Genomic DNA, 72,089 nt, shown 5'->3' with positions numbered 1-72,089 from the left:
AATTTCAAGCCAAACCATTATAATTGGCAAACCAAATATCAAAAATTCCTGCCAAAATCATTGGAATTCCTAATCACCATTACTGGTAAAAGAACTTACCATCATTGGCTATACATAGCCGTCACCACGATTCACTCACATAACTCGTGTGCCAACATAATCTAACCTGATGACTAGTCCCGCGACCGATTACCCTTACTTCAATCTGACCACAACAACATGAAGTAAGGTAATGAGAGTGTCCATTTAATCCTACACCACAAATCCAAGTACCCTCCCCACAGAATATGGTACAAGTCCGTCCATGTAGGCCTCCAGAGGTTTAGGGGATCGAAACCCAAGGTAGCGCATGATGCCTTTCACTCCTAGTGCCTCTCAATCTTAGAATGTCCATTTCTAACAACTATACCACATAGACTATCCCGTAGGAGTAGCCCATCTGTATAACACCCTCTAAAGGTTTAAGGGATCGAAACTCAGGGGAACCTCACAGTCCCTTTCACTTTCAGGTCATCAAAATCATCCATAGAACCTATATTCACAATCCACAGGAAACTACACGCACAACCACACGTGTGAGTGATTCACAATACATATGCATTTCACATAAATGCCTCATGATTCATAAAACTTATGAAATATAGAAATCATATTTCACATCATCATAACACGAGAATATAAATACATTCACTCTCCTGCTAGTGCGAGATTCATAATACATGTGTATTTCACATTAATGCCACATTAATCATAGAAATTATGAAATAATGCAATATCAATGCAAATCATAAATCACATCCACAAAACTCCATAATGTTCCATATTGTAGAGTATTGTAGAGCAGGATCATTTTGTAACATCCCACATCACCCAGGGGAGTAAATCATGTAAGCCTTATATGTATATTATCATCTCTACCTAACACGAGGCTTTTTGGGAGCTCATTGTTTTCGGGTTCCATTGGAACTCCAAAGTTAAGCGAGTTCGCGCAAGAGCAATCTTATGATGGGTGACCTACTGGGAAGTTCTCGTGTGAATTCCTAGAAACAAAACCGTGAAGGCGTGGTTGGGGCCCAAAGTGGACAATATCATGCTACGGCAGAGTCGGGCCTGGGATGTAGTGGGGGCCCGGGCTGGGATGTGACAATTTGGTATTAGAGCCAATCCCTAGCAGAAAGTGTGTCGACGAGGACGTCGGAGCCCTAAGGGGGGGTGGATTGTAACATCCTACATCACCCAGGGGAGTGGATCCTGTAAGCCTTATATGTATATTCCCATCTCTACCTAGCACGAAGCCTTTTGGGAGCTCACTGGCTTCGGGTTCCGTCGGAACTCTAAAGTTAAGCGAGTTCGTGCGAGAGTAATCCCATGATGGGTGACCCATTGGGAAGTTCTCGTATGAGTTCCCAGAAACAAAACCGTAAAGGTGTGGTCGGGGCCTAAAGCGGACAATATCGTGCTACAATGGAGTTGAGCCTGGGATGTGGTGGAGGCCCGGGCCAGGATGTGACAATTTGCTTTGATACCAATTTTGTAACGATCCAAAATTCTTATTTGGAAGCTAAATCCGGTGATAGGCCAAAATAAAGTCATGGTTAATCTCTACGCTATTAACCATAATAAATTTCTTTCCTTAAAAAAAATCAAGCACAATATTAAATTTGGGTTATTTTATGGCTGCATCTAACCTTCTCGTTAGGCTGCCTATGTACCCTACGAAGGGATCAAGCCATTCGTAGTTTGCTAACACAATGTTAATCCATTTTCTAAAGCATTCAGGGTGCGTTTGTTGCACCGGACTGTCTCGGACTGGACTAGCTGCAGGGACTAAACTGGACTGCCTTAGACTAGACTAAGTTGGACTAGTTTAGTGAAGCGTTTGGTGCAGTGTCAGGACTAAGGAACAGACTAATAAAAAATTCTAATATTATATTATTTAATTCATATTTATTAATATTTTACATTATTTAATAAATATTTAGTAATATTTTATTATTAAATCTGCCTTATTTCTCATTCTAGAAGTCCTTCCATTCCCAATTCCGTTCATCCTCTCTTTCTACCTTTTCTCCGCCCTTCTCCCTCTGTTTTCTTCCTAATTTTACTTCGTCCCTCTCCCTTTTTTTCTTCGTCCCTCTTCCTCTTCATCTCCATCTTCTTCTTTTGTTCTCCGTTCAAACGACAAAGCAAGAAAGAGAGGGACGAAGCAAGAAAGATTGAAAATTTAGGAGTTGGGAGCGGGTTGCATATGTGATTGGCTCGAAAGTGGGAGATGGAGAAGGTCTACAATCAAGGAGTTTCATGTTTTCTGGGTTCGGTTTGCCTTCAGTCAATCCCATCGTCGATTTAAGCTTATACCCACTGCAGATTTTTTATTTTTTATTTTATTTTTTTTTTTTTTTGTGTTTTATGGTTTCTGGGTTCGGTTTTCTGCGTTCTATTTTGTAGGTTGGATCTGAATTTGAAAAATGGAACGACTGCATATTATTATTTTTTGCCTTGAATTTTGCGAGATGTGGGTTTGAAAATGGTTGTGGAAGCGAGGAAGAAGATGAAGCAGGGCAAGGAGGGAACGATGTGCGACGAGCAGGACGAGCGACGTTGGGTCTTGGACGACTGACTCTCGCGATTTTCTCTCTATCAGAATAGGGCTTACGAATCCGGCTGAAATTGGGGTTGTTCGTTAAGAACGGCTAAGGAGGTAGTTAATCCAAGCGAGTCCGGGTTAGGCTCATTAAAGCTAATCCGGATGCACACCAAACAAAGGACTATAGTCTAGTCCAGTCCAATCCTTCTTAATCCTGTCAAACAAACGTGCCCTCAAGTGACTACCAATCACAAAACTAGGTTCAAATAAATTAATCACTCAAAATGCATATCATACATGGATTCAGAATATCGAAATTAGCCTAAAAAGGCAGCATCGACCATTTAGCCATGCGCCGCCACAAGCGGCGGTTTCCTGTGAATAGAAACCCAATTTTCTGACGAACTCCAAAAAATTACCAAATTTTAGAGGAAGATAGAGCTCACCAAGAGGAACATGTTTTATACCTACCACGAAGTCCAAAAGTGGATGGAAGAAGGTTAATTTTGCTGATAAAGTAGGCGTGTGCCTAATTAATAGGAGCATATTTATGCGACTTATTTAGATTGTTTTCTTGCATTTTCATAGTTAGTTTGTGTTTATTATATTGTTTTAAGCTATTTTCGTGTGTTTGTACGTCCAAATGACAAAGTTGGCAAGAAAGTGCAATTTGGAGCATTTTGAATTAGTTTTGGGCATCAAATGGATAACTTATGAGTGGAGCAAGATGGATGGACGAATTTGAAGACCAAAGATATCTAGGAATGTGCTAAAGAGTTGAAGAAATAAATCTAAGACAAAAAAGATAAGGAATCAGCTCAAAAGAAGGAACATTATCCAAAACCTTATCCAACCTTATCTTATCCAAACAAACCTTATCTTATCTTATCCTTTCCTAATCTAGCCTTATCCTATCTTATCTTATCCAAATCAGTTTGTGCCTTAATTCCAGCCATTTATAAGGGATAATTATGCATTTAAAATACATATTTCAGATTCTAGAACCCTTATCCCTTATGTGCCGCATATATGCCTTCTCCTTGGTGATTTAGGACTTGTAATCCTTCTCTAAAACCTATGCCGTGTATCCTTGTCCTCTTAGGTTCAGAAATATGTGTTGAAACATCCCTTCTAGAAGTTCTAATACCTGCCGCACCCTCTATCCCTATTCTCTTTGGTTTCTGACTTCAAGATGGCATATTCCTTGTGGATTTGCAGTGTTAAGTTCTTCTCTAATACAAAGTCTCCATGCCATGCCTTTAGCCCTATAAATACATCCTTTGTGCCGCATAATTTAGACCACCCATGCACCCATATATTCAGATACAATTGAGAGATTTCAGAGCGTTCAAAGGTGTACTTGCGTGGAGGAAGGAGAAGGATGAGCTTTATGCCGTGGCTTGCAATCCAAGGAAGGGTTCGAAATCTACCATTGGAGTTGCTGGGACGTTCCTAGTTCTTTCTATCCTTAGATTTGTTTCAATGTTGCCTTTAATTTGGTTTTATGTTTTCAAAGACATGAGGAACTAATCTCTCTTTAGTTGGGGGTGAATTCGAAGCCATGATTATATGTTTTATATGAATTGATTACATCCAGTTATTGTTTCTTGAGTTTTGAATGTGATTTGCTTATCTGAGGTATTAAAACTTGTTTATGTATGTTGATTGAGGATGTATAATTAATTTGCATGCATGAATTTGATGCTAGAGTATAAGGGAGTTTCACCTAATTATTATGGACTTATATTCACAAGTAGTGGAAGTCACTAGTCATGATTGTGTTAAGTAAATCCTTGGCAAGAGTATCATGCTTTTCATAGTTATGAATGCCTCGTCAATGCTTATGGTTTTCAAAGAACTTAATGACCTTTGATATGTTTTTCTATCATGCTTTTCATAGTTGGGGAACTTGAGAAGGATAATTTGGTTGTGATGCGTATCTCGTCCAATTCAATGAGTTAAGGAAAATCTTATGGTTAATTTGTGCTGTCACAGTTAACTTGGGGTGTTGTCCTTCATAGTCTAAGGGAACAATACTGGAAATTGGTTTATACGCATATGTCATGTGTGGAGAAGGATCCTCTAGCTAAGTTTTCATCATTCAAATACCTAATTTGCTTTGTTTTGCAATCTGTTTAGTTTAGTTAAATTTCGTCCAAATCAATCCCCCTTTTAATTAAGTGTCTTAGATTAGTTAGAAAAGTGTGTTTAAACTTGTCCAATTTAGTGTTTTAAGTCTTAAAATTAGTCCAAATAGTCCTTAGAGTCTGTTTTGAGTCAATTTCACTTAGTTGTGATGTTTTGAGTGTTTTGAGTCAGTTTTAAGTCTTAAGTGTCTAGTTTTGTGTTTTTGAGTCTAGTTTAGTGTTTTAAAGTCTTATTTGTGTTGATTAGCAACCCTAGTTAATCCTCGGTCAAGAACAATCCCTACTTGCTTAATACTACAATTACATGTTTAATAGGGTTTAATTTGTGTGTCAAGTTAATTTTCACATCACTGGTGCGAAAATTAACTTAACACACAAGTTAAACCCTCTTGTTGTCAAATTGTAGTATAAATGCAAGTAGGGATCATTCTAAATCGGGGATTAGGAGGGCTTGCTAAAACCTCTAAACTGACTTAAAAACATATAAACAAAGTTAAAAACACTAAACCAGACTCAAAGAACTTAAAACAAACTCAAAGGACTCAAAACAAGCTAAAAACGCTCAAATCTGCCTAAAAACACAAACTGGGCAGATTTGGACTCTTACACACTTTTGGGACACCTAAAAACACAAATCAAAACAGATTTTGACTAATAAAACACTTTAAAGTAAAGGGGGTTTTGGTTTTGATGAATTTGAAAACAAAACAAGTAAATTAAAGAACTAATGAAAACTGCACGAAATTGAGTAAATTGAATGGATGGAAGGCTAGCTAGGAGGTTCTTCTCCACACATGACATACTTGCACATAAACCAATTTTCAGTTGTTCTTTCGATCAATCATGAAACTCAACACCCCAGGTTAATTAAGTCCGCTTAAATTAACCTTCAAGTTCTCCTTAAGTTATTGAATTGGATGGGAAAACGCATACAACAATTCAAGCATTCTTCAAAAGTTCTTTACGTGAACAGCACAATAAAGATACAATCAAAGATCATTAAGCATTATGAAAACTATAAGTATTGACGAGGCATTCGTTACTATGATGAGCATGAAACTCCTGCCAAGAATTTATTTAACACGATCGTTTATAAGCAACCTCCACTACTTGTGAATATAAGTTTGTAACTATTAGGTGAAACTCCCTTATACTCTAGCATCATATTCATGCATGCAAACTAAGTGTGCACTCTTAATAAACATACACGAATAAGTTATCAATCAAGGAGTTAAACAAATTGAATTCACAACTTATGAAATCACAACTGAAGGTAATCAAATCATATTGCAAGCATGAACATGGTTTCGAATTCCCCCTAGCTAAGGGGGGTTTAGTTCCTCATACTCACAAAGAAAAGATAAACAAATTTAGACATTGAAAACAAAAGAATGAAAACACCTAAAAACGCTCCAACAATCCAACTTGAATGGCAAGCACGTCCAAAGGTCCTCATTCTTCTCTTTGTTGCGGCACAAGGTGTGGTTTGATGGATGAGTGGTAAATTATGGTGGTGGATGGATATAGGTGAGTTATGGTGAAGGGTGGATGGGTGGATTGTGTTCTCTCGGCCAAGGAATGAAAGTGTAAGTGTATGGAATTGTGAGATGTGAATGTAGTGTCTTTTGATGGATCTTTTTCTCCTCCCCCTTGTTATGGTGAAGGGTGGATGTATTTATAGGCTAGGGAGAGGACCACCATCTAATTAAGGTGGTAGTGGTGTATGTTGTGGTAATGAGTGGATGTAATGGATGTAGTAGGTGAATCTTTGGTAATGAGTGGATGTAATGGGTGTAGTGGGTGAGTGTTTGATAATGAGTGGATGTAATGGGTGGATGTAATGGGTGTAGTGGATGAGTGTTTGGTAATGAGTGGATGTAATGGGTGTAGTGGGTTGTGATAATGAGTGGATGTAATGGGTGTAGTGGGTGAATGTTGTAATGAGTGAATGTAATGGGTGTAGTGGGTGGTGGTAATGAGTGGATGTAATAGGTGTAGTGGATGGGTGTTTGGTAATGAGTGGATGTAATGGGTGTAGTGGGTTGTGGTAATGAGTGGATGTAATGGGTGTAGTGGGTGAGTGTTTCTAGCCTCTTTTGACTTCAAATTCGTCCATCCATCTAGCTCCATGCTTGCACTATCCAATCTTGGCCCAAAAATGCTCCAAAATGCTCCAAATAGCACTTTGTTGCTAACTTTGTTATTTGAACCTACAAACACACGAAAGTAGCTTAAAGTACTAAAATAACTAGAATTAAACAAAGTAAATGCCAAGAAACAAGCTAACTAAGTTGCATAAATATGCTCCTATCAATCACTAATGCTTCCCGACATCAATTCGTCGCCTACGGTGGTCCAACGAGGTCAAAGCTGGTCGGGATTTACTCCTAGGATGATGGGCTACAAAACCTAAGTGGTGGCCTCGGCCATCGCTTTGCCGATTCGCCGGAAAAATGAAAAGGGTGGCCCGAAGAACTGTTGATTTTCGTTGGTTTTTTGTGGCCTCGCACCACCACGTACGGTGGTCAATCAAGATGGCTCTTGGGTGGGTTTTGTAGAGGGGAGTGAGAGCTTCAAGATGGTGGTGGTGGCGTCAAAAAACTCCACCGGAGTTGGCCGGAGTAGTCGTCAGAAGTTCATGGGTCGCGGGGGTTCATTTTGGTTGATTTTCTAGGTTTTTGGGCTTATGAACCAGGTTTCCTGAAGTGGAAATGTCATGCCCCAAAAACGGGCACGTAACAGTGCCACGCTCTATTAGTAACGCAATACTATAGTGTTAAATTCCAACATTGTAGTACTACATTCCCAATAGGACATAAGGCTATTTAAAGGGAAGTAAAATAATTTATTTTTAAGCAGTACGGAAGCGGAAATCATTTTGGCAAAACAACGAATACAAGGCAACGTAATTTGGATAAATTTTTTACATCAAAGACGAAGTTTACAACTTACAACAAAACCAAAGAGTTTAAAATAAGTAAATATACTAACCAACTCTTAGGCACGATTTGGAGAGTACAAAGTGCTAAATTTAGTTACAAAAGATTCCTTCAAGACAGAGGGAATCAAGCATATGTACAAACAAAAACCTATGGAAGGTCAATGAGCGATTAAGAAGTTGACAAGTAACAAACAACGCTTGTCCCGACCTTAGTCCAGATCGTCTATTTGTAGGTGCACCGGTCCTGTAATAAAGTAGGGGTGAGCATCACAAACGTTCATCACTCCCCTTCAGGGAATCCACCCCAGCTAGGTTTGAAAATAGTATACAACACTATATATACTATAGAAAAATGTTTGATGCACAACAAAAACTTTAGTTTCAAAAATAGATTGTATGCTCACACAATTTCCTTTTAAAAAGAAAACAGGGATCCCTATAAATCGCTACATGCCTGATGACCCGTCCAATAACCAACTACCCCCTTACCTGGACCAACTCCGAACGAATATACTTATGGTAAGGTGTAGCGAAAGTGTCCTTTAATGCTCTACCCTTAGATATCTAAGTACCTCTCCTAGAAAGGTAGCGGTACTAATCCCTTTGTAGTAGCCCCTCCGGAGGTTTAGGGGATCGAAACCCAAGGCGGTCGCTATGCCCCTTTCACTCTCAAGTCATCAATTAATTTGTAACATAAAACAACATGCATATCATGATATAAAACAAACCATTTTTCCTCATGGTTCTATCACAACAAAATATATGCAACTTTCACAGGCATTCGTATATTTACATATACGTACATTAACAAAATTCCATAACTAGGGTAAGTGAGGATCCCCTACCTAGTCTCCAAGCTAAGCAAGCAATATTCCTCACCAATACCTTGATTCCAAAGCTAAAACAAAAATCCACGTTACTACCCCAATAGCTAAGCTCCACGTACTTGAACAAGCTCCTTGATCACTCCTAACTCTATGTATTTCTTCCACTCTCTTTTCTTTCTAATCTCCCTCTATACATATATATAATGTATAAGAACTAAACCTATGTATATAGCATAAGTTCAGAACATGTTTGCATGCACTTGCATGTCAAACTCTCATAATTTCTCTCAACAAAGGCTTAACATGCATGCTATCTCCATCTCTCTCTCCTACAAGAGCTCACATGCTGCATGCTTCGTCATTTCCAAAAACAATGGAGCAGGAAAGCTCTTATTTATACGAGAGTGAGGCTGCCAACAATAACCTCTAATTGGTTAGTTTGGCGGCTGGACAATGGTGGCATGCAAGGTGTCAACCAAATAAGGAGAAAAATGATACGGGGCAGCCACCCAAGGCCAATTGAAGCCACGTCCAAGTTATAGCTGCCCGTAGTCAACAACTAGGGTGCTTATTAGGCACTTCTAGCATAGTCTAATGAAAGATAGGGAAAAGGTTGAAAAGATAACCAATTTATAGGTTAGCACCTTACGTGCTCTAATTCCCCACTTTGCTTCTTTCTTTGCGGAGAGAGTCTAGCACGTGGCACTTAAAACATGTGGCAAGGCAAGTGCATCTCAAGTGTTCTCAAGGTGGCTGTCAATTGCATGGCTAATATAGAGCACACGTCCATTGATAGGTTAACATAGTCAGCACCTAAAGTGCTTAGGGTGAACGCCACATCCCAAATGTAGCTTTACACCTTCTCTTAACATCACCCACGTCATTAACTCTAGTCAACAATACTCACCAACTTGAGTGCTTACGAGCTCATAATAATATTTGAACTCAAGTAAGATTATCACCCATTTAAAATGAACTATAACTCGTAAAATTCAAAAACACTTCAAAATTTATAACAACACTTTCTAATTACCTTAAAATTTCGGGGTCTCACAGGAAACCTCCTAAATTTTTTTTTTTGACTAATTATAGACTCACTACTAATAGTAAGTCCACGTGTCTAAAATGTCTCACTACTTCCGAGGCTTGTAACTTCTCCGTTCTAACTTAGAATTAAGATCCGTTTGCACCTATGCACTCATATCGACACATATTATCCAAATATGCAAAGAAATCTGAAAAATTATGAAAATATCAAGTACGTCTACAAAGAGTCTCATTTAGCCCAATAGGGGCTTTTTTGTCATTTTCCACTTAACGAAAAATTATACGACATAAATAATAATAAAATCCGGAAGCGGAATTTCACATTTTCCCCATTCGAATTTCATAACCATATATTGATCTTATTTTTTTTTTTGTTTTCCTCCACATAAATAATAAAATGAATATTCACATCATTTCTAAAATATTCAGGGTATTACACCCATAAAAATGAGAAAACCTAAAGTAGAACGACGAGTAGCCAGACAACCAGCCCAATCCGCATCCAAATATCCACAAAGTAATGGAGGACCAAATGAGGGCGGGACATGAACTGAGAAATATGATTGACGACATATGCAATGTTCGGACGAGTCAAGGTGAGCCACTGTAGGGAACTCAACAGATGCTGGAATTCAATGGGATCCGGACAGCAGTGTGTCGTCTTGATTAGATAGCCGAGCATGATAAGCAATAGGCATGCTAGACGGTTTACAACCAATTATATATGTCTGTTTTAGTAAGTTAAGAGCGTACTTAGTTTGAGACAAGTAAAGACTAACTGTCATAAGACGAACCTCAATACCCAAAAAAACAGTGAAGATGACCAAGATCTTTAATCTCAAATTCATGTCCCAAAAGATCCATAAAACATCGAAGAGCCACATAATCATTCCCAGTTAAAATAATGTCATCCATGTAAAGTAATAAGATGAGATGAGTCATACCACGATGAAAAGTAAATAAGGAGGGAGTGGTAATACTCTCTACGAAGCCCTGGTGAAGGATAAAATTGCTGAAGTGCTAAAACCATGCTTGAGGAGCTTGCTTGAGACCATAAAACACCTTTTGTAACTTACAAACATGATGAGGGCACTGAAGATCAACAAACCTCGACGGTTTAACCATAAATACATCCTCTTATAGGTAGCTATAATGCATTTTTGACATCTAACTGACGAATTGACCAGCTATAGTTGACAGCTTAACTAAGGACAAGGCGAATAGTGGTAGGTTTGACAACTGGACTGAAAGTCTCATCATAGTCGAACCTATGCTATTGATCAAAACCTTTTGCAACCAAACGAGCCTTATACCGCTCAATAAAACCATCTGCATTATGCTTGATACAAAAAACCCATTTGTAACCAACCAAATTTTGAGAAAGATGAGAGGAAACAAGGAACCACGTACCATTTTTAAGTAAAGTATTGAATTCCTCTGTCTTAGCGGAACGCATTCCGGGAGACGAGATGTTTGAGTGAAGTACGTGGGCTCAATAGGGTCCAAAACAGAGGCAAGGAGAGCATGTGGAAAGGGATAGCAAACAGTACAGTCAGTGAATTGTTTGGGCTTAGAATGGCCTGTATGCGAGCGAGTTTTCATTGGATGGGATGAGGAAGACTCGGCTTGGGAAAATGTGGGTTGCGTGGCAGCTGGTGGGGCATGCAATATAGGCAGAAAGGCCGCGGCATGGGTTGAAGATGACAAGTGGAAAATTGGATTCGTCGAAGATGACATAGATAGATATAAAAATCTGATTGGCCTTGGGATAAAGGCACTAGTATCCTATGTATTGGAAACTATAACCTACAAAACACGTTCTTTGGAAAAAGGTTCGAGTTTGTCAGTAGTATAAGCACCTAGGTGCGGGTAACTGTACTAGGTGAAGGTGACCTAGTATAGTTAAACCTTGGTAAAAACCAGCTACAAGGAGAAGGAAAGAAACTCAAGCCTATCTGCTATGGACCATTCAAAATCATTAAACAAATTGGTGATAATATCCTCCGGCTCAATCTACCACTATACATGCATATGTACTCGGTCATTAATGTCGAGAATTTGAAGCTCTTTGAACCATCTCTATTGGATGATGATCCTAACGAAGACACTCATCTCCCTTCAGTTGATGACTTAAGAATGGAGTGAGAAGATCCTTTTGAGGAAGACATAACCATTGTAGTTGAATGAATTTAATCAAGAAATTCCGAGAGCAATTCAAAGCTTCTTATGAACTTCATATTTTTTTCCTTTTCAATTTCCTCTCATTTAATATAAGTTTACGTACTTTCAAAGAGAAGTCCAACTCTATATTTTGTTACAACCTATACCTTAAAATATTGTATTATAACTCGAGACGTGAAAAATGACTATTTTAACCCTGAGTGGGTGTCTTGATTAATTATCAAGCCTCAACTAGAGAATAATATCCTAGTACTTTCTTAAGTTTCATAATCTTTATTTTCATACATAAGTTTTACGTCGAAGTTGATTTACGAATCGAGACCTTGAGGGCTTAATTGTAATTTTTATAATCAGTGATGGGCAATTTTGCAATTTTGCTTAATGGGTTTGAGTGGGATTGCATTACTCTCCGTCCCTCTCTTTTCTCCCTCAGCTGAAATCATATCTCACATTCTCTCTCTAAGTCTCGAACTCTCTCTAGGCCGAGAGCTTTACCTTGCTCTCCTCTCAACCCTCTCACAAATCGAACTCAAAAACTTGATATTTGGAATCCTTGTGACTCAAGGAACTAGCCTATACCCTTGCATGTGCCATCAGAGCACTGGACAATGACCTACCATGGAAGTCGTGAGCTTCAAGCTCTAGCCCTCAATCTCAGGTGAAATTCCTTCATAGTTATTGCTTTATAGGCTTTTAGCTATGTTGGAACTGAATATTTCTTCGAGTTTGAACTCAAGTTCATGTGTTTTTGACCCTATGTCACTCTGCACCGGCATGCCTAAGCTCAGCTTCAAACTCTGGCGAGATTGCCATCAAGTTTGAGGTTGATTAGTTTTGCAGTGCTCTTATATTAGTTCCTTCTTGTTTAGAACTGCAATTGATAAAGTTATATCCATTCTTGTGGTTCTAAACCTCTGCATGCTTCTCAGTGCAATTTCCCAGATTCCCACGATGATCACCGTTAGTTTTAACGACAGGAATTGAGATTCTGTTAACTCTAATGGAATCTACTAACGGAGAAGGTATATTTCGTTATCCCTGTTTAAATCCACACTGCACTAGTGCATGGCATCGGCGACGGCGAGTACGGCGATGTGTTCGCCGGCCACCTCTGACCCACGTGTTTTCTGGTGCGTGACACCACTGCAGCGGCGCGTGCGGTGACATGTGACAAACCCAAGACCTAACCCTAGGTTTTTCGGTGTTCTAATTCACGTGGTGCCCTCCATTTGTGCAAATTCGAAACCTAAATGGTTGAATTAGACTGTGTTCCATGAAAATGATGATTTAAGCTTATCTTAGCTTATATTGATATTCACATGATTGATTGAGGATAGGAAGGATATAGCCAATGAGTCTAATTGCGAGTAACACTCTGCTTACCTGTGCGTGGACTCCTTCGAAAAACCAATTTTTTTTACGGTATATATTTACGTATATGCTTTAATGCTTAACATGTGGATGCATGTTGTTGTGTTAGTCTCAGATGAGACTTGTGATGATATTGATAATATCTTTAGATCATTCATGATCTATTTTCACCACATTGTCATCATGTGATGAGTTGTATAGCTATCTTTGGTCGTAGATTTGTTTGCAGGTTTTATTTGTCCTAGTGGACACTAGGGTTGATGATTATTACTGGTATAGAGACTAACTAGTTATTGCTAGTATATTTCATGCTTGTTATACTTATGTTAGTGGATGCTAGCATGATTGATTGATGGAAGGTATGATTTTTGAACTTAACTTGATGGTTTTTCGTTGATATTGATGAATGAGTCTTTTCTATTATGGTACTATTATATTATATAGTTTTCGCTATATATGTGTTCAAAACAGGAGTTATTATGTTTAATGATGATTTTATAACTATGATAAAACTAATCCACTCACATTTTGTTTTATCGACTCCTTTAGGACATAACGAGACTAAAGAGAACACCTGTGGGGACAAGTGGGCGTGGTAATAAGGCTTCCATCCTTTGGACTATGAGTGATGGCTCATTTACTGTAGTTTTATCTTAGTTGTAATAATGTATGCATGATCGTACTTTTGATTATGCATAGCACCACACTTTGTGTTTATTGTTGTGTGAAATTTCTGGTTGCTCTGATCTGATGTGATTAATAACGGGGTTAAACCCGAGATAATTTGTGTCCCCAAGTGGGGAGGATGATAAGTACTTATGAAGCAGCTTTGGATTTATTATTTTCAATGAACATCTTTTGGTTCAAATTCTTGCACATCATAAATATCTTACTATAGCTTCGACATTGATTTGGCTTGTGACATCATCTCCCGACGGGATCATATAGTCAATTTAGTGTCGTCTAGTACATCACAACCTCGTAACTTGTGTTATTTGGGTTGCGGTGTGTCAATATTCCTACAAGTTAAGAATTTAAAGTTTTGTCGCCCAGAATTGGAATCATTAACTTTTGTATGACAACTTAAACACAAAAGGCACAAAAGCCTAATGATTCAGCATGGCCGGCCATAAAAGAAAGTTTGGTTTGGTTTCACTTACGCCACTCAAATGTGGGTAGTTATATAAAGGGGATTATAACACAAACCTCATTAGGTTTTCTATGAGGAAAGAAGGAAAAATACACTCCCTCTCTCTCTAGGAGGCCGACCCTAAGGGGGAGGATACTAGTATCCATCTCTCCCTTAGTCACTCACCTCTTCTTCAAATCCTTCCTTGGTGTGGAGATGTTAAAGGTTCCCTCTCTTGGGAACTTGGAGAATCCATTCATCCATCCAACTCCAAGAAACCCATGAAGTAAAGAAGCAAGGAATGAAGGCCCATCTTTGAGTGATTACCCTTTGCTTATACAAAGAGGAATCTACAAAGGTATAAAAAATATTAACTCTTTCTCTTTGTGAATTTGAGTTGGGTTTTTGGTTCACCACACTACTAGGCTTTAAATTTCATGGGTAAAATTTTATTTTGAGTGCATATGCTTTAGCTTCCGCTATTTAATTGTTAAATGTAATATTTTTGTTACTCAAATGAACTTAGAATAACCAAAATTTTCCTTAAAATATAAGAGATAGGTCTCTTTGATCTAACATTCTTATATCACTTGTCTCTTAGGTTGATTACATTCCTTGGATTCTATTATTCAGTAAACACATAATACATCAAGTAATGATTAACAATAAACATTGCCCTTTCATTAAACTAAATAAGAGTTTAACACATAAGTATTTCAAAAGTTATTTACATCAAATGAGTGGCTTTATAACCATACTTCCAACACATGTACCCACCTCCACCTCTATACCCACCATATTTTGCTGAGGACAATGGTTCAGTAGCGTCAAGAAACATCGAAGTTGTGAAACAGAAGATAGCTCAAGATCGAGGCTACTAAAACCAAAAACCAATTGAACCGAACCAAAAAACTGAGCCGGTTTGGTTCGCTTGGTTTAGGTTATTTTTTTTTTTTTTTTTTGTTGTTGTTGTTGTTATTGTAGATTTTTCGATCTTTGAACTGAACTAGATTGGGTGCAATATTTAGTTAAGGTTTCAATTTGGGTGATGAGATAGACTGTACCTAACGGTACTCACCCTTACTGCCACTACAAACACAATCTTTTAGGGATCTTAACAGACTTATAGTCATAGTACATGTAACTGCAGTAGAACCAGAAAATGTACATACAAAAACAATAAAAACGAAATACAATTATTAGGATATTGATGTCCAAGTTTAGCCATTGCATCAATTGTTATATTCGCCTCTCTCAAAATATTTTAGAACGATAATTTGTAAAAGGGGTGTGTTATCCACACACCCCTTTTTACTTCTCACACACCCCTTGTTCATTTATGTCCATTGATCTTCTTCAATTCATTCGATCCGACGGCCGAAAACTAAAAAGGTGTGAGAGAAGTAAAAAGGGGTGTGTGGATATCACACCCCTTTGTAAAAATCTTTTCGTGAGATGAATTAACAGTAGATTTAGTTATTTTTCTATAATTTTATGCACAATGTTTTTTATTTTTTATTTTATTTTTTATCAATAACGAATGATTTCCTTTCATAACATAGCCAATTATACTACTTGAATGAGAGAGACGAGGGAAAGAAACAACAATAGCAAACAAACAATCATAAACCTCTCACTGGGATGGTCATTCTTCATCAGAAATGAACCACCACCAGAAAAAGCTTGCCGCCTCCTATATTTGGAAATTATACACTTCTGTCATCCAAATCATCTTCCAAAATTGGCTCTAGCCATGGAAGAGCCTCTTCATTCCAAGTCCTGCGCTCGTTACAACTAGGCGTTCAGCGAGTGTGCCGCCTTGTTTGCCGTTCTCAGATGCCATTGACAACCAAAACTTTGAGAAAACAATTCTGTAAAACTTTGATCTCTTCTACTAGATGCCGGTCCACTCCTATATCGGCTTCTTCATCTTTTAGGCATAGGAGAAGGGCCAGTAGGCGATTTGAAACCAAATTGTGCAACTTCCCAATCTACTTTGAATAGTTAGTGACAAAAGCTTTTCAAAGCTTTAGAATGTCAGATGAATTCGAAGGTAGATTTGGAAACTGCATTAGACTGCTAAAATGAAAATAAAAGAACGAAATACGATGGATGAGTTCATAACAAGTGCCCGTTCCCAGCAAGCATGCAACTTAGGCTATTTATTCTACGGCTGGAGTGGAGTAAATATACACTAGTAAGAAATATATCCAAGACACCTTATCCTAGAGGTTTACACGCCAAAGGCTTCTTTAAAATCTATCAGCATATGCCTATGATCTCTCGTCTAACCCTCGTTTGGTCCATACTTATATAAAGAGATTGAAAAGCATACAGTTATGCATCCAGCTTCATCCTTCAATGATGGACTGCTTATTTACAATATCATTTTACACATTATGCAGTGCACATGCGCAAGACCGACTATAACAACTATTTCTAAATACGAGAAGTTGTATTCTTCTGCAGCAATGAAGTCCACGTGAAAAGAATGCTGATGAGTCCGTATTATACCATATATTTTATCCTAATCTTAGTATTAATTTATTGGTTCTTTTGGTAGAACTTTGATACTTTGTTATATATTTTTAATGTAGGACATTCGACTTCCTCTGGAGCAAAAAGTAACCAAACGGATGAATTTTGGAGTGATTCCAATTGGAGGATGTTCGTGAGTCTTTCAAGATGATTGTATCAAAATTCCAGATTTTTCTACTAAGCTGTTTGACCGTGGCAATGAAATTAAGGCCCAGCGCGCAGCTTTCCCAGATTGATGTTTATGGACGTTTTAGGTATTTTGAAGGTCAAGATGGCATATTTTGAGGAAGATTCTTTCTGAGGATTCGTAGGGGACTTCTCCAGTTTTCAAAAGAGAAATTTTATGACCAAATCGGAGTTGATTTGGTTGGTCAAAAGTCTTTCTTACAACTCCGAATTCTAGTTCAAATAGGAAACCTTTTGTTTTCTGTTTTATTATTTTATTATGTTTCCTAGTTTTATTCTAAGACCTTTTAAAGTTTTATTTTGTATTAGTATAAGTAAGGCTTTTTAGCCATTAGGTTAAAAAGGGGGAGAACGCATGTATTTTGGCTTTAGAGAGCTTTTAACGATTTAAGTTTATTTTCAAAGTGTTTTATATCCATGTTTTTAATAATATTTTATTTTATGATTGTTCGTAACTAGTTTCGTTTGCTAGGGCGAGGCCACGAGCCTTAGCAAGAATATGCAGTTTCGTTTCAATTTGCTTATGATATTATGCATGCAAGTTTTGAATTATTAAGCACTGTGCTTTAAACTATCTAATTGTCTTGATGATTGGCCACATTAGGACATTTTGAAAAGTAACTTTATGCAATTTTGGTGGAGGGTTGTCCCTGGAATTGGAGTTGGCTTCTTGTGGTTAATATGTGTAACTTCTTAGGATGGACGACACGTTTTAAGGGTTGTATGGTTTTTCAAAAGGTTTTCACAAAACTTAATAAGTCTTGCATGTTCACATTCAATCTGGACACCACAGACGGGTTGCATGTTAGATATGCGTTCTACGTTGGAGGTTCCAAGTAGGGCATACTTTAGGAAAACCTAACCTTCAAAATATGCATGTGTAATTCATAAGTAATTGGAAGAACTACGTAGGATTGTTAAAGCGACGGCGCAACCCTAGTGCTCAAATTTATTTTCTAAACTATTTTCTTTTGTTTTTTTATTACTTTGCCAATTTATTTAATTGTTTTTAATTAAATTCGTTTTTAATATTTTAGGTCATAAAATCAACATCTTCCAAACTTTGCTTTCAAATAATTAATTAAGATTTGATTTTAACATAAATTATTCATTCAATCCCTGTGGAAAACAACCTTACTTGCGCTGCTATACTACGACAACCTTGTACTCTTGCAAATATTTTTAAGTGTTTTTATCCCTGCTTTTGCAGGTGATAAAATCCCTATCAAGAAATTGGCACCGTTGCAGGGGATTGTTTTAAATAATTTGTGTTTATCAACTCTAAGTTAATCATTTTTGTATATAATTTTTTATTTACTTGATTTTATTTTATTTTTAGGTTACAACTTGATTTTGAAAGCAGTACACTGATGGAATTTGATCCTGCTGGATTCAATATACAATTACAAGGACCACCTTTATGGTTCAACTCTTTAAACCTACAATTTGTGCACTTTGCTGTTTGAAGACCCACGATATTTTAAGGAATATTTTCTAGATTATGTCCAAGAGCATATCAATATGAGAGACAACTCAGAAAGAAATTGGAACAATCCGTATTCAGAGTTCTATACCCCAAGTTTGCAAAAGCATCTTGAGCAGTATTTTGAGCACTTTAATGTGCCACAAGAACTTTAAGTGGAGGACAAGCTCTATAAATTGTTGGAATCAACTGAGTTATACATAGAAATAACCAATGAAGGATTTCTGATTCAAGCATTAAACTATGGGAAGAGCTTTAATGATTAGGAGGAGATTGGTGCAGGAACTGAAGAGCAATCTGCCACCCATTCACGTCCAGGGGAGAAAGCAGCACATGCTAAGCCTATAATCCCACCAGAACCGAGTGTTACCCATGTTTATGTGCCACCAAAACCTTTCCCACAAAGTTTGCAGGAAGACATGAGTGTTAATATGTTAGGAGAGGTTCACACAAATTTAACATCCAATATGTTGTATGATCAGCTCTCAAACACATTGATCGATTTGGATATAGGGCAGATGACTACTGATACAATTTATGTTGCTGAATTGGATGGTCTAGCAGTACAAGCATTCAAATTTAAAGAAAATCTAAGCGAGTCCTACGAGCAAGCTAAGATCTATAAGGGAAGGAAGAAAAAGCTTAGTGGCAGCCAAATTCTTCGTCACAAAATTCGGCTAATGCAAAAGTTGTGGGTGTTAAATACTAGATTAAAGTCAGTTCAAGGGAAACACAAGCCTCTCCGGAAGGGACTATTTTTTATTACAAGAATTCATTCACACATAAAGGCAGACATTAAGGACTCAATTGCAACATTTAAATACTTGGTCAATAAACATTAAGTCACTCATTACCTAATATTGCCCGATGATGCTGTAAAAGATTGGTTGACTTTACAAGAACAAGTGACGTGATCACCAACCTCTTTCAAATTCGTCTAGTTATAAACGTTAATTAAAGCGCTAATTGGGAGGCAACCCAATTTGTCTAACTCTTTTCTTTTTATTTCGTTTATTTTATTTTCCTGTTTTTATTCCTAATTACAAAAATCACAAAAAAAATAAAATAAATAAAAAAAATCAGAAAATTGAAAGAAAAACAAATTGCAATTTGTAATTCTTGTTATTTTTCTTTACTTATCTAATTAGGTTTTTGATTTGTGATTGCAGGCTGCATTCGAAACTGATTCGATCTAATCTCAACTACATGTGGAATCATACATTAATCGTTCATTCACCAACATACATGACCATATGAAAACCTATAATACATGCATGATTCTACAATAGGGTATCCAAGTGTGCAGAAGGGTCCATATATTGCAGATCAAGTTTTGTGCAGATTTTCCTTGGCATTCATAATCAGGAGACATGCAAAATAAATTCAGTCATACATGATACATGGACACAGAGACAAATTCCAAGAGGCAGTATACTGATGCATCGCATTGTACACAAATCCAGTGACTACCTTTCACAGATTCAGATCAAGAAACAACGGAATAAGTTTGGGGGTTGTTGGCTATTTACCTTCCTTTTGGATCTGAAAATCGTGGACTGGACTCTGCCAAAACTTTTCTTCCTCAAATCGATGTTTGAGTTCTCTTTGACACTCGAGTTTTCCTGGGCACAGATTTGGACATGCATGAGTTAGAATTTCAAATATCGCCAAGTGGAGACCATAATCGCAGAGAAAATGCACGATGGTGACAATCTGGGCTAGAATCAATTATCGCCATGGCTCGGTTCGGCTTTTGACAGAGATGGAAATGAATAGAGATACAGCTATAGAGGCACGGCTGGGTATCTGTGTTTGGGTTCGACAAATCCAGGACCATTGGAAGATTTGGAATGACTAAAGAGCTAGGTAGGAATTGTTCAGATCTGAGAGTTCTAGAGAGGAAGATTTGGTTTTGATTGCAGCAACCAAGGTTTTTATGAAAGGAAGAGCAATGAAAGAAAATGAGTGGATGAGCGTTTGGTTCTGGGCTCGAGGTATGGCAATGGCAAACATTAAGGTTCTTCAGCATGTGAGTGGGTCACAGGTGGGTCCGTGTCAATCCGTGTGGCCAGCTTCCCTCGCAAATGCATGTGTATTACCTGGGTTCTCAATGAAATGGGCTGGTGCATTCTTTGTTTACGTGGGCTCTTCATGGCTTTTTGTTCGGCCATCAAATTATCAAGCAACAAGTTTCTACTTCCAGCCCAGGTATTATTGTTCCTTTTCTTTTTGTTTTGTTACTTATTTAATTTTTTTTTCTTTTGTCTACTGTTTGTTTCTTTGATTAGTTAGTTGTTTTTGTTGGTCATTTTTCTTTGTTCTTTCTTTATGTGTTTCTTTTTCCACACCTTTTCACACCTTGAGGACAATGTGTGATTTAAGTTTGAGGGTGAAAAATAGAATTTTAGATTTTTAATTTATGAGTCAATAATTTTTTTTTCTTCAAATTTTAAGTTAATATTCATAGATTGTTTTAAACGTTAGAACAAATGGACATGGTGATGATTAATCCCACATTGGAATATTTTCCATTTATCGTTGCTTAGACACTAATTCATGAGTTATACTTTGAAAATTTGCACGTTCACATCATCATGGTTTATAGATTGTGGGGAGTGAGATTGAAACACTTACTTTTAGTCTAAGTTTATTTTTTATTTTTGTTTAAAGTAAAGTCAGTCATTGTTATAAAGTGATAATTGATCCACCCGAGGCTTTGCCTAGTAACCGGGCCAATCCTGCCTAATCAACAGTGATTCTCACGTCAAATAGTAGAGTCTTGGCATGGGGCAGGGTGGTTAGTTGGTTTCGTAGCCTTTTCAGCTCGAGTTAATAAGTCCGTAGGGGTGTTCTACACCTAGTGCCATAAAGCCTTATGGTTTGGGAGTCATTGACCTAAAGCTCGTTACATGGGTTGGATAGAAAGCTTAAGGGAACTGGCATTGCATAACTACCACTGTTACTAGAAAAAAAGAAAAAAAGAAAAAAAAATCGAAAGAAAAAAAAGAAGAAGAGAAAGTTCGAAAAGAGGAAAAAATTATAAAGTTAGTACGTGTGGAATAAAAAGGACAAGAAGTAAAGATTTTAGTCGAGTCTCTTTAATTATGTTGGTTCACTTTACACCAAAGGAAGTTCATGAATTATTTTTTAATTGATTATAAATGGCTTAGACTCTGTGGTGGGATTAGTTGGAACTTTTGGAAAGATATTCTAATTTTTAGCGTTTTCTATGGATTGCAACTTGAAGATGAAAATTTTGTCTTAGTTGAGTTTTAATAAAGTTTTTCTAGTTTGTTAGTTTTTATATTTGTTTTTGAGTTTTGTTTTCTTGAGGACAAGCTTAAAGCTAAGTTTGAGGGTATTTGATGGGTCCATATTATACCATATATTTTACCCTAATCTTAGTATTAATTTATTGGTTATTTTGGTAGAACTTTAATACTTTGTTACATATTTTCAATGTAGGACATTCGACTTCCTCTGGAGCAAAAAGTAACCAAACGGATGAATTTTGGAGTGATTCTAATTGGAGGATGTTCATGAGTCTTTCAAGATGATTGTGTCAAAATTCCAGATTTTTCTACAAGTCGTTTGACCGTGGTGATGAAATTAAGGCCTAGTGCGCAGCTTTCCCAGATTGATGTTTCTGGACGTTTTGGGTATTTTGAAGGTAAAGATGGCATATTGTGAGGAAGATTCCTTCTGAGGATTTGTAGGGGACGTCTCCAGTTTTCAAAAGAGACCTTTTGGGACCAAAGCAGAGTTGATTTGGTTGGTCAAAAGTCTGATTTTCTAAGAACTCTGAATTCTAGATCAAATATGTAACCTTTTATTTTCTGTTTTATTATATTATTATGCTTCCTAGTTTTATTCTAAAACCTTTTGGGGTTTTATTTTGTATTAGTATAAATAAGGCTTAGGTTAAAAAGGGGGAGAACGCACGCATTTTGGCTTTAGAGAGCTTTTGATGATTCAAGTTTATTTTCAAGGTGTTTTCTATCCATGTTTTTAATAATATTTTATTTTATGATTGTTCGTAACTAGTTTTGTTTGCTAGGGCGAGGCTACGAGCCTTAGCAAGAATATGTAGTTTCTCTTCAATTTGCTTATGATATTATGCATGCAAGTTTTGAATTATTAATCACTGTGCTTTAAACTATCTAATTGTCTTGATGATTGGCCACCATTAGGGTATTTAGAAAAGTAACTTGATGTAATTTTGGCAGAGGGCTGTCCTTGGAATTGGAGTTGGCTTCTTGTGGTTAATATGTGTAACTTCTTAGGATGGACAACACGTTTTAAGTGTTGTATGGTTTTTCAAAAGGTTTTCACAAAACTTAATGAGTCTTGTATATTCACATTCGATCTGGACGCCACAAACGGGGTGCATGTTAGAGATACGTTCTATATTGGAGTTTTCAAGTAGGGCATACTTTAGGAAAACCTAACCTTCAAAATATGCATGTTCATAAGTAATTGGAAGAACTATGTAGGATTTTTAAGGCAACGGTGGAACCCTAGTGCTCAAATTTATTTTCAAAACTATTTTCTTTTGTATTTTTTATTACTTTGCCAATTTATTTAATTGTTTTTAATTAAATTCGTTTTTAATATTATAGGTCATAAAATCAACATCTTTCAAACTTTGTTTTCAAATAATTAATTTAGATTTGGTTTTAACATAAATTATTCATTCAATCCCTGTGGTAAACGACCTTACTTGAGCTGCTATACTACGACAACCTTGTACTCTTGTAAGTATTTTTATGTGTTGTTGATGCACAAAACCGGAGGTTTTGGAACAACGTAAATCCGACCGTGAATCTGCAATAAATGTAAATAACACAAGATGTATCGTGGTTCACCCCAAGGTTTGGACTACGTCCACATTGATTATGTATTTATCTGAAAGGTGAGGGAGAGAACCTCTGTAATGAGAGGAGATGTGAAAGGGGTGAGAAGGCTCCATAAATGGTCTCCCCTAATTGTGAGGCTAAGTGGTCCTTTTATAGAATAAAGACTCCTCACTTATTACATATTTGCCCATTCCTTTATCACATAATTACATTTAAGTCCTCCGAGTATTTGTACGAGATCTAAATACGAGGCTCTAAATATGGTATAAACAGTAGTCCCCCAAGTCTTCAGTCAAGAGAGTCTTTTGGCTGGAGACTTGAAATTCAGTCCATGTGTGGGACGAAGTGACTAGATGTTTGTCTTGAACTGATGCTCGATATGAGGCGGTGCTAAATCTGAAATGATGATCAACTAGAAGTAGCACATGTTGCGAGGCTACTCGGCTCGTGGCTTATGTTGCCTTGGTTGGCTCGGCTTGTGGAGTTTAAAGGTGAGAGGGTCCCTTTTATAGAATAAGGGTTTGCTCCTCAATACATAAATGATGGGTTAGAGTTGATGCTCGCGGCGAGGCGGTTGCTCAGTAGGCAGCGATGCTCTCTAATAGTGGTGAGGTAGTCCATTTTATAGAATAAGGGCTCGCTCATTAATACATAAATAATGGGCCAAGTCCCCCAAGTATTTTTCATAAGGCCCAGTTGAGGCCCAATATATAGTACATAATGTAGTCCCCCAAGTTTTCGGTCAATAGAGTCTGTTAGCTGGAGACTTCAAATTGAATCAATGTATGGGCCGAAGTGGCGATTGTTCGGAGACAGTATTTGTATACCCTGCACTGAAACTTTGTAGGTGAAGCTTTGCAAGTGGCTTTGAAGCTAGAGCTCTGTAAATGACGCTTTTGAAGCTAGAGCTCTGTAAATGAAGCTGATTGATATGAGTGATGCTCATGAATGTTTATGTTGATTGACATGAGTGATGCTCATGGATGTTGTCATGAGTGATGCTCATGAATGTTGACATGAATGATGGTCATGAATGTTTATGTATGATTGTCATGAGTGATGCTCATGAATGTTTATGTATGAATGACATGGGTAATGCTCATGTATAATTTGGAGTACTGGGCGTACTTTTGATCACCTGATTGGTGGCATGAAGGAGAGTACGAGTTGTACATTTCATCACCTAGTTGGTGGCATGAATGGCTAGTTGCCAAATGATATTAAAGTACGAGTTGTACATTTCATCACCTGGTTGGTGGCATGAATGGCTAGTTGCCAAATGATATTAGAGTACGAGTTGTACATTTCATCACCTAGTTGGTGGTAATAGTGGCAGGTTGCCGAATAATTTTGGAGTACTCGGCGTACTTTTGATCACCTGGTTGGTGGTAATAGCGGTAGATTATCGAATAATTGTGGAGTACTGGGCGTACTTTTGATCGCCTGGTTGGAGCTATTTTAAGCTTATGGGCCTTCGCCCTCTACACAACATTCCAGCCCATTTATTTTGGGCTTTGCCGTTTTTTTTATTTTATTTTTTTTATTACCCTCTGATGGGGTTTAGACAGATGTCTCTGAAAGATAAGAAAAATAAATTACATCACTAAAAAATGAATGCGACCCTCTGATTAATGGGTCAGACCCATAATTTTCTTTTCTCTTTTGCAAATGGCAGACAAGAAAATCACGTCGAGTGTCTCTTTTCCCCTTCTACTTTTGCTGATAAATTCAGTGGAGTCTTCAGATTGCAAATGGCTTTTACTTTCTTAGAAATCAGGAAATGATTTCACATGCAAACCAAAAGCACTTTCTCCTTTTGCTTTCTCAGAAATCAGAAAATGATGGCTGTTTTCTTTTGCTTTTGTCTCCCATGTGCTCTTGTAGAAGTAGGTGGGTAGCCATGCTTGCTTTCTACTTCCTGTCCATTATTCTCATATATATTCTCTTTTTCTTTACTCTAGTAAGATCAACTTGTCCTTACTGTTGAAATCTGAAATAGGAGATGGAGCCGGAAGCACCTTGAAGCCATTGTTCAGAGGTTCTGGTTGCCGCCGCCACGTGGTCTTCCCATAGCGATTTCCCGCTCCAGTATGAGCTTTTTCCTCACCTCCGCTTCGAGTCTTCGCCTTCGCACAAGCTCCGTCGCAATAATCTCCTCCCTGATCCTCTCCTTCTCTAGATGGCGTTCGATGGACAGACCTCGGGTTGTGGAGCGGGTCTAGGTTCAATCCCATATCCGGATTTCGAAATATAGCTATCTGGCCTTTCGTCCACCGATCGGGATTTGAACTCCATTGAATCATTCAATAGAATGTTGCGCTTTGAACTTTGAATTGGTAAAGTACAGAAATGAGAAAGAAGAAACGTTTCTGGTTGGAGGTTGCAGTTACAACAGCAAAGTATATACTCTATGGCTGGATACACGATGGAGAAATAGTGACGACATGCTGGGTGGGTCGGCGGGCCCACGGAGGAAGGGAGGGGAGAAGCAGAAGTAGGTGGAGACGTGTCTATGGCGTGGGCAGTGCCACGGGAGATCTCCTCATTGTTTATACATATTTACAGATTCCTGAGCTTTCCAAATTCTTTTCCTTCGTGCAACTTTCAGCCCTAGCTGTTTAAGCTTGTTAGAAATTTGAGCTGATGAAACTTTTAGCCATGAACTTTTAGTTGGACCAAGTCGTGTAGACGGAGACTGAGAGTGCGGAGACTGGTCAGATTTCCAAAAATTCCACTGAGAATCACATCGGATAGAGCCACGCCGGGAAGACGAATCACTGTGACACGGTTGTTCTCACAGTTGACGCTAGAGATGAGGCATTGGACGGAAGAAGTTGAAACATCCTCTAGGTCCAGGTCCTGCCATGGGTACACATCAATTTCGTCATCCCGATCCTGCAAGTTTCTGCAACTCTTGGATCTGACTCACCCAGAATCTCCTTTTGGATCTTCAAACCCGACCCGTGACATAAACTGGAGATCCACTGGAACCACCTTTAGTACCAGATGCACTGGAACCACCTTTAGTACCAGATACAGCTTGCATGTCGGAGCACTTCGTTGTAGACTCCATCTTATGCCGGTGGTGGCGAGGTTGCGCCTGCGATGACAGCACAGCTCGGGAAAAACTCAGGAAAAACTCACTCGACGCCCTCGGATGTGGGAGCGGTGGCGGCGTAGTTGGTGTCGAGATCGAGGCTGTAGCTGAAAAATTCAGGCTCCGAAGTCAACGGGGGTGAGAGGTCGAGCCTCTCCGATCTCATCCGCCATGAGACGACGCTGCACCGTGAAACATGATAAGCTACTGGTGCAGTAGGATGACCGAGAGCTGAGGCGAGAGATTTAATTCCCTGGTTTCCTGAATCAGAACCCAAAACCCAAAAAACGACTTTTATCTTTCCTGTGGGTTTGTGAGGAGTGTTTGAGATTTGGATCTTTTCTGTTCCTGGGTTTTTATGATTTTGCAGATGTGTGGAGGTGAAAAAATGAAAAATAACCGACATAACTTTTCGTATCGATTCCCACAGACGGCACCAAATGTTGATGCACAAAACCGGATGGGTTTTGGAACAACGTAAATCCGACCGTGAATCTGCAAGAAATGTAAAGAACATAAAATGTATCGTGGTTCACCCCAATGTTTGGGTGACGTCCACATTGATATTGTATTTCTTTGAGAGGATTGTGAGGAAGAGAGAATGAGAGCCTCTGTAATGAGAATGAGGCTTTGGGGATCGTAGGCCTAAGAATTGGCCTCCCTTAATTAGGAGAGTGAGGGGTCATTTTATAGAATAATGGCTCCTCACTTATTACATATTTGCCTCTTCATTTATTACATAATTACATTTGAGTCTCCCGAGTATTTGTACGAGATCTAAATAAGAGGCTCTAAATATGGTATAAACAGTAGTCTCCCAAGTCTTCAGTCAAGAGAGTCTTTTGGCTGGAGACTTAAAATTCAGTCCATGTGTGGGCCGAAGTAACTAGATGTTTGTCTTGAACTGATGCTCGATATGAGGCGGTGCTCAATCTGAAATGATGATCAACTAGAAATAGCACACGCTGTGTGGCTACTTGGCTCGTGGCTTATGTTGCCTTAGTTGGCTCAGCTTATGGCGTTTGAAGGTGATGGGGTCCCTTTTATAGAATAAGGGCTCGCTCTTCAATACATAAGTAATTGGCTAAGTCCCCCAAGTATTTTTCATGAGGCCTAGTTGAGGCCCAATATATGGTACATAATGTAGTCCCCCAAGTCTTCGGTCAATAGACTCTGTTGGTTGGAGACTTCAAATTAAATCCATGTATGGGCCGAAGTGGCGGTTGTTCGGGCAGGGTACGGGTTGTACATTTCATCACCTAGTTGGTGGCATGAATGGCTAGTTGCCAAATGATATTAGAGTACGGGTTGTACATTTCATCACCTGGTTGGTGGTAATAGCGGCAGGTTGCCGAATAATTTTGGAGTACTGGCCGTACTTTTGATCACCTGATTGGTGGTAATAGCGGCAGGTTGTCGAATAATTGTGGAGTACTGGGCGTACTTTTGATTGCCTGGTTGGAGCTATTTTAAGCTTATGGGTTTTCGCCCTCTACACAACATTCCAGCCCATTTATTTTGGGCTTTGCCGTTTGTTTATTAGTATTTTTATTACCCTCTAGTGGGGTTTATACAGATGTCTCCGAAAGATGCGCAAGGTCTTACAAGATGCGGAGACACGATACTCCAACATTGAGAAATTGGCTCTAGCATTGGTCATATCTGCTCGAAAACTTCGCTTTTACTTCCAAGCACACTCCATCATCGTGTTTACCAATCATCCTCTTCGACAAATACTCCAAAGTCCTGACACTTCCGGGCGAATGATCAAATGGGCAATAACATTGGGTGAGTTTGACATCTCCTACCAACCAAAGCTAGCTGAGAAGGGTCAAACAGTGGCAGACTTCCTCCCCGATTTCACATATCCTGTTGACATTGTTTCTACACCTAAATAAGTGGTTTCATTACCCTTGGAAGCTTAGAAAATATAACCAACAGCCCCAGCATGGAGTCTATATGTTGATGGCTCGTCCAACCAATAAGGTTGTGGAGCAGGACTAGTCCTTACGACCCTGACAAAGTGGCGATGGAGTATGCTCTTCATTTTAAATTCAAGGCGTCGAACAATGATGCCGAATATGAAGACCTCCTAGTAGGCTTACGTTTGGCCAAACACCTTGGGGTTAAACGAATTGATAGCTTCAGTGACTCCCAATTGGTGGTTAACCAGGTTATTAACAACTTTGACGTTAATGATAGCTCCATGGCAGCATATCTGGCACAAACACAATTGTTGCTCAAGCACTTCCACTATCAGATCACCCAAATTCCTCGACCGGCAAACAGTCATGCAGATGCTTTGGCTCGCCTCGCCTCAGCGGTGGAAGACAAGATTGGGAGAAAAATTCAAGTCGAATTGTTGGCAGCACCAAGCACAATGGCTGCGGAAGTGTGCAACTTACAACAAGAAGATAGTTGGATTACCCCGATTTATAGATTCCTTGCTCATGGCACCCTTCCAAATGACGAAGTCCAAGCTAAGCAGATTCGATACAAGGCTACCCGTTACTTGATCATTAATGACTAACTCTACTAGCGGGGTTTTAACCTATCATACCTAAGATGCCTTACGCCCGCAGAGGTGGAAACTGTCATTTGGGAAATACATGAAGGAGTCTGCGGAGATCATGCTGCATCTCGATCCTTAGCACACAAGGCTTTTCGCCAAGAATATTATTGACCAACACTCCACCAAGATGCTATCAGAATATCCCACTTATGTGATAAGTGTCAACACTATGCAACTATTCCTCACTCATCTCCCGAGCCGCTCACTCCTGTGATCAACCCTTGGCCCTTCGCCCAATGGGGACTTGATTTGATCGGCCCAATGCCTGCAGGGAAGGGCAAAGTTCGTTATGCAATCGTTGCAGTTAACTACTTCACAAAGTGGGCCGAAGTAGAACCCTTAGCAACCATTACTGAGGCAAAAATAGAAGACTTCGTATGGAAGAACATCCTTTGCAGATTTAGCATTCCTAATGCGATAGTCACTGACAACGGGCGACAGTTTGACAACAATAAGTTCAGGATGTTCTGCTCTAAGTTCAACATCAACTTATGTTTTGCCTCCCCAGCTCATCCCCAGTCTAATGGACAAGTTAAAACCATCAACAAAATAATCAAGCGAACTTTGAAAACCAGCTTGGATAAGGCTAAAGGTTGTTGGCCAGAATTTGTACCCCAAGTTCTTTGGTCATATCGCACTTCGTATCGGACATCAATAGGAGAAACCCCATTTTCACTTACCTTTAGTACAGAGGCAGTTGTCCCAATTGAGCTTGAGTAAGCAACGTTCCAAGTCCAGAACTACGTGCAAAGCGAAAATGACAAACAACTTACCCTCAACTTAGATCTAGTCAAGGAACACAGAAACCAGGCTCACTTGAGGAATGTCGCCTACAAGCAGCGCATCTCCAACTACTATGACTCAATGGTCTAACCTCGTTCTTTCAAAGTGGAGGACTGGGTATTGAAGAAAAGATTACTCTGCGACAGAGTCCCGAGTGAAGGAACACTTAATCTAAACTGGGATGAACCGTTTGAAGTTGTTGGCATCAGTTGCCCTGACTTATACAAGCTTAGAAGCTCCGATGGCAAGATCCTTGACCATCTATGGAACGCTGATCACTTGAAGTACTATTACAAGTAAACTCACATTGTACAAGTGTTAAGCTTCAGCCGTTCGACATCCTATGTAACGAAGACTATTTGGCATGAATTCAATAAAGAGGTGATTTAGACAACTCGATCATAATCCTCTTACATTCCTAGCAATGAAACACTCGAGTTCAAAGCTTCAACATGAATGCTTCCAACATGAAACAAAGTCTAAGTATATGTCAACAAGACTATACAAATAAACGAACAGCTTCACAATATATTCGTTCAATCATACATTCCAACACATTCATACATAAGCCAACTGTGCTTTGAAAGGGTTCAACATATTTTGTGTCATTCGACACTTGCTACAACGTGCCTAGACACCTTGCCCTTATTCTCACAAACCAGGTGATGAAATGTACAACCCGTATTCTAATATCATTTGGCAACTCGTCACTCATGCCACCAACCAGGTGAAGAAGGAACTCATCTTCATGCCACCAACCAGGTGATGAAATGTACAACCTGTACTCTCCTTCATGACATCAACCAGATGATGAAATGTACAACCCATACTTTAATATCATTTGGCAACTTGCCATTTATGACACCAACCAGGGGAAGAAGGAACTCACCTTCGTACCACCAACCAAGTAATGAAAGCAACTCACCATTTATTCCACCTACCAGAAGACGAGTGGTACAATTTGTACATGTGAACTCCTAGTATTTACAAATAATAAAAAACCTTCAAGCTTGACAACTCAACTAGGGGAGCACTTATGCCCAACAAGAGTTATAGTCACCAACAAAGTCTTATTGCAAGCCAACAACAACTTCAGTGCATGGCATACGAAGATTAAGCTATTCAGCCCTCTTGCATCTGCTTCAAACATTTCCCCTCTGTAACAATGCAAACACTACAACTCGTAGAAAGTTTCACACTCTTGATCAAGACAGTGTGAAGCAAAACCAATTTATGGTGCAAACAAGAGATTCATCAATGAAGGGCAACCACAATTCTCAAAAGTTTCACATACTCTTGATCAAGACAGTGTGAAGCAAAACCAATTTATGGTGCCAACAAGAGCTTTATCAAAGGAGTTCAACCACAATTCTCAAAAGCTTCACACTCTTGATCAAGACAGTGTGAAGCAAAACCAATTTATGGTGCCAACAAGAGCTTCATCAATGGAGGGCAACCACAATTCTCAAAAGCTTCACACTCTTGATCAAGACAGTGTGAAGCAAAACTAATTTATGATGCCAACAAGAGCTTTATCAAAGGAGTTCAACCATAATTCTCAAAAGCTTTACACTCTTTATCAAGATAGTGTGAAGTAAAATCAATTTATGGTGCCAACAAGAGCTTCATCAATGGAGGACAATCACAATTCTCAAAAGCTTCACACACTCTTGATCAAGACAGTGTGAAGCAAAACCAATTTATGATGCCAACAAGAGCTTCATCAAAGGAGTTCAACCACAATTCTCAAAAACTTCACACTCTTGATCAAGACAGTGTGAAACAAAACCAATTTATGGTGCCAACAAGAGCTTCATCAATGGAGAGCAACCACAATTCTCAAAAGCTTCACACATTCTTGATTAAGACAATATGAAACAAAACCAATTTATAGTGCCAACAAAAGCTTCATCAAAGGAGTTCAACCATAATTCTCAAAAGCTTCACACTCTTAATCAAGACAGTGTGAAGCAAAACCAATTTATGGTGCCAACAAAAGCTTCACCAATGAAGGGCAACTACAATTCTCAGACCTTCGAAGTAAATTCAATTTATATGGTTCATTCAAACCTTCGACTACTACAAGGTGTGGCTTGCATCACAATCTCTTCCTCAACAGTGTAGAAGCAAAATTTGTATATGTTGTCTCACTTACATTTTCAAATTTCTAGTTTCCAAAAAAAAAAAAAAAAATCAGGAAATTCAACAAAGCTTCATCAATGGAGGACAACTACAAATTCTCAAAAGCTTCACACTATCCTGATCAAGATAGTGTGAAGCAAAATCAATTTATGGTACCCAACAAAAGTTTCAACTCCAAAGCTTCACCTACAAAGCTTCAACTCCAAAGCTTCACCTACAAAACTTTAACTCCAAAGCTTTACCAACAAAAGCTTCATCAATAGAGGACAGCTACAAATTCTCAAAAGCATCATACTATCTTGATCAAGATAGTGTGAAGCAAAATCAATTCATGGTACCCAACAAAAACTTCAACTCCAAAGCTTCACCTACAAAAGCTTCAACACAAAAGCTTCACCTACAAAAGCTTCAACACAAAAGCTTCACATACAAAAGCTTCAACACAAAAGTTTCACCCACAAAAGCTTCAATACAAAAGCTTGACCTACAAAAGCTTGACCTACAAAATCTTCACCCACAAAAGCTTCATCCAAAAAAAGCTTCACCTACAAAAGCTTGACCCACAAAAGCTTGACCTACAAAAACTTCACCCACAAAATCTTAACCTACAAAAGCTTCACCCACAAAAGTTTGACCCACAAAAGCTTCACCTACAAAAACTTAACCCACAAAAGCTTCACCTACAAAAGCTTGACCCACAAAAGCTTGACCTACAAAGCTTCAACACAAAAGCTTCACCTACAAAAGCTTCATACTATCTTGATCAAGATAATGTGAAGCAGAATCAATTCATGGTGCTCAACAAAACTTTAACCTCAAAGCTTCACCAACAAAGCTTCAACACCAAAGTTTCACCTACAAAGCTTTAAATATATATATATATATTTTTTTTTTTTCGGAAATTCGAAAATTCGAAAATTTGAAAAAAAAAAATCGAAAGAAAAAGAAATTTACCTAGGCCTCCTCTTCTTTGGGCCTAACAACTTTCATAACAAATATATATGAAGAATGAGTTTTGGGCTACTACTTAGAAAGGAAATGCCTCATTCGTCAACTCCCTTAACCAGAGACTTGAGGGATTCCTACCATATGCTACTGCACCTTAATACTCGGAAGTCTCATGACCACTCAGTGACTTGGATTTTTCAAATCTCCAAACTAGAAGTTTTCCTCACTCGGGAAATTACGGGAGCATTACCTCAACCTACATGCTTCACTCACAAAGCTTCAATATACAAGCTTCAACAAAAGGAAAAATTCAAAGAACTTAGTGAAGAAGGCCTTGGTGTATTTAATACAATACGTTGAAATGAAGCAAAGCTTGTTTATTGATCTCCGATAAGTTACAAATATGTACATATACATGAATCAAAATAAACAAACAAGAGGAAGCCTTACAAAGGTTGCTTAGGAGAAGTCTCAGCAGCCGGCAGAGCCTCAAAAAGAGGAGGCACCAGATGGTGATTATTCGGAGCCTCAATACTAGGCAAAACCCTAGAAGAATGAGGCACTAAATGTTGATCATTTGGAGTTTCATTACGCGGTACAGCCTCAGAAGACGAAGACAATAAATGCCTTTGGAACAAACCCACAAACCTCTGATGATCAAGTAAAATCTGACCATCAGATTCCCGTAGCTGGTCGAGCTTCCTCTTCATGTTTGTAGCATAGTCATGTGCGAACCTGTACAACTGTTTATTCTCATGCTTGAGCCCTCTGATCTCCTGTTTGAGACTTATCACTTCAGCCGCCAATGATTCAACTTGGCGGATTTGAGCAAATAGGCGTTGACCATATTAGACACAGAACCTGCACACTGAACACTAAGAGCCAAAGAATACTTAACAACCAACTCATCAGACCGTTTGGAAAGTAGTCTTTTATCTTTGGGAGTGAGAAGGTTCCTGGCCACCACCGCAGCGATCATATCATTCTTCATCACAAAGTCCCCAACGGTAAGATGACCAGTAGGGGATAATAAGGATGGGCGCCATATGTTGTCTTGAGAAGGCATGGCTACCTCTTCACCAAAGTTCAAGTAAAAACGACGGTCGGATGGGCCAGACATTCTCAGAAATGATGAAGGAGAAATGAGGTGCAATAAATCTATGAAGTAAGGGGAAAATTCTTACAAGCAATAACTCTCTGAATGTACTCCTTACACACAATTGTTGCCCTTATAAAAGAAAGGGCAACAGCCCCGTTGGTTCAAAAATCGAAGAGGCACCACTCTCCGGATTCCGAAGAGGCACCACTCTCCGAATTCCGAAGAGGCATCACTCTCCGGATTCCGAAGAGGCATCACTTTTCACACGCAACATCAACTCCTCGGGTACCACAGATAAATTTACCAAAGATCTCTAACAAAGTTTAGACACATAAATTTTGAAGATCCAGCTACCCTACCATTACCCACAAGGGTAAAGGAACAACACCACTGCTTGATAACTAGAAAGTCCCAATGTGTGTCAACCTCCGTGCTCCGTGGCAAGGCACACTGGCAAAAATGCCCAACCTTTACTCACATTCGAGAAAACACTCCCAACAAGATTGCTTGCTTAAAAATCGAAGAAGAACCACTCTCTGACTCTCGAGAGCCAGACTCCGAACAAGATTACTTTATAAAAAATCGAAGAAACACTACTATCCGAATCTTAAGACTCAGGGCTGGTTTGGTATTGCTGTGCTTTGAAAAAAAGCTGCTGTGAGAATAAGCGGCTGTGCTGTGAGAATAAGCGGCTGTGAAATAAAGCCAGTAGAGTGTTTGGTAAACTTTTTTGTGAAAGTGCTTTTGGAAAAAAAATCAGGATGATAGTGTGTCTTTTCATTAAAGGAGCACTGTAGCTTCGTGTGCTTTGAAAAAACTGGCTTTTTTTCAAAGCAGCAAATAGCAGCTTCAGCTTTTCCTTTGATTTTCAGCTTATTCTCACAGCAGCTTCCAAAATAAGCCCTTTTTTTTCAGTTTACCAAACACAAAAATGACCCTCAGCTTTTTTTCACAGTGGCTTTTTCTAAAATCACCTCAATCCCAAACGGGGCCTCAGACTTCCAACATGATTGCTTTCTCGAAAATCGAAGAAGCACCGTTCTCTAAATCTCAAGAGGCAGATCCCCAACAGGATCGCTTGTTCGAAAACTGAAAAGGCACCGCTCTCCGAACTTCGAGAGCCAGATTTCCTTGGATAAAGGTTGTCTGCAATCTTCACACGCAACATTAGCTTTCCAGATACCACATGCCACTTTTTCAAAGCGCTCTGACAAAGTTAAAACATGTGAAGCTTGCAGCTCCCACTACATTGTTATGACCAAGAAGGGTAAAGGAATAGCATTATTACTTGCTAAAAAATCGAAGAGGCACCACTCTCCAAATCTCGAAAGCCAGACTCCCAACATGATTACTTTCTCAAAAATCGAAGAGGCACCGCTCTCCGAATCTCAAGAGCCAGACTCCCAACAGGATTGCTTTCTCAAAAATCGAAGAGGCACCGCTCTCCGAATCTCGAGAGCCAGATCCTCAACAGGATTGCTTGTTCGTAAACCGAAGAGGTATCGCTCTCCGAACTTTGAGAGCCAGATTTCCTTGGATAAAGCTTGTCTGCAATCTTCACTTGCAGCATCAACTTTCCACATACCACATACCTCTTTCGGCAAATCTCCTAGCTCGGCGACTTGGGGGACTCCTACTATAGGGTTTTGTATCGCACTTGACCAAGCCCGAAACTACAAGTAAGCTTCAAGTGAAATTGATACATTACCTTGTGCATCTTCTTCGGTTAAAGATACCACCCCTGGATGAAGGAAAAGTACTTCGAGAGAAGATGTCACATCTACGTATGAGACAGATAAGGCAAATGAAAATGATACCACACTTCGGTACTTAGAAGTTTCGTGATTACTCAATATCTTGGATTTTGCAAGTCCCCAACCGAGGAGCTTCCCTCACTCTAGAACATAGGGGAGCACTGTTTGTATCATACTTGACCAATCCCGAAACTACTGAGCTCTAGTCAACGTTATACCGTCAAGGACCCAGAAGAGTTTCCCTACAACCAGGAGGCCAATCACAGCACGACATATGTCGACATCAGAAGCCAATCATAGCGCGACACGTGTCAACATCAGAAGCTAATCACAACACGACACGTGTCAATGTCAGAGTGAAACTAGAAACTCTCTTCTATAAATAGAGATCATTCTCTCACAATATTTCCTAATGTCATTTGTACTAAATCATTCACTAGTACTCACTAAAGGAGAGCTTGAACTTATGTACTGATGTAAACCCTTCACAATTAATGAGAACTCCTCTACTCCATGGACATAGCCAATCTGGGTGAACCATGTACATCTTGTGTTTGCTTCTCTGTCCCTATCCATTTACATACTTATCCACACTAGTGACCGGAGCAATCTAGCGAATGTCACAAACTTCAACACTTTCTGTTGTAACAAAGTCCTCACTGATTTTGTGCATCAACAAGTGTTTTTATCCCTATTTTTGCAGGTGATAAAATCCCTATCAAATGCCATAGTGAATTACAAACAGGTCGGCACAGAAGCTGAGTTATAAGTACAACATATATGATACACAATATGTTAGCAGATGCAACGATTATTTAAAACAACAAATTCATAGGATTTGAAAGAATAATACAAGAATTAATCTGCAATTCTTCAACCATGCACCAAAATCATCTTTATTGCATGAACATGTTGACAATAGCCCTCCAGTAGCCAACCAACTGAAGGGAAAAGGTTTCAGGCACGAAAATGTCAACAATGACACTCCAGTAGTCAACCAACTGAAGAGAAAAGATTTCAATCAAAGCCCACAATAGAAGGAATCCAGTGAAGTGGCAGAGGTTAAATTATCGGCCAATGAACTGGTGTGGCATGTGTGTGGGTGTGAGACAGTTGAACACCATGTTACATGAGCACTCAAAAGCTAGGAAAGTAAGTTAACCTGGGTCGGAATGCTTTTTCCAGTTTGAGCTTCAATTAGCAAGCCTGCTGTAAGACCAATCATTGCCCATGCACCATTAATTGCTTCAATTTGACGTTTTCTCTGTAATCACGACAATATTTTTAGAAATGAATAACTTCTACGTATGATATGTAATCGTAAGAAAGCTTGAAATATGACATCAGCTGACCCCAGTTATCTTGCATTTTCTGATACATTAGTAACAGAAAAGAAATGAAAATAAGGATAGGGGCCTCATCAAGGAACCAACTCTTGTTTTAAAAGAAATCAATATTAGCTAGAGGATACTGAAATATATGAATTGTACATGAAATTGGATATTACTTTAATACACAAGTTTGTCGGACAAGTCATTTTCATACTCGCTACTTAACAAAGCATGCAATTCCTTAACCTTGTATTTCTCTTTTGCTTTAATTTCTTCCATTTGCTTGGCAGCCAACCGCTTGGCTTCCAAAGGATCAACCATTATCACTTCAATATTTGATGCTCCTTTCTTTGAAGAAACCTGTACCAAAAGAAAATACAAATCATGGTTCAATCAGAAAAAATAAAATAAAATAAAAGAAAAAAAGAAAACACATGAATTCTCTTTTTTATCAACTGTAAGTTAATTACCAAGAGAAGGAAGAAATGGAACCAGGAAAAATAAGTTTCACCATATAGCTTCAGTTTGATCATGTACTAAGATTGGCAACAGTGCATAAAATGAAAAGTGAAAGATGCAACTTCGTCGACTTCTAATTGAATTGGATTTGACGAAACAATTTTTCTAAGATTCTGAATATATTGAAGTATTTTACAATAAAAGTCTTTTTTAATTGTAGACCAAACCTAGATGATATTCAAGGAAAGCTCTTCCAGTAAGTCATAGACTGACTAACTTGTTTGAACTCAACATCCCTAGATGCAGCTTGCCACTAACTGAAATTGATTGCCTATGTTCGGGAGGTAACGGGCAACTAAAGTATACAAGAGTGAACATCATTGCTGGAACCTCCTTAACTTATGAGGATGCATAGCAAGCAAGCACATACAAGTTGGTTGATGATTCCTTTAATTTAGTTTCTACAGATTATTGTTAGACGAAAGTAGAACACTCAAACAAGACTGGAAATTTAAGCAATTGATCAAACTGCACTTAAAAGTCTCAAACCCCGACCCAAATGCAATCAATTTTAAAACTTTTAGGACTGTGGTTTCAGCTGTTATACTTGATATGAAGGTTCCAGAAACTGATGATGCATTATTAAGTAGGAAGACAATGAACTACGAACATCCGTATCTAATGTCTAGACATTCAGACCAACTACATACCTAAAATATCTTTGACCATATTCAAACCAATACATTGGTGTTATACATGTGGAATCCTTGGGGTTGATTCATACATTAGGATTGGCCAACAATTGAAGAGCACTGCCATTGGCTCTGTAAGCAACTACACTTCCACCTTGGTGTCTTCTCCAACCCCAACTGCAAAACAAATAAAATTTTGAAAAAAATTATAAGCAAGAAACAAGCTTAGAAGCTTGGATATTCAAAGTTCTAAATTATATAAGAATCCATCAACAAAGCAATAACTACGCTAATTACAATTGAACAGATTACCATACAGTCATGGAGAAGACCATCTTAATGACCTCAAACAATAAATTGTTATTGTTGTGCTCAGTCCAATTTATGTTCATGTTCACCCTCTCAATGGGGTTCACTTGTATTGCTACAGAATAAGGGCGTTCTTTCTGAGCCACGTCAAGTTGAGCCAGAATTTAAGTGATAGATTGCATAATGCACAGAAATATCATTATTTTCCTTCGACACTCTTTGATTACTAACACTGCTCAAACAAAAGTTTTCATAACTCCCCAAATGCACCATTCAAGCCCGTAAATTACAATCTTCAACTTTACGAAACTCAGAAAATCACTCAAGAAATCAGATTATTGCATCTCCCATGCGCAACTATGATTCTGATGTACAAAAACATATACAATCAGTAAACCAAAATAATTTCAGCCTACCACAAAAAGGTTAACGGGGCAGTCTAAATTAGAAACTTACCCTTGTACCAGAAAAGGATAATGGGGCATATCATATGTGTATTATGGCCAATTCATCATATTTTCATCAATTAAATTTTTCTGTCACGTAACTCTTGGGATATTTATTTGTATTAAGCACCACACTGTTGAAATATCAGCCAATATTTCTTAACAAAATAACTGCTAAAACATCACAAATGAAACATAAATCGACCCCCTCGAAGACATTTTTTATATTTTATTTTTCATTTTCTCAGTAACCAAACATAAATTGCACAAAGCTAAAGAAACGAGCAGGTAATTCCAGTTGTTGGAGTAATACAAAAGTGGGTGTGAGAGTTTAAAACTTGTTTTCCGCGAAATCAGTGGGCAGAAGTGAAGAAAGACTGAGAATTGGACCGAGATAGGAAAGGTAAGCAAGAGAAAGGATTGGACTTACTTGTAGAGAGGCGCAGAGCGACGATGGTGATTGGGAAAGGATGAGCTTTGAGTGAAGAGGAGGCCTCCATTGATAGGTAGCAGAGATGTGGACGACATCTTCCCCTTTCGTACGTGTTCTGTTCTTCTCTAACCATTTCGGTTCGGTCTACCATTTTATATGCACGATTTTATTTTTCAGACCACATTTCAGTTTTACCCTCAACTTCATCCTTCTAATTTTTCCAATACATTGTGTTTCGAGTTTAAATTATAAAAGGTTTAACGAAAAATTATCAGTACTGTTTATTTTAACGGAAACCCATATTTTTATAAGTCACTATTTATTTTACCGTTTATTTTATCTTTATCGTTTAAACTCAAAATTTTAAAATATTTTTTATTAATTTTACACTTAAAATTTATATATTCTTTTAATTTTCTACTGATTTACAAAAATTGAAATTATACAGAACGTTTGAAAGTTACTTGGGAGATAGGGGCGGAGAAGGAAATACTTTTTCTGTGGGCTGGCCACACAACCTATCAGAAACCCTCCTTATATTGGTTTTCACATATGCGACTAGAATATACATATCCCAACATGTTTGAACGTAAATAAAAGAAAAAATTGTAACAATGATCCTTCAATTTTAACTCAATTAGAGCAACTGTCTCTTAACTAAAAATCAATGACCATTGGTTTCTTAACTCCTCAAAACGTGCAGCTATGATCATTTTTATCCACCTGAATTTCTATCAAAATGAGTCACGTTGGAAGAATCATTGCTACATTTGGGTTCAAGTTGAGATTATTGCTCTAATTGAGTAAAAGTTGAGGGACTATTTCTCTAATTGGGTTAAAGTTGGGGACCATTTCTACAATTTTTTCATTTAGTTTCTCATATTTGCCCCTTGATTCTGACTTCATGTGCGTGTTACGTGACTCATTTTTACTGAAGTTTTAATTGAGTTGACGAAAAAGATCCTTGTTGCACATTTTGATGCGTTAAGAAACCAATTATCATAGATTTTTAGATAATGGACCATTGCTACAATTTTCTCTAACTAAAAAGGTGGTGTTATTGACACTCTAAAAAATCATTGTGCATTTCAAACTTTCTAATTTTTTTTTTTAAAATACACTTGGGAGAAGTGCATAATTAATTTTTAATTGTATCAAAACCACACCCAAATAGAATTATTATAAATAAAACTCAATTATACAAAAGATTTTTATTAATGGTAAGAAATATAAATCTATTCAGAGAGAGACTTTAAGTGTCACATCCCGGCCTGGGACGGACCACTTCCCTGGCCCATTCCACCACCGTAGCACGATATTGTCCGCTTTGGGCTTAACATTCCCTCACGGTTTTGTTTTTGGGAACTCACAAGCAACTTCCCAGTGGGTCACCCATCCTGGGAATGCTCTGGCCTCCTTCTCGCTTAACTTCGGAGTTCCTACGGAACCCGAAGCTAATGAGCTCCCAAAAAGCCTCGTGTTAGGTAAGGATGAGAATATACATTTAAGGATCACTCTCCTGGGCGATGTGGGATGTTACAATCCACCTCCCTTAGGGGCCCGACGTCCTCATCAGCACACCATGGCTAGGGTTAGGCTCTTATACCATTTGTCACATCCCAGCCCGGGACGGACCACTACCGGGCCCATTTCACCATCGTAGCACGATATTGTCCGCTTTGGGCTTACCATTCCCTCACGGTTTTGTTTTTGGGAACTCACGAGCAACTTCCCAGTGGGTCACCCATCCTGGAAGTGCTCTGGCCTCCTTCTCGCTCAACTTCGGAGTTCATACGGAACCCAAGGTCAGTGAGCTCCCAAAAGGCCTCGTGCTAGGTAGGAATGAGAATATACATTTAAGGATCACTTTCCTTGACGATGTGGGATGTTACATTACGTCTTAGATGAATGCTAACTACCTTTTCCACTTGCTTTCTCCTACTTGCCTTTCCTACTCAATAGATACCATGTGGACTTACTCTACACTCAAATCCATGACATGTGAACTTATCATACACTCAAATATATATATTAATTGGCGGATCCCTTTCGCCTAATCATTCTCATCAAACAATCCGGACCCTTGAAATTTGATCTAACGATTAAAGTTATTATAACTTTTAAAGTATGCCCTTGTTTTTAACCGTTTGATCAAATTTCAAGGGTTCAGATTGTTTGATGAGAAGGATTAGGTGGAAGGGATCAGGAGAAGATCCCTTTCCGTATTAATTGTGTTTAAAACTGTTTTCTTCTCTTTCCACTAATACCCCTAATTAAATCTCATATGTCAACCAAATCATTAAATTATCTACCAAATTTGACAAATCTAATTATTTTAATTATTTTTTTTATACAAATTTCATTTCCTTTTTTTTTTACTCTCCTTTTATTTATTTTTTTCCCTTTTGATTTTAGGCTCTAGGAGAGGACTACAAATTTTTTGGAGATGTCATTTTTTTTTACAATACATATACCACAAATAAATAAATAAAAGACATTTTCTCCTTTGGATAAATACAAATATTTGAATCAGATACAAAAGTGTTTGAAAGAGTTGTGTGGATGATGGACTATGTTGTTACGATAACACTGAGGGTATTTGAGATGGAACCAATCTCTTCTGTTGCAGATTGCAGCGGGAAGGTTTTGTTTGAATTGGTTGTGCTGACGTGGACTGATCTATAGGGTTTGTAGGATTCTCTGAACTTGGCTTATCACGAGAGATTTTTCAGTGTGACTGTGGTACATCACGTGTCTTCGTAGAAATGGTGGGTTATGTGTGTCAAAAGGTTAACAACTTAAAAATTAAAAATTTCCACCACTTACATAAAAACACGTGGTGTAATATATGTGTTTCCGTCACAACTAAAATTTTTTCGCTTATCACGACCCCACAAGCTGACAGGGCATTGACGAACTAGAAGTTTGGAGATAAGATAATTGAAGCGTACAGAGGACAAACCCTTTGTTAAAAAAAATTGCAATTTTGTCTGTTGTAGCCACATAACCAACTTCTATTTCCTTGCGAATGACCTTTTCCCTTATGTAGTGATAATCCACTTCAACATGACGCATGCGAGCTTGATAAACTAGATTGGAAGCGACATCAATTGCACTGATATTGTCACACCAGAGACGAGGTGGCTGTAATGGTAGATGTAAGTCACGGAATATATTGCGAAACCATGATTGATGAGCATAAGTGTATGCAAGTTGGTGATACTCCGTCTTTGTGTTAGACCTTGACACACCACGTTGCTTTTTCGAACTCCAGAAAATTAAATTATCTCCTAGAAATATGCACTGACCTCCAGTGGATCGACGGTCATCAGGATCCCCAGCCTAGTCAGCATCAACAAAGGCAATGAGATTAAGGGGACTAGGCTTGTAAATTAAGCCATGATCATGGGTGCCTTTTAAATACCTTAAGATGTGTTTAACTGCAACTCAGTGTGCAATAGTTGGGGAGTGCATGAACTGGCACACTTGGTTGACAGCGTAAGCAATATCAGGATGTGTAAATAAAAGATATTGAAGGGCTCCCACAACACTGCGAAAGGAAGTCCCATCTGGGAGAGGTTCATCTTTGTATAAACTTAAACGTTGACCACTTGAAACTAGCGTTGAGATTGGCTTGGCATCAGTCATATTAGTTTTCTGTAGAAGCTCCAAAATATACTTTGATTGAGTGAGATACATAGCAGAAGGCGTCCGTGAAACCTCCATGCCCAAGAAGTAATGTAATGGCCCAAGATCTTTCATTGCAAATTGAGTACCAAGCTGCATGATAAAGCGAGACAATTGAGCACTGTTGTTCCCTGTGATTAAGATGTCATCCACATAAATGAGAAGATAAATGATTGTTGAACCATCAAAATAGGTGAAAAGCGAGGAGTTAGCTTGTGAAGCAATGAAGACCAAGTCTTCGAGTTTTTGAGAAAAGCATTGAAACAAAGCACAAGGTGCTTGTTTCAAACCATAGAGGGATCTTTGAAGTCGACACACATGAGAGGGAAACTGAGGATCAATGAACCCTGCAAGCTGTCTCATACAAAATTCCTCATTCAACGTCATACGAAGGAAGGCATTTTGTACATCTAACTGTCGGATATGCCACTGAAAATGAAGAGTAATAGAGAAAATTAAACGAATTGTAGTATGAGTGACTACAGGACTGAAGGTTTCCTAAAAATCGATTCCCTCTTGCTGATGAAAGCCATTGGCAAATAGTCTCGCTTTAAAATGCTCGATTGAACCATCAGATTTCTTTGTGATGCGATACACCCATTTATTAGGTAACACATTCATGGAAGGCTTATAGGGAACCAAAGTCCAAGTGCTAATGCGTTGTAAAGCGTTGAATTCTTTTGCCATTGGTTGTCGCCATTGTGGAGACTTATTTTCTTGTGAGAAACAAGTTGGCTCAACCAAAAAATTAGTAACATTAGTGATGCAAGCATATTGAGTATTAGGTTTTCAAATGCCTAGTTGACCATACGTGAGCATGCGATGAGTGGATGGAGCATTATGAGAAGTGATGTTGGTAGGTTCAATATTCACGGGAGTGGGGGTAGTGTGTGGTTGAGAATGAGAGTCTGGAGTAGATTGAGGTATGATAGGATGGGAGTGTGGGGTAGGTAGAGGTATGGTAGGAGTGGGAGAGGGAGTAGGTTGCAGTTGAGTGGGTATGATGGCTACAGGTTGTGGTTGAATAGAATTAGGAGATCGTAGGTTAGGTTGTGGTTGTGTAAAATGGAAGGAATCAATGTTCAAGACATGGTCCGATGCACTAGGATTTGACAATGGTAGAGTAGCAAGTTCTTTATATGGAAAACTCTTTTCATTAAAAACAACATGACGAGACATGAAGGATTTGCCAGTGGAAGGATCATAACATTTATAACCTTGATAATTTAATGAATAACCCAACAAAATGCATTGTTTTGATCAAAACTTAAGTTTAGTATTAGTATATGGACATAAATAGGGAAAATAGGAACATCCAAATACTTTGAGAAAATCATATTGTGGTCATTTAGAAAACAATTTTTGGAAAGGAGAGATGCCATTCAAGATTTTTGTGGGAAGATGATTAACGAGATAGTTGGTAGTTTGAAAAGCATCATCCCAGAAAGTTTGAGGAAGAGACGCATGAACAAGTAGGGTTAAACCAGTTTCAACAAGATGACGATGCTTTCGTTCCGCAAGACCATTTTGCTCGGGATGATTTGGACAACTTATTTGGTGATGAATTCCATGTGGAGTGAATTTTTTTTTAAAAGATGAATTGACAAAATCTCATCCACCATCGAATTGGAAAAATTTAATTTTGGTGTTGAAAATGTTTTCTGCCAGCTTTTTAAAATTAACAAAGGTTTGGAAAACGTCAGATTTTAACTTATAGAGCCATGCATATCAAGAGAAATCTTCCACAAAAACAACATAATACTTGTAACCATTAATTAAATAAGAAGGAGAAATTCATACATCCGAATGTATTAATTCCAAAGGAAAAGATGACATTGAAGAAGACAAATTAAATGGCAACTTATGACTTTTTCCGAAGGGACATGATGAACAAAAGTCGTAGGTTGCTTTACCAGTTAATGGTAATTTATTTTGAGAAACTAGACTACGTAAAACAGAAAATGCAGGGTCACCTAGCCTAGAATGCCAAATGGCATCCGACACTCTAACACCAACAAAAGTAGAGACTCCATTGTTGACCATAGAAGAACTTGAAAATGGATAAAAACCATTTCTACTCCGGCCTTGTAAAAGCATCTTCCCCATTTGAAGGTCATGAAACGATAGGAATTGGGATATAAGGTTAGTGAACAATGGTTGTCTTTGGTAAATTCCTGCTTTGAAGCAAGGGCAACATCTGGGCATGCCACAGTGGATAGTTGGTTTGGTCCAACTTTATAGTCAGAAAGTTGGAAGCATTGGGAAGAGAGGAGATAACAATGGGGTTTGAGGAACTTAAACTAGACGCCATGAGAGAGAGGGAAAAATAAATAAATAAAGCTTTTTGGTCATTAAAGGAGATTTGAAAACTAAGGTATTGCAGGTTGATGAGTTGTATAATCTCAACTCAATATCGAGTGAGTGTTCATTCATTTATTTATATAGAATTACAAATGATAAAGTTGTTACACTTGAAAGATAAATACAAATATTTGAATCAGATACAATAGTGTTTGAAAGAGTTATGTGGATGATGAACTGTGTTGCTACGATAACACGGATGGTATTTGAGATGGAACCAATCTCTTCTGTTGCAAATTACAGTGGGACGGTTTTGTTTGAATTAGTGGTGCTGACGTGGATTGATCTGTAGGGTTTGTAGGATTCTCTGAACTCGGCTTATCAAAACTTAACGTCTTGAAGGTAGTCAGAGATAGAACATGAGCCTTTTGTAAGAACAAGAAGTTGAAACCGAAAGTTGGTAGCATTGGTCAGAGACTATTAAGTAAAATGGTCATGGAAGCACTTCCAAATAGTATGAGAGGAGTTAGTAAGTGACAAAATAGGCTCGAAAAGAGTGAACGTCAAATAACTGACAATCAATTGATCAATCTGAAACCACTGGGCAAACATGGGATTTGGTGCAATAGGTTCCTCGCCAGTGGTAGAGATAGTAGTGGCGGGGGCCAGGATTGAGCCATCCACATAGCCAAATAAATCGTGACCTAAAAGAAACAGTTTCATCTGACTAAGCCATAGCAAGCAGTTATAATCTATACGTTTGAAAAAGTGAGCTACGTTGGGATTGGAAAGAGATGGTACAGTTGTGTTAGAGGAAGAGGAAGGGCGAGAGGCCATGGGAAAAAGTGTGGAAAAGGCACGACAAGGAAGGGTAAATTGCTAGGAGGGAAGACAACAATAGAGGAAGATAAAGATTTGGCTAGGGTTTTTACTAGGAATGGGTAACCTAAAACGAGTGATACCACGTAGAATTATAATTTCCTTGATATCACAATATTACAAGTATATACTAGTCACCTAACTTGAAATACAACTAATCCAAAGTTCACAGAGATTTACAAGACCTAGCCCAATAGAATCCTAACTGGATTCTCCTACACTAACACTAACTTAATGATTTGGTTGATATATGAGATTTTATTAGGGGCATTAGTGGAAAGAAAAGAAAGAAGTTTTAAACACAATTAATACATGGACTTGAGTGTAAGATAAGTCCACTTGGCATTCATTGAGTGGGAAAGGCAAATAGGAATAGGTAAGTAGGAAAGGTAGCTAGCATTCCTCTAAGTCTTAAATACATATGAAAACATAATAATAAGTCAAATACATATGACAACATAATAATAAGTGAGGACTTTGGTACAACAGAAAGTGTTAAGTTTGTGACCTTCGCTAGATTGCTTCGGTCACTAGTGTGGATAAGTATGTAAATGGATAGGGATAAGGAAGTAAATACAAGATGTACGTGGTTCACCCAAATTAGCTACGTCCACGGAGTAGAGGAGTTCTCATTAATTGTGAAGGGTTTACACAAGTACATAGGTTCAAGCTCTCCTTTAGTGAGTACTAGTGAATGATTTAGTACAAATGACATTAGGAAATATTGTGGGAGAATGATCTCCTTTTATAGAAGAGAGTTTCTAGCTTTGCTTTGACATTGACACGTGTTGTGTTGTGATTGGCTTCTAATGTTGACACGTGTCATATTGTGATTGGCCTCCTGGTTGGAGGGAAACTCTTCTGGGTCCCTGACGGTATAACGTTGACTGGTGCTCAGTAATTTCGAGATTGGTCAAGTATGGTACAAACAGTGCTCCCCTAAGTTCCCAAGTGAGGGAAGCTTCTCAGTTGGGGACTTGCAAAATCTAAGCCGCTGAGTAATCACGAAACTTCTAAGTACCGAAGTGTGGTATCGTCTTCACTTGCCTTATTTGTCTTATAGATAGATGTGGTATCTTCTCTGGAAGTACTTTTCCTCCATCCTGGAGTGGTATCTTTAACCGGTGGAGAAGCACAAGGTAATGTATCAATTTGACTTGAAGCTTACTTGTAGTTTCAGGCTTGGTCAAGCGTGATACAAACCATGTAGTAGGAGTCCCCCAAGTAACCAAGCTAGGAGATTTGCCGAAAGAGGTGACAGACAAGTTAAGCAATTAGAGTTCCAAGCAATCAGTCCCAAATCAAAAGTTTGATTTCAAGTTCCGGCTGATTGTTCTCATTCTCCCTATCTTGCAGGCAGCAAGAAAGATAAAGACAAGAAAAAAGACGTAGCCCAAACAGAATCAACATCAGTGTGGACATAGCCCAAACATTGGGGTGAACGATGATACATCTTTGTGTTCTTGTGCATTTGTGTGATTCACGGCCGGATTTACGTTGGTCCAAGATCATCCGAATTTTATGCATCAACATTTGGCACCGTCTGTGGGAATCGACATGAAAAGCTATGTCGGTTCTCTTTCATTTTTTCATCTCACCACCGTGAGACTTCACCACACTCTATCGTGAATCTGCAAAAACCTAAAACCAAACACCTACACAGTCACTGCATAACCCATACACTCTTCCTCCCACTCCTTTCTGATTCAATTATTCATCTTCCATTTCAACTAGATAGCCTAAATGATTACCTGAAAATCCAAACATACCCATATCCATCTCGTTGCTCTCTGTCTATATATATATATCACACTTCCCACTTTCTCTCTCGCTTCTCACGACAATAAAGCTCATTCTTCCTCCTCGTCATCCCCCTGCTCGAATGTCGTTTGAAGCTGTAGAGTTAATCGCAGTCGTCGATTTGGAGTCGAGCATATTTGAATTTCCAGGGCTTTGAGTTTCACAATGTGAGTCACTCTGAGTCGTCATCCCGGTCATTGGGTTTTTCAGAAAAAAATGAAGACCTCGCTCTGCATGTTTCGGAGATTCGAACTGCACAAAAATGATGCCAAAGATAAGAAAGACATTCAACCATTGGCTCAGGTCGATGAGCTCGCTCAGGCGGCTCAAGACATGCAAGATATGAGAAATTTCCATGATAGCTTACTCTCTGCAGCTGCTGCTACAGCAAACAGCACATATGTGCGACGAAGGACGAAGAAACGCCGTCGTCTATCTTGTCGTCTTCAGCCTCCTCTATCTCCGACACTTTGGGTTCATCGGTATCGGTGTGACCGGAGCTTCTTCTCCTACTTCGGCTCCAAAGACTACTCGTCCCCTTTCACCTTTACCACCGGCCTCTGTTCCCTTACCAGATCCGAGTACTAGTACTCCTACCCCTGCTGCTTCCCTAGCTATCTCATAGCCCTTGAGAATAATGGAGAACCTGCCTTTTCTGAAAAAGCCACAGGAAAACTAGGAAAAAGATAAGTTTTTTATTATTAATTCTATTATTATTCATATTGTCTACCATTTACCGAATCCTTCAGTTTATTAAAAACACTGTTTCCTATTACATGCTAAATGCCTATCCTTATTATGGTTACACCAGTGGTCACATTCGCATGTTTGATGCTATGGTGGACACCACCTATTATTCTATAGAGGATTTCAATTTCTTTGGGATCTTTGTGGTTGTCACCGAGACTGGCTGGCCATCTGCCAAAAGAAAAAAATAAAAAGAGCTTTACTTTTCCTTTTCAACAAACATCATTATGTTTTCATCATTTATTTAATATGTTATTGATATATGTTATGATGAAAGTAACCTTTATTATTGAAACGTTATGATGAAACCTTCATCATGAAGGGACTTATACAACCCACTATCCTAGAACAGCCTCACGAAGGAAAATATAATATATATATATATATATATATATATATATATATATATATATATATATAAAATTCATCACCTAGTGACACATATTTAACCCAAGTTCATGTGCAATATTTATTCATGGCCTAGAGTATTGTGACTGTCATTAAACTATGTCACTTATACAACATGTGATTTACCACATGACTGAATAAATTATTTATTTATAGGAGGCACATAGTACAATATTCTGCCTTGACAAACTTGGTCAATTTGATTTATTCATTATATGGTCATACTTATACTATCATTTATTGTCAGGAATTATTGAGCAACTAGATCCACTGATCGACATTGTTGCTGATTAAAGAGGTCTACCAACGCTATTGATCAGCCTATGGATTACTGAGCTACATGCTTATGGTGATAAATATTTAGTTTGAACAGTGATATCCTGTTTAACCCAACAAGCGGACCCGAGTCATGTCGAGAATCAACTCATACTGAGTGCATGTCGACATAAAGTAGATACTTGCAATGAGGAATACTACGAGCCGAGCCGAGCCGCCTCGCAGCGAGCATAGCCTCTAGCTGAGAAGCCTCGCAACAAGCATCACCTCCAGCCGAACAACCGCCTCGCCGCGAGCATAGCCTCTAGCCGAGCAGCCTCACAACGAGCATCACGTACAGCCGAGCAGTCTCGTAATGTGTGATACCTTTAGCCGAGTATTGTTTTATGTTGAGCATTACCTTGTGTTGAGTACCAGTTCTGGACGACATTTAGTCACTTCGGCCCATACATGGATTGGATTTAAAGTCTCCAGCCAAAAAACTCTCTTGACTGAAGACTTGGGGGACTCCTGTTGGTACCATATATTGGGCCTTGTCTTTGGGCCTCATCCCTAAGCCCATGACAAATGTAAAAGGGGAATGAGCTCTTATTCTATAAAATGGACTCTCCCTCACCCTCATAAGGGGCTCACCTTCACTAAGAGATCCAGAGAGCCTCATTACAATATATAGGGCAATACCCTTTCAGCCAAACTGAGAGCAAAATGGTAAGGGCTGCATCCATAGAGAGCTCCCTTGCCGATCTATTATAATCCATACATTCATACAGTGAAACAGAATCAATATCAATGTAGACGTAACCCAAACATTGGGGTGAACGACAATACATCTTTGTGTTCTTGTGTGTTTGTGTGATTCACGGCCAGATTTACGTTGGTCCAAGATCCTCCGAATTTTGTGCATTAACATATACATATGAAAAATTAGCACTATTATCTTAGTTAGAATTATAAGATTAGTATATCTTTAAGTTTTAGTCGATAAAGTTACGTAGTAGGTAGCCACATTTCAAATGTAGGGATGGCAACGATTCAGTTTGGGGATGGAAATGCTATATTCATCCCCATAACCACGAAAACTAACCATATTCATCATCGCAAATTAACCATTGGGGATTATCCATAACCATACTCATTGGGTAACAGATTCCCTATCAGTTAACAATTATATCCAACTTCATCAATACAAAAAATATAGTTGTTCAATTGACGCATTATAATTTAGTAGATAGTAATTCCTCATTAAACATTTGATGTATAAAATGATTCAATCAATGTATTTTGATTCAATTGGCTGATCTTTGATATCTCCCATAAACACCATTGAATTCTCATTGATTTTGATTCAAAACTTTTGAGCTTTCCCACAAAATGCAATTTTTGTGTTACAAGGTAATGAGTTCGGTGAATAATAAATATACAAATATATATATATATATATATATATATATATTATTTATTGTTTGGGTTGGATTCGGATACAGATACAGATCGGAGACTCGTATAATCATATTCAAAACCATAATGTTCCTAGTTTTTTCCCTTATCCAAAATATACCCAAAACCATTTCATCTAGACAGTTATCCAAGGTTATCAAGTTTAACGGTTATAATTGTCATCCATATGGTGTGAAGAGAAAGTGATATAGGTGAAGAATAAAACTTCTCAACCCTTTTACTAAAAACTCTGGTGGGCTGTAGTGGGATAACTTTCCTCTAGTACATTGGAATTTTGGACTACTCTTCAGATTATCACTGATCATGTTCAAGTGCTAGCCAGAACCAATCTTCCTCTACATGTGCTAAGTTGTTTGCGTTTATTCACCTTTATGCACATCAACGATATGAAATTGAATTTTGGGCTCTTCTGTGTGTTTTCTCAGGTTATTTCGCTAACCAGAAAGGCTACCGGTGTTATAATCCCCTACATAAAAGGTATATGTGACCCTGGATGTGGTCTTCCATGAATCCCTATGTATTTTTCCAACGAGTCTGCACTTCATGGGGAAAAAAGAAGTGAAGTACAAATGCTTAACAAAACTCAAGCATTGACTTAGAAACAAGTGGTGACAATTTGGATTTAGGTTGTGAACATCAAATGAGTGAAGTGGATGAACCAGTTCCTATATTAATCATTGCCAATCAGTCTACCAATCAACCTACTACCGATCAGCATGTCGATCAGTCTGTTGATTAGCCCACTATCGATTAGTGTGTTGATCGGTCATCTGAAGTGTCCTCATTGATGTAATATATGAGACTCCCAAACTAGCTGTTGTATGATACACCCCAAAGGAATTTACTCCTCGTAGCATGAGAGGTATCCTAAAAGCTACCTATGAGGGTCGAACCTTACTAGTAAAGTCAAATATCCCATGAGCAATTATGTGTCAACCCATAGGTTATCTATAGGGTCATATTTAACACTAGTGAACCAATTATATTCTGTATCTATTTATCTATTCTTAACAATGAGTAGAAAGCCTTTGCCGATCCAAGGTGGAAAACAGCAATGGAGAAAGAGATGAATTCCTTAAAGAAGAATGAAACATGGGAGATCGTTGAATTACCACCAGGGAAATAACCTGTAGGGTGTTGATGGGTTTAAATAGTGAATTATAATTTTGATGGATCAATTGAAAGATACAAAGCAAGACTTATGGTGAAAAGATACACTCGGATGTATGGAATTGATTATGCTGAGAAACTCCAGTAGCAAAACTCAACCCCGCTAGAGTTCTTTTGTCACTATCAACAAATCTTGATTGACTGTTGCACCAATTTAATGTGAAGATCATGTGTTTCTGCATGGAAAATCAACTAAAGAAATGTAAATGGAGCTCCCACCTAGTTCGAATAGGCTGGCCAAACATTAAAATAAAAGTGTGTCAATTGAAAAAAACATTGTTTGGTCTCAAACAATCACCAGGAGCTTTGTTTGGATAATTCACGAAGTTTACGAGAGTCTTCGGCTACAAAAAAAATAATTTTGATCATACTTTATTCATGAAGAAGAAGAAATGTAAGGTTAGGGTACTAATTGTTTATGTAGATGATATGGTAGTGATTGATGATTATCCTGAGGAGCGACAAGCATTGTAAAGTTCCATGCTACGCGAATTCGAGATGAAAGATCTTGGTCCACCAAAGTATTCATTGGGTAAGTTACCCATTCGAAGGATGGCATATTTCTGTCGTAGAGAAAACATGCTCTTGATTTGTTACATGAGACAAAAATGTCAACGTGTCAACTAGTTAATATACCATTGGATGAAGGTTTGAAGTTGTGGTTTGATCCGGATCAATGATCGTGTGATAAGAAGAGATACTAGCGGTTGGTAGGAAGATTGATGTATCTGGCTCGTACGTGGCTAGACTTGGGTTATGCTATAAGTGTGGTAAGCTAATTTATGCATGATCCTAGGAAGCAACATATGTATGCATTTATGCAAATTTTGTGAAGTTAGCTTTGGGAAAGGGATCTTGTTCTCAAAGAATGGTCATTTGAGGGTTGAAGCATATACAGTTGTCGATTGGGTAGATCGATCGATGATAAACGTTCAACTTCAGGTTACTTCATGTTTGTGGTAGGTAATCTAGTGATTAGAGAAGTAAAAAAACATAAAGTTGTTTCTTGCTTAAGTGTCAAAGTGGGGTTTTATCACAATCCGTCAAAGTGGGGTTTTATCACAAAACGCCTCAATATTAGTTAGAGTTGAATTAGAATATTTAGATTCTTCTTTCTTTCTTCCTTTGACCGATGAGTGTCAAATATCACCATTGTGACTTATTCCTATTCTTGTATGTAAGAGCGTTTCAGAATTAACCAACAGATGTAGTTATCTAATTCAGTTAAGATTCAGAATTGGTGTTTAGGCCCAAAAATATTGTTTTGGGCCGAGTTTAGATCTTTCTTGGCCCAGTGTTGGATAGGCCGAGTTTAGAATCCTTCTCAGCCCAAAAGTCACGTGCAGGTGTCATTGGGAGATATTCAGCCCATGGGCCGCGCAGTCGAAGTTGGCCATATCTTATCGAAAATTAGGAATGTGGATGAATCCTGTTATGAGAAGGAGTTTCGACGAGATCAGGATGCTAGGATTGAATATGGTCTGATAACGAGTTATGTTTAAAGTCCTGGTAGGAATAGGATTGGCCAAGATAAAGTTGGATCATGAGAAGGAATTTTAATCCGAGAGTGATTGAGATTCAATATAGGTTGGCTGCTATAAATAGGGAGGGAAGACATCGAAACAAGCCCCTCTAATTCAACACACAAACTGCCCTGCGCAAACCCTCGCTCTACACGAAACCTCTCAAACATCTTGAGATTTTTTATTTTCCTTTTTCGCCAACACATCTTCAGTTTGGATAAACAACACTGTGAAGGCAACCGGCGAACATCTTCAGTTTGGATAAACAACACTGTTGTTGTATAATCAGCCGACCGTGGAGCACCTTCAATTTGGATAAACAGCACTGCGACAAGGCCGGCTAGTTATCTATCCAAGTCTCGATCAAGAAGGATTTTCGAATCCTTATCAGCAGAGGTCATCTCATTAGCCTTCTCGGTGAAACGAGGTGTTACAAGTTACTAGACTCGGCACATTGAACGCCGAGTCATTAATGATAAGTTATTCACAAGTAGGTTTTAGAGTTTGGCATTTTGAAAGCCGAACCACTTTCACAATCAAGACATACATTTGTTTTGAGTATTTGTGTCCTTATACTTTGGTGTCGATTCGGCGTGCTTATACTCTCACGAATATAATCACCGTGATCGAATCCGGCGCCGATGATTTGTGAACTTCGCAGAACTAGTAGCTTTGTCTTCAAGCTCTAGAACTTGAAGACTGAGACGTGTTCTTTCCTCGGCCGCAGTCGCGAGATCAAGAAGTCAGCCACACGCTTAACGCGACATCAACACATTTTACTCCTCGGTTGAGCTCAGCTGACGAGTTGGCACATCCCGCATACAACCGAATGACGTAGTTAGCTTACTAATTACTCGACCTACGTGCCACGTAGGCTTGGTAGTTTTTAGGGTCAACAATTGGATAACATAATTTTTACCTTTCTAGTGCCGCGAAAACCTTGTTCACAGCTTACCATACAAACATAGGCCAATGTTAGTAAAATTGACGACTCCACATATATATAAATTGATGGAAATTTAATATTAATATTATTATATTAAATTTATTAATTGAATGGAAATTATAAGTGATGTTTTTTTTAGAAAAGTACGATAATTCATTACAAGAAAATTCAGAATACAAACAAACTGAGGATAGTGTGTGATAGGAACATATTTATGCGACTGAGTTAGCTTGTTTTCATGCATTTATGTTGTTATTTATTAATTAATTATGTATTTTAAGCTATTTTTGTGTGTTTGTAGGTCCATAAGCCTTATAAAGCAATAAGATGCATTTTGGTGCATTTTGGAGCAGTTTTGGGCTTGAAATGGATAGCACATGCATGAAGCAAGGTGGATGGATGAAATTGAAGACTAAAGGGGCTAGGAATGTGTTAAAGAGAAAGAAGAATTAGTGTAAAAAGAACAAAGAGCTCAGCCACAAAGAGGTGTCACTCCACCATTCACCTTTCCATCATTGTCGTGCACCACCATTGCACTCCCTTTGGATTCCTATGTGTCGCATCATCATCCATGTTCCCTCCATTGACTCATTTATTGCATCATTACACTTCTTTTCCTTTGTCTACCATGTGCACAATATCATTTCACCTCCTTGCACTCATTGATTCACCACTTACTCACCTTTCCACCCATGCCATGCATAATCACCCTTGTCCCCTTCATGCACCAGATTTCTTGCACTCATTTCATGCACCATTACACTCATTACACTTCATTGCCATGCACCACCCTTGTCTCTTTCATTATTTCTGATTTCATGCATCAATACATTGAATCATTACACTCAATTGCTGCACACTCCTTGTTCCCTTCACCCATCAGATTTCATTCAACTTTTACCTCCACTACATGCACTCATTGATGCACCATCCATCACCTTTGGAATCCCATGCCGTGCATCATGACATTTGCTGCACCTTTGACTCATTTCTGCACCATTCCACCTCCCTTTCCTTTCTATACCATGTGCACAATCATTCATGTTCCCTAGCTGCAACACCACTCCATTTTACCCCCCCATGCTTTGCATCATCACTTCACTTTCATCTTTGAATCATTTCAACACCACTCTTTACACTCATTGCTGCAACACCACTCCATTTTACCCCCTATGCTTTGCATCATTACTTCATTTTCACCCTTGAATCATTGGACACACCACCAATTCACCTTCCTTGCCGTGCACTTCCTCTATAAAAGGAAGTGTGTGTGGCAGCCATAGAGATTAGTTTTTGCTTAATCATTCATCCCCATTTCAATACAACCTTCATCCAAACACATCCATTCATCTTTACATCCATTCCTCCATATAAACAAACCTTCAAACACTCACCAACACCTTGTGCCGTAGCAAAGGAAGGGAAGGAAAGTGCTTGGACGTGCTTGCTGTCCAACTTGGATCGTTGGAGCGTTTAGGTGTTTTCTTTCTTTTGTTTCTAATGTTTAAATTCATTTCCTTTCGTTTTGTTGTAAATATGAGTGGCTAAACCTCTCTTGGCTAGGGATGATTTCAAAGCCATGATTATGTGTGCAATATAATTTGATAAATTCCAGTTATGAACTCTTGAATCGTGAATGCAATTGACTTAACTATTTGATTGATAACTTATTTGTATTTGTTAATTAAGGGTCGACACTTAATTGGCATGCATAAATCCGTTGCTAGAATATAAGGAAGTTTCACATAATCGTTACAAACTTATATTCACATGTAGTGAAGGTCGCTTATAAACGATCGCGTTAAGTTCAATTCCTAGCATAAACGACATGATGTCATAGTTGCAAGTGCTTTGTCAATGCTTATGATTTTCATTAAACGTAATGATCTTTGATTGTATCTCTATTATGATGTCATGTAGGGAACTTTTGAAAAATGTTTTGGGTTGTCGAATGATATCATCCAATCCAATAAAATAAGGAAAATCTGAAAGTTAACTAGTGATGTCACGGTTAATTTAGAGCATTGTCGCTCATAATTCAATGAAGTAGTAACTGGAAATCAAGTTTTTTGCATACATGTCATGTGTGGAGAAAAAGCCTCTAGCTATCTCATCCATCATCTTATTTCTCAAATTTGTTTTACAATCTGTCTAGTTTTTCATACTTGTTTGTTTGTTTCAACTTCATCCAAAACTCAATCCCCCTTTACTTTAGTGTGTCTAATTAGTTAGAATCTGTTTTAATTTGTGTTTTTAAATGTTTTGATTCAAGTAAAAGTCAATTTTCGTCCAAAGTCATTCCTAGTGTCTAGTTTAAGTTTATTTAGTTGTTTTAAGCTGTTTTGAGTATTTTAAGTTTGCTTTGAGTATTGTGAGTCTTGTTAAGTATTTTTAAGTTTAGTTTTATGTTTTTGAGTCAGTTTAGAGGTTATTAGCAAGCCCTCCTAATCCCCGGTCCAGAATGATCCCTACTTATACTTATACTACAATTGTCAAAAGAGGGTTAAATTTGTGTGTTAAGTTAATTTTCTCATCAGTGTGCATACTGGGCCTCGATAAAACCTTGCTGGGAATTTCACTTCAGTTAAAGGGAAAAGAGTATCCTACACGACCTATCCTCAAATGTCAATCCATAAACAAATTTCGAACTATCTTCGAACAAAATATGCAACTCGGGGGGTCTTCAACCCACTAAACTGATTGGTTACAAAGCTTTCGACCATTTCGTGCAGTGAGTGCCAACAATGGGGCAAAGCTTTCGACCATTTCTTCCATAGTCCTTTCCACACGCTACAACTCAATTTAAACCATCGGCAGAAAATGTCTCCAACAAATTGGATTAGTTGGACTAACATCCACATAGTATCAGTAGGAGACCTATGCTCGTAGAACTACGAACACAGAATCAAGGTAACTCGGTGCCATCACTTTAGATGAAGCATTCGCTTCTCCTAACCTAAGAAGACCTAGGAACCCTAGAGAGCAATTTTATAAGAAGACCAAGACTAAACTTAAATAATGAAAATAAACTAAAATAATTAAAACCAATCCATTGACCCATCACCACCTGCAACTAGTGCAAGTCCGCTGCACTCACGAGCCAAGGCCGCCTGGGGAAGGCGGAGCCACCACTAAACAGTTGAGAAGGACCACATAACACAGAAAATCAAGCCATAGGGGGGGATCTGATTCCCCAACAACAAATATCACCAACCCAAACCCGCAGATCTAGTCCCAAAAACAGGGGGAGAAGCTCTGTACTGGAATAAATTTGGAGAAATGGAACAAAGGCTTGTATCTGAGTAGGAAAGGATGGTCGTCAACAAAGGAAGGGGAGAAAAAGGTGTTGTGCAGCACCACGGAAGAGTGGAGTGCCGGGGGGAGGGGGAGACTGGGTAGGAAGCAGGGAGGGGAGAGGCTAGGAAGAGGAGGCGCTAGAAGGAGGGAGGAGAGACTGCCACTGGTCTCAAGCCGAAGCAAGGGACTTGCGGCTAGAGTTTGTAGGTTTTGGGGTTGAGTTTGGAGAGGAAGATGGATAGCGGCTAGGGTTTTAAATTGGGTGTTGTTAGTTATAAGTGATGTTTTTTTGGTGGAAATACGTGTCTATCCTATTGAAGAGTTGCAACTTTTGACTTTTTATGAATGGTTATATGCTTTCCAAAAATGTATCTCAAATTCTATAAACAGGGAAGCCCATATAACCATTTAATAACTTCTACATTCACATAATCATAGATAGAGTGCACTAACATTAGAAAGTCTCATTGAGTCCAAATGAGACAGTTTTCAATACAATTGTGGTTCATTAAAGCCTTGTGATTTGGAGTGCTACTATTACAAGGACGTGATCATTGTATCTTGGGAGACAAGTGCTGATCAACCATGAGCACCGTAGTAGGGCATAAACTTGTCGTAAGGACAAAATGTTTGACATTTGCCTCGACCGTATTTTCAGGTTTTTATAATCTATTATGTCATGTACATTTAACATTGGTCATTCATGTGCATGCATTACTTTGATATATATTTGCATGAATTATTTCTTGATTTTATATGTGATTAATATAGCAAGTAGACCTTATTTTTCCAACATAAATGGAGCAACAGAAAATATGGTTACAACAGACGCGCAAATTGGAAAAAATATTAGAAATACAGACATCGATCATCATGCTACATCTGCACTGATAAAAGGGGTAGATGCAGATGTGGCCACTTTCGTATATTCGGTGCTTCCTTGCATTTCAAGCTCTTCTCCATGAGTCTCCTTACACTTATGGTAAAGGACAGTATAAATCATCAGCATGGACATCCTGATGAAGCAGGATATAAGATTCATGAGGAGCAATGGAATCGTTGCCGCATTTAGTGACTTGACTGTTGTCCCAGTCTTGTGCCAACCATAGAAGACCAAAAGAGAGAATGCTCCGGACAAAAGATTTAGGAAAAATCCTCGTAGCGTAGATCCTTTTATAAGCTGTCCAGCCTTCCCTAGTGCCTCGACGCCACTTTTTTCTTCGAGTACTGAAACAACGAGTGCTAAATTCCAAACAACAGCTAGATAGGCCTGGAAAACCAAAGCTAAAAGAAATACGGTTTTGGAGAAAGCAGGCGTAGTATATGTAAGACCAAAAGCCAGCAACAAGGGAAGCAGAAAGACTATAATAAATAGATAAAAGCCTAAATCAAGTAGGGCTATGTAAAACCAAGTAACAAATGGTCTTTTCAACGATTTCACGGCCCTTGATAGTAGTTCCTTGACAGACAAGTCTTGACCGCGATAAGTGACCCCTGATGCTAAAATTGAAGCTGTTGTAAAGAATAATGAGGCAAAACAGGAAGCGGAAATGAAAAGCCACTCAAGTCCTGCAAATAACCGGAGGTCCTCTTTCAAAGTAACCAAAAGGTGGTTGAAGTCGGGGGTACCCGCGACCGTAGAAGGTAGGAGGGCTGCATTGAGGGTGAAATCAATGAGCAATGGTTTGATGGAGTATATATTGCTCACCAAGAGGATAGATCTAAGGGAAATTATGAGTAAGATGATGCAGGACATGAGCTTCACATTTTTCAAGAAAAGTTTGAGGGTTTCTCTTAGAATTCCCACGAAATCCAAAAGCATATAAAATTTCATCATGAAATTAAAAGGATTGAAGTTCTTGAAAAAGTTTCAATCTCTTGTTTTTTTAATTAATTGTAAGACAGCACTGATGGCTGATATTTATAGACCATTAATTTATATTGTGAATTGTTTTTTGTATTATTTTCTAAATCTTTCTACTGGCTCCGTACACAAAGAAAAAGTAAACAAGTTGCCTTGTATTATCAGAAGCCAACAATTGGTAGTTAAAAGTCAATGATGTGTTTATTATGCAGGAATAATACTTATACTATTCTTCATTACTTCATTTCCTATTAATTTCGTTCAGATCCAAAATAGTTGACCGGCAAAGCAGAAGAATAGACCCGGCCTGTTGTTTGCCAAAAAATAAAAAATAAAAAAATAAAAATAGACCCAGCCTGCAATAAAAAATAATTAATAATACCAGTTATTTTCAATTTACCGGAACACGATCACATGATGTTATTTTTCACTTACATTATAACACGTGATTTTGTTCTTTATTAATATACCCTTGAAGTGTAACACCATGTCGCCCAGTCTTATCACAACACATAAAATGATATAGCACGTGATTTGTGTTTTGCTATAATTAAAATTTCCATAAAATTTCATCATGAAATTAAAAGGATTGAAGTTCTTAAAAAAGTTTCAATCTCTTGTTTTTTGAATTAATTGTAAGACAGCACTGATGGCTGATATTTATAGACCATTAATTTATATTGTGAATTGTTTTTTGTATTATTTTCTAAATCTTTCTACTGGCTCCGTACACAAAGAAAAAGTAAACAAGTTGCCTTGTATTATCAGAAGCCAACAATTGGTAGTTAAAAGTCGATGATGTGTTTATTATGCAGGAATAATACTTATACTATTCTTCATTACTTCATTTCCTATTAATTTCGTTCAGATCCAAAATAGTTGACCGGCAAAGCAGAAGAATAGACCCGGCCTGTTGTTTGCCAAAAAATAAAAAATAAAAAAATAAAAATAGACCCAGCCTGCAATTAAGAATAATTAATAATACCAGTTATTTTCAATTTACCGGAACACGATCACATGATGTTATTTTTCACTTACATTATAATACGTGATTTTGTTCTTTATTAATATACCCTTGAAGTGTAACACCATGTCGCCCAGTCTTATCACAACACATAAAATGATATAGCACGTGATTTGTGTTTTGCTATAATTAAAATTTCCATAAAAAAAAGGGAATTGTTATTACCACTTCAAAAATCTCATTCTACACTCCAAACTTTCTATATTAGGAAAGAAAAATACAAGTGTAAAATGAGATTTTTGGAATGCCAATAACACTTCTCATAAAAATAAAAATAAAGTTAGTTAATTGTCCCATTCCACAGGAGAAATCCACATGAGGAACAGGTAAGACCTGCTACAGATTGGTGTGGATGTAAATAAAAATAAAAACACTGACAAGGTCAAGCCCGTTGTTTGACCCAGCAGCTTATGGGCACAAAGTAAATACCGCGTAGGTTATATATGAATATCTATCGTTGAGTCAAGTCCATCTTCAAAACAGATTATCCCTCAAAAAAAATGGTTGAAGACTGATTCAAATACCCAACTTCCAGAGTCTAAAGTCATGGTGATAAAAGATCATAATGTTGGATTTCTTCTAATATAAATAAACCTTAAATGGTCTACAATATATAATAGAAATTTAATATTGGATATTAACATAGATATTGTGATTTGATCTCCTAATGTATCAATCTTATATTAGGTATTAGGTATCTTGTAATGCAAGTAAGATCGATGGAGTCCTTGATTATATGTGATTATGATTTCTAACTAATAGGCTAAAAAAGTGGGGTTTGTAATTCCTTTATGGATGGAACCTTAATGCCTTAGCCAGTATAAATGCAAACCCTAGATACTCAACAAACTCTTCTCATAAAGTAGTTGTATCCGGCCAGATGCTTTGTAGAAGACTTTGGTGTTGCCGCAGCTCTCATCCTTGATTTGATTAAAGTTGTAGAGAAAAATTGAAAAATTGATGCAGATGTCAGGTTTCTTTGTCTTTACAGTAATGCCTAGGAACAGAAATTTTGATTAGACAATAGCATTACGCAGACTACTCTATATTATAAATTCATTATATTATTAAGTGTTGAGAAATACAGAACACATGTCTTGAAAAAATTGTGCAATCTTTTAACCCACATCCGTCTATTGCCATAAGTAACATCATCATATTTGACCTCCGCATTCCTTTTCTCTTGCGGCAACAAGGTCATAAATTACAGAGCATGGTTTTAATATCTGCCATTTTTTACAGGATTTATGCTAATTAAATTCATATCCATATCTAGCAAAATGGTTTGTTTCATTGACTTCAACTTTCCAGATGGTTTATGGTATTGTACTTTGGTTGATATATATTTGGTTGGATCCCTGAAGCTTAAATTGGTTATAAGATTAAGATATACTTCCATAAGTGATGTGCTAATTATTATAGAGCATGTACATACATTGAATACCATGTTTCAATTCAGCATTGACGTCCTAGTATACAATGCTTCAATTCAGCAGTGACGTCCTAGTAAAGAGGCCCATATGGATGCCTCTCTTAAAGCCAACATCATACACAAGAAAACACCTTCCCGAGAGAAGACTAGTCATGGTAACAAGCCTTTGGGGTCGGTGACGATACAGTAGGGGAGGTCGCCCGGAGCATATCGTTAATATATATAATTTTATGTTTGTTTATTTCGAGCAGATGAAATTAGTAATATTATCCGCGAGTGTACACATTCCAATTGACTGACTAATTCTAATTGTTTTGTTCCGAAGCCAATATAATAACATTATGTAATGTAATGTGCTGGGTATACCTCAAAGAGTAGCCACTGTGGGGGATCTATTTTCCTTTTGCGAAGTATGACTTATGCATTTATTCCACGCCATTTTTTGGTGTCTCCATATTTGGGTCAGAAACTAGCGTTAATAAGCTCGGCAAAAGTATAGGTTATATACAATTATAATTTCAAGTTTTGCAAGCATGTATGTGTATTTACATTTGTTCTAACCTTGCACTGGAGAATTTCTTGAGATCCCTCAATCTAGGAAGCCCAATGAAGAGGTTCGTACATACATCAGCATGTACGATTCTAGTGTGATATTTTCTTTTGGTCATCTTGATAAATTAAATTATATATATACAAAGAATGGTTGTGTTGGATTCAAGAAGTGTTAAATTGTTCCCGCAAAATCCAACCATGTCATGACATCTTTCTGATTGCAGGAGATGGAATTAGTTCTGTTATAGAATTTATCAATACTATTGTGATATGTTGTGTCTATATATATGATTGTGATAACATATATTAAAGTTGCATTGCAGGGATGCATATGCCAAGTTTTATATGTATCTATACATGAAAGTAAGTTAAATACATTTTGACAACTTTTGTTATGGCGTGAATAGCATTACAAGTATGGCTATTTTATTTCAAGGATGTGTAAGGTGACACATTTTCCCCTAATTTTTTCGTGACCTCATTCGATAAATTATAACTATTTGTTTGAACCAATTTTCACGAGATGTGAATGAAGTTTTATGCCATTAATAGCACACGAAATCTGCATGACTAATTCGTTGGGTTTGTCTACAATTTTGCTTTCTTATCTCAGTAGTCATTCAATTCTACTTGACTAGTTCACTATGAAGAATTGGTGCATAACTTGTTGATTGATTGAGAATGCAATGGCAAGGACAAGAACGCTATACAAATGAATGAGGTTTGTAGTAATTATGTGACAATTCTCAATTGATTTTATTTATTCTTATATGAGAGTTATGGTTAGTCATGTGATTCAAGGAAAAATTTTGTCCTAGCTAAGAACAAGTATGAACATTTGAATACACATGCAAGCTATCAACACTTTAAAGTAGGCATGCATCCAAAAACAATTCATAAAACCCATGACTTTCAAAGCCTAGTATATGGTGAACCAAAATAAACTCTTTAATAAAATTAAAGAGAAGTAAAGATTTAGTGATTCTTTACCCTTGAAGCTCATCCTTGTTTACACAAGGGATTCACCCAAGTGGAGGGCCTTCAAGTCACCTCCAAGCTCCTTGAATCCTCCTTGTGTTTTCCTCCCTTTAGTGCTCCTTTGATGATTAGAGGAAAAAGGATTTGTTCTCCAAAAACATCAAAAGCTTGATGTCTCTAAGTCTCTTCACCAAGGTTGTATATTGTGAAGATGATATGGATGACTTAGAGAGATTTTAGATGCTAGTAAAAATCCTCTAAGTGGCCGGCCTCTATGTAGAAAAAGAGAGAAAATGTTTCACCCAATTTCTATTAGAAAACCCTAATGAGAAAATTGCTATAAAGTTCCTTTTATAACATTTTCTTTGGTGAGTGGCAAACTTGTAATTAAGCAAGCTTGCCCATTCACCCTAATGGCCGGCCTCTCCTTGTTATTGGGCTAATTTGCCCATTTTGTTTTAGTTGTCATACAACTTAAACATAATGGGCCTTGTGGACCAAAACACTTTTGGGCCCCGAAACCCAAAACCAACATATAAGCCCAATACGAACTTTTCGTATAATTAATTAACTAATTAATTAATCTTGACCATTCTTCAATTAAACCATTTAATTGCTTATCCATTTCATATAATTTTTCACTAACATCCTTATGTGGTGTGCGATCCATTAGGTTCCAATTAGCGAGGCAGTGGGCGATGTTACTCTTAACGATCGATTGTGAATTGAAACCACATTTCAATTCTCCCTTAAGATTAGTTGTTTGCTAATCTTCAGGGCTTCCACAAACCATGAGTGACACCTAGCAGCATATCATGGTTACCCAAGCTAAGTAGAATTGGTTGGAGAACCTATCCAGTTACAACTACAATGCAATACGGTCCTTCTCTAATACAATACTCTTAATCACATTGTTTAAGTGATAGTTTGTTTCATGTCTACTATCCAATGTGATAATTTCCTATATGACTCCTTTGAATATGATTTGGAACAAACTTCCTAAGTCATATTCATATGCTTTGGCCAAAGACTTTAGAATCATATCTTAGAGTATTCTCCTTCCACCATGGAAGGTTAGAGATCCCTTGTTGTGCATTCATATGCCTACATGACTAGATAGCTTGACCCCAACAATGCCGTGGACAATCCGAAGGAATGCCATTGACATGATCAAAGATCAAGGACCTAACCATTAGACATCTATGATGCCTCAGGTCAAAGGATTACTTTGCATATTGCAACTTTAGAGTTCATACATGACATGTATGTTCGAACTCTCTTTTGATCGACGTTCAGTGTACTCGATTACTCTTTCGAGCACCTATGTGTTTGTCTCAGTGTCCAACACCAAATGACTTGAGACTAGTTCATACTCACGTTTGAGTCAACATAACACATACTAACCTTAGCGGATTGTCAATGCCCAATTGGCAATCCTATGGCTAGGAACGTTTTAGGAATGAACATAAGAGAGAGGTCTCGATAATCTAACTCATTAGATCACTTCTCTCTTAGAACAAATACATTCCTTGGATTCTCTTATTGCTTAAACACATGATACAATAAATAGTGATTAACAATAAGCTTTGCCCTTCATTAAACATATAAAAGTTTAATACAATAAGTATTCCAAAAAGCTATTACATCAAATGAGTGGCTTTGTGGGCATACTTCCAACAGAATGGTGAGTTGCTTTCATCACTTGGTTGGTGGTACGAAGATGAGTTCCTTTTTCACTTGGTTGGTGGCATGAGTGGCAAGTTGCCAAATGATATTAGAGTACGGGTTGTACATGTCATCACCTGGTTGGTGGCATGAAGGAGTGAAGGGAAAATCATGAGTTTAACATATGGGATTTCTAAATGACAAGCATGCATATACAATTCAAAATTTATATACATGAGCAACGGAAGCGATTTACCAAATATAATCAAAGCTATAGTCATGCAAATCCCCTTCAAGGTTCATAGGTTTATATATAATGCATCAAAACATTTTAGTAAAGAACAAAGTGAAAGTTTAGTCTTATACCTCTTGATCTAGACTTGAGACCAAGGATGGACCACCTCCAAGCCCTTTGTTCCTTGAAATCCTTGAGCCTAGCCTCCCTCCTTGCCTCCTCCACTTTGTTAGTAAGAGTGCTCCAAGGTTCTCCTTTAGTCTCCAAAGGAGAAGACCTCTAAAGATCCACACCCACTAGTGTAGTGAGATGGAGGGAGGAATAACCAAAAGGGTGAAAGATTGTTAGTTAAAACACCCTCTAGGTGGCCGGCCTTTGTGGTTTTAGAGAGCTATTTTCTTTTGCCTCTTTGTTGTTCAAAAACACACAAAAAACCCTAATGAACTTTGTGCTATAAAGTTCCTTATATAGACAAAAAGAAACCTAGTCAACAACTTGACTAAATATCTCTCCCAAACCCTTTAATTGCCCGGCCCTTTAGTGTTTGGTTTGGGCTTTGGGCTTTTATTATTTCAAGTCATCCTATGCAAGAATAAAAGCCCAATGGGTTTAGGCCCAATGGGCCCAATTAAACCCGAACGTTTCTTTAAGCCCAAAACGATCTTTTATCACTTTTATGATTTCTTTAGACTTTCTAAATTAATCACAACACTTAATTAATCCAATTAATTATTTCCATCATCCATTAATTACTCACTACAAGAGTGTATCGGTGTACAATCATTTTAGGTTCTAATTAGCAAGGCAGTGAGGTGATTGACATTAATCAAATTGATTATATTTAATCCAATCACTTAGTGAATTAAAACTTCATTTTAATTGACCTTTCTTCTTTGATGAATACATTTAATCATCTAGAAGAACTCATAAGCTATGAGTGACATCTAACCATATGTCATAGCTACCCAAGCTAATGTAGAAGTTGTTCGGAGAACCTATTCAGTTGGAATTACAATGTAATTCGATCCTTCTCTAAAACAATACTCTCAATCACATTACTAGGGTATGGATATATTATGTCAAACCCCTAATGTGATTATTCCTTCTTATATGATTCTATTGAGTCGTATAGGAACGCTTTCCTTTATTACGCTCGATACTTCGGCCGAAGATTCCTGAATCATATCTTAGAGTATTCTTCCTCTCTAATCGAGGATTAAAGATTCCTTGTTGCGCATTCACTTGCCTTCATGACTAAGTGGCTTAACCCCAATTATGCCGTGGACATCCGCGAATGGGGTGACTTTGACATAATCAAAGATTAAGTACTTAGCCACAAGACAATGACGATGCCTCAGGTCAAAGGACTACTTACATTATTCCAACCATTAGAGTTACTTGCTTGACATGTGAGTAGACCTCCATGCAAGTACTCTCGTTCGATTGTGTTCAGTGAACTCATTCTCTTAATGAGCACCTACATACTTGTCTTAGTGTCACAACACGAATGGGATGAGACTTTCCATCCTTCCATTTGAAGCGGACATAGTATGTACCGGTCTAAGCATTGTCAGTTTCCCTCCGACAATCCAATGACTAGGAACCTTTTGGACATAATGGTTATGTGAAGAAGGTCTCTGTAGTCTAACATCATTAGATTACTTTTTCAATCGATCCATTATCCATGGATACACTATTTAGGACATATATTGTTTATTGAGATAGTCCTAATTCGTGTCTTTGCCATTTGATGTATAAGATTCATCCATACATCGATTCATTTATCCTGAAAGGTTTCTTCCAAATATTGACTTTCAGGGCATATTTCCAACAAGGAGAGTACGGGTTGTACATTTTATCACCTGGTTGGTGGCACGAAGATGAGTTTCTTCTTCACCTGGTTGGTGGCATGAGTGGCAAGTTGCCAAATGATATTAGAGTATGGGTTGTACATTTCATCCCCTAGTTGGTGGCATGAAGGAGAGTATGGGTTGTACATTTCATCACCACAAAAACCTTCAACCATCCCTTGTGCTGCAGCAAAGAAGAAGGAAGGAGACCCTTGGACGTGCTCGCCATTCAATTTGGATTGTTGGAGCGTTTCTAGGTGTTTTCACTCTTTGTTTTTAATGTCTAAATTTATGTATCTTTGTTTTGTGAACATGAGGAACTAAGCCCTTCTTGGCTAGGGGGCTATTCAAAACCATGATTATATTTGCATTATGAATTGATTACCTTCAATTGTTATTTCATAAGTTGTGAATTCAATTTGCTTAACCGTTTGATTGATAACTTATTCTTGTATGTTTATTAAGAGTGCACACTTAGTTTTCATGCAAGGATTTGAAGCTAAAATATAAGGGAGTTTCACCTAATAGTTACAAACTTATATTTGCAAGTAGTGGAGGTCGCTTATAAACGATCGTGTTAAGTGAATTCTTGGCAAAAGTTTCATGCTTTTCATTGTAACAATTGCCTCGTCAATGCTTATAGTTTTCATGAAACTTAATGATCTTTGATTGTACCTTTATTGTGCTTTTCACGTAAGAGACTTTTAGAGAATGCTTTGAGTTGTTGTATGTGCTTTTCCATCCAATTCATTAACTTAAGGAGAACTTGAAGGTTAAAAAAGTGCTGTCACAGTTAACCTGGAGTATTGAGTTTCATGACTTATTGAGAGAAGCAATTGGAAATCAATTTGAATGCAAGTGTGTCATGTGTGGAGAAGAACCCTGTAGTTACCCCATATCTCATCAATTCACCTAAATTTGCTTAAGAATCTGTTTAAATTGTTCTTGTTTTAATTTACTTATTTTCATCCAAAACCAAACCCCCTTTACTTTGTTAAGTCATATTAGTTAGAACTTGTCTTAGATTGTGTTTTTAAGTGTTTTGAGCCTTTAGAAACCCAAATTTCATCCAAATTGTGTTTAGAGCTCAAAACTGCCCAGTTTGTGCTTTTATGCAGTTTTGAGTGTTTTTAGCTTGTTTTGAGTCTTTTGAGTCTAGTTTAGTGTTTTAAAGCTTAGTTTTATCTATTTGAGTCAGTTTAGAGTGTTTAGCAATCCCTCCTAATCCCCGGTTTAAGAACAATCTCTACTTATACATATACTACAATTGTCAACAAGAGGGTTTAATTTGTGTGTTTAGTTATTTTACGCATCACAGTGCGTGAGAACTCATGGTGGTGCGTGGTCGACGTGTACAGGTCTGTGACATCGAGTAGAATTTTTTCGTATATTTAAACCTTCTAATTGATCAAACTATGGGGGATTTTGCTAGCCTTTTAGTGTATGTCCTAATTAATTAATTACTATAGTTGTTTCACATATAGGAGAGAATTATCCCGAGGAGGTACAAGGACTAGTAAGGCTAGGAGGTTATGATCCGACTACGTATCAATGAGTGGGCATTTGTTTTTATATATATGATATATAAAGTTTTATAGTTTCCACAAATGCTTTTGGATTGATATTACGCCTATCATGCCATGTTTTATTTAATTTTAAAAGTGCTATTATATTGTTGAGATTTACAAACTGTTATGGCATGTTTGTATACCTTGTACTTGCTCATCATGGATGCTTGCACCGGTGTAGTACTCGCCCCGGGCCAGGGCTAGGCTTCACGTGTATGTTCACATTGCACCGCACGCTCACCTTCGATCCATTGTAGGTGCCAGTCCTATCCTAAGTTGTAATAGGCAACTAGGACTCGTATGTGAGGCGCCTAGTTCCAGTCTTTATGTGATTGTAGTACTAGAGCGTATATCATGATCACACCCAGTCCTGTTCATGTCAGAATCCCTTTGCATGAACTCGTGTGTTAGCATAGATTGATGAGCACCTAATTTTCTTATGCTACGGTTGAGATATTATGATTGGCGTATTTCAAGATTTATTGTTGATATGCATTTGATTTCATACTTATACGTAGTATGATTTTCTGGAAACTATACTTATTTTACGGCGAGGGGTTAATATGTTCAGAAAATAACTGTGTTTTATAAACCTTTGTTGTTGCCCACTCACCCTTTTATTTTTCGCCCTTCCAAGACTTAGTTAGCTGAATTCCCTGTGGCATATGAGGGATCTCTGGTGGTTCTAACATATCCCTAAATAAATGTAGGAGCTTATTTTTGGTTGTGTAATAAGTACTTTAACTAGTTGCGACTGTACTACTTATGTCGTACTGTCATCTATGCTCTGAACAATTTGTCAGCAGGTTAAAGCGGAAGATATCACAATGGATTTCATGTACAAACTGCCTTGTTTGCGTAATGGCTATAACGGTATTTGAGTAATTGTAGATCGGCTTACCAAGTCAACGCATTTCCTATTTGTTTGTGAAAACTACTCGTTGAGTCGGTTGGCCGAGCTTTTCGTTTCTGAAATTGTGAAATACCATGGTGTTCTAGTTAGTATTATTTCTAATCGAGACCCCAGATTTATTTCAAAATTTTGGGTAACTTTTCAAGAAGCTCTAGGTTTGAGATTACTCTACAATAGAACCTATCATCCTCAGTCTGATGGACAATCCGAGGGAACTATATAGACTTTGGAAGACATGCTAAGATCTTTAGTCCTACAGTTCGGAGATGAATGGCACAAGCTTTTTTGATAGAATTCGCCTACAACAACAGCTTTCACTCCAGCATTGGTATATCACCATTTGAGGTGCTATATGGGAAACCTTGTCATACACTATTGTGTTGGTCCGAGGTCAGCGAAAGATTTTTGGTGGGCCCTGAAATTGTAGATGAGACAACAAAGAATATTCTTAAAGCTGAAAGCAGCAGATGATCGACAAAAGAGTATAGCAGACGGACATTTGACTGACAGGGTATATGTAGTTGAGGATTGGGTATTCTTAAAGCTGTCACTATGAAAGGGTGTTGTATGTTTTGAGAAGAAAGGAAAGCTAAGCCCTAGTTACATCAGGCCATATCAGATCATTGAGCGAGTTGGTGGAGTTACCTATCGACTTGATCTACCTCTAGAATTGTCAAAAGTGCATAACGTGTTCCACGTGTCCCTGCTACGGAGATACGTCTCTGATTCGTCACATGTGATTCCTCCTCAGCCATTAGAGATTAATCCAAATTTGACTTATGATGAGGTTCCAATGACAATTCTTGATTGGAAAGACAAAGTTCTCAGAAACAAAACCGTTCGTATGGTGAAAGTCTAATGGAGAAACCACTCTGTTGAGAAAGCTACCTGGGAGACAGAGGAGAATATGTGAGACCTTTATCCACATTTGTTCTTTAATTATGATCTTTAGTAGTGTCAAAATTTCGAGGATGAAATTTTCTTAAGGGGGGTAGGTTGTGATGACCCGTCCCTAATTTTCTATGTAAATTTCCTTCCCAAGTATGTAATATGACGATTATGCGCTTACTGGCAAAGTGGAACCGGACGTGGACATAGTTATTCAACTTTTAATTTATTTTTCCTATCATCGTAATTAAATAGTACTCGTTGTTACGAATACGTGAATGCGAGGTAGACCCAAATTGGACGTGTAACGAAAAAGTTACGTTTAGTTAAAGTATGTTAACAATGGGTAGAATTGTACACATGTGCGCTAGTAATTTAGTGTAGGAAATACTGTTTTTGATAAGGAGACTGATTTATTGTACCTTGAATTATACAAAATCCTATCACTTTCTCTCTTTAAAAATCGGGTCCCATAACCCTATGTCAGCACCAATCAACTTTTCCCCCATTTCCTCTCACCTAATCAGACACCTCCTTTCTATCCAAACAAAATTCTTCCTTCTCTCTCTTTCTTCTTCTTATCTCCTTCACGTCGAGCCTTTATCTTCTCTTTGCAACACAGACACCATCATCAAACCTTACCGATTGAACCTCAAATCACCACCATTGTACTCCCCTCATCACCACGAGACCTTCCGTACGAACCGATTCTAAAATTATCGAGGTTTGAGCTACCAACTTGGAGTAACTCGGAGCTCTGACTTCAGTGTAAGTTCTCCGACGACCCTCCGTTTGAGTTACAAGGTTTTGGATGGTCTAGATGCAACTACGCAACTCCTTAACGTCCCTAGCATAAGTTTGAAGTCAAGCTAATGTGTAAACACGTGGTTTTGGGAAGTTGGAGTTAGGTCAAAGACTTTCGAGCTATTTTCAATCCATTCCGTCCACTTTATGGACTTTTAAAAGATACAAACTTGTTCTTCTCTTCCCAAGCTTTATTTCCATATAAAGTACGTTGAAAATGGTTGAGAAATGAGAAAGATACGAAGTTTTAAAGTTTTTGCAAAAATCCGGCCAAATTTTCTAGAATTCGGTGAACCAAACGATGGTGGACAACGACGGAGCTCTACCGGAGAAGGAAGAGGAATATTCCCTTAGGCTGACAGAATATTCTGACACCGTTATGGTATTTAACTGACGTTGTTAGATTTAACGGAATATTCCATCAAATTTGTTGAAATATTCCCTAGGGATCTACCAACACATGCAG

At 38.1% G+C, this 72,089-nt stretch overlaps 2 protein-coding genes and 1 long non-coding RNA gene across 4 annotated transcripts; 1 reads left to right on the top strand and 2 right to left on the bottom strand.

Moving 5' to 3' along the window:
- The first annotated feature begins 12,153 nt into the window (after positions 1-12,153).
- LOC126608646 (uncharacterized) lies at positions 12,154-13,969 on the top strand. Its single transcript, XR_007617933.1, has 2 exons — positions 12,154-12,388; positions 13,651-13,969. It is a non-coding gene; the product is annotated as an uncharacterized LOC126608646 (long non-coding RNA).
- Positions 13,970-36,447: 22,478 nt separating this feature from the next.
- LOC126609371 (uncharacterized) lies at positions 36,448-39,521 on the bottom strand. 2 transcript variants are annotated; one of them, XM_050277301.1, is made up of 5 exons: positions 39,356-39,521; positions 38,263-38,347; positions 37,266-37,379; positions 36,851-36,952; positions 36,448-36,689 (listed from the first exon to the last, which is right to left on the bottom strand). In XM_050277301.1, exons 1-5 carry the CDS (start codon positions 39,451-39,453, stop codon positions 36,585-36,587), a joined length of 504 nt encoding a protein of 167 aa, XP_050133258.1. In that variant the 5' UTR covers positions 39,454-39,521; the 3' UTR covers positions 36,448-36,584. The 2 variants fall into 2 exon arrangements, with proteins under 2 accessions (XP_050133258.1, XP_050133259.1); XM_050277302.1 differs by having other exon boundaries at positions 36,448-36,629.
- A 19,068-nt stretch (positions 39,522-58,589) lies between these two features.
- LOC126606515 (uncharacterized) lies at positions 58,590-59,745 on the bottom strand. The gene has a single exon (XM_050273903.1). The coding sequence runs from the start codon at positions 59,685-59,687 to the stop codon at positions 58,722-58,724; it is 966 nt and encodes a 321-aa protein (XP_050129860.1). The 5' UTR covers positions 59,688-59,745; the 3' UTR covers positions 58,590-58,721.
- Between the last annotated feature and the right edge of the window lie 12,344 nt (positions 59,746-72,089).

The sequence above is a fragment of the Malus sylvestris genome, chromosome 16 (genome assembly GCF_916048215.2).
Source record: "Malus sylvestris chromosome 16, drMalSylv7.2, whole genome shotgun sequence".
In the NCBI taxonomy this organism is placed as follows: domain Eukaryota; kingdom Viridiplantae; phylum Streptophyta; class Magnoliopsida; order Rosales; family Rosaceae; genus Malus; species Malus sylvestris.
The sequence above is the reverse complement of the archived record's forward strand: the minus strand, read 5'-3'. Positions and strand labels throughout refer to the sequence as shown.

Bases quoted from the DNA above. Each gene is read 5' to 3' on its own strand.
- LOC126609371 (XM_050277301.1), bottom strand. From the start codon at position 39,453: ATGTCGTCCACATCTCTGCTACCTATCAATGGAGGCCTCCTCTTCACT. The intron at 36,953-37,265 runs GTTAAGGAATTG...TCGTGATTACAG, and splicing joins AAGCAAAAGAGAAATACAAG to AGAAAACGTCAAATTGAAGC. The intron at 36,690-36,850 runs GTTAACTTACTT...TTTTCTCTTCAG, and splicing joins GAAAAAGCATTCCGACCCAG to TTGGTTGACTACTGGAGTGT.
- LOC126606515 (XM_050273903.1), bottom strand. From the start codon at position 59,687: ATGATGAAATTTTATATGCTTTTGGATTTCGTGGGAATTCTAAGAGAA.